This window comes from Populus euphratica, unplaced genomic scaffold (genome assembly GCF_000495115.2).
Source record: "Populus euphratica unplaced genomic scaffold, PopEup_1.0 scaffold26.1, whole genome shotgun sequence".
In the NCBI taxonomy this organism is placed as follows: Eukaryota; Viridiplantae; Streptophyta; class Magnoliopsida; order Malpighiales; family Salicaceae; genus Populus; species Populus euphratica.
This window is the reverse complement of record NW_011499896.1, coordinates 901654-962601: the sequence shown is the minus strand read 5'-3', so window position 1 is coordinate 962601 and position 60948 is coordinate 901654. Positions and strand designations below refer to the sequence as shown.

Sequence of the window (60948 nt, the reverse complement as noted above, 5' to 3'; positions counted from 1 at the left end):
ATACACAAAGACTTAAGGGGATACCAATGGATTAAAGTGTTATATATATATATATATATATATATATATATATATATAATGTCAAAGGCAAGATCATAACTCAATATCAATAGGTTAAACTACGTGCTAAATCCAAGTACATATAGGCCTAGTGAACGGTTAGTCCTATTACCCTTGGGTTCAGTGCTGGCTTAAGTATGTATGGGTCTAGCAAGCTCTGACACCTAATATTTTGGGCTCTGCTACGCGCTGAGCCCAAATATATATGGGTTTGACGAGCTATCATACCTAACATAATCAAAATAACGTTATTTTAACAAAAAAAAAAAAAGTCAATGGGTTTGCAATCGAGTCTTGACCAGGTCTTGCCAAGTTAACCTGCCGGGTTACATCGGGTTTTTCCTTCCCCTGTTTTTTCTTCAACCCGACCCGATTCTAGCCCCAGGTCAGCCAGGTCCAGGGTCGACCCGCCAGGCCTAGCCGGGTTTCAAAACTATGCTAAAAACAAATGGGTTTAGTGAGTTATCAGACCCAACACCTCTAGGCTCGACATCATTCCAATCTCAAATGGATACGGTACTAGTGATTTTTCTAGGCCCCGTATTGGGCCACAAGATTTCGTTTATTTACTCTTGTAACCTTTAACATGGAATACTCTTAGGTATATAAAAATATGTTAAGGTCAATGATATTCATCTCTAAATATCTTTAGGTATATAAAAGTACTCTAAGGACCCACCATTATTTTATCAACATTAATAATATATAAGAAATATTTATCTCTCATTAATGATATGTAAAGGATATTTTTTCTTTAATGATACTATAAGAAAGAAATCACAACTCAGTTTCTTATCTCCATAAAATTACAAGATTTATGAGCTGTAAATATCTCATGAATTCTTCGAGCTCTAGAGATACTTTTGATTCATTCTCAATATTTTTTAACATATATATATATATATATATATATATATATATATATATTAAAACTCTATCTCTTTACAATATCATTAAATCTACTCTCTTTATAATAATTTTTATTTAAGCATTTGAAAGTTTCTAAATCTAGGAAATTTTTTGAAGCTACCATTCACCATTTATCTTGATTAATAAAAATGAATCAGACTATTAAAATCAATAAAGTAATTGACATATAAATCTTATTTTTAAACTACTCAGATTTTTTTTAGAATATCATCACGTAGTTTTGTTCCTTTGGTCCCGTGAAAACGTAGCTTCCACATTTACAAGGAAGAAGTCATGGTTGCCGATCTAGATGCTGAAAAACATTGGGATCCAGTTGAAAAGCAAGGGCAAACTTAACCAATTAGCTAATTATTTTTATTAAAAGGATTTTCAACATTTGGACCTGTCAATATCAATGACCTATGCTAAATTCACGTATAGAGTATGTTGATACCCTGTACTATCTTAGAAAAAATTTTCAATGCTTATTATTTCTTTAAGTAGCAGTAGTTCTAGGCTCAAACAATAGAGTGGTTTATGCTATGGAATGGTTCAGGTGGAGTTTGGTGTTGTGATAGCCATTTCAAGTTGAGACTTCTGGTGAAATTTATTGTAGAGACTCGTGGTGGCTATGAAGGTTTTGTGATAGCGATTTCAAGTTCAGTAGTTCAATGCTTGAAATTTAATCACAAGTTTACAAGTTTCACAGATTAATTAACCATAATCTACCCAAAATCAAGCTATTATACAAGTGTCTAAATATTTTTTAAAATAAATATTATATAGCTCCTACTTGATTAATTAAATAGTTTTTATTGTAATTTTGCTAAAATTAAAATAATTTATTTTTTTATTTATAAACACATGCTTTTTATTTATTTTAAAAGCAGCAAAAGCTATCTTACATTTCTTTTAACCGAACGCATTTTTAAAATCACAATTAGAAAAGTTTTTTTTAAACCAACTTTTTTAACCATGTTCATAAAAACTACTGCAACGTCAACCATGCACTAAAGCTGAAAAATGTCTCTTGAATAACACGCACAGAGAGAAATCCCCAATAAGTCTGATCTAATTTTCCTTGTATACCAGATAAGAAGTTACGAGTTCTAACCAATGACCCTGGTAAATTTTTTTACAGAATTTCTCTTGAGGCCTTTCAATAAATAAATTATACCGACAATAAAATAAAAATTGGAAATTGATACATGACAGCCTAATGTTAAGTTACAGCTTCCACGTACCCTTCTTAATGGCTGTCATCTACTCTCTGCATTTGCTGAAAAGTTGACAGGATACATATATACAATCCCATTCAGTAGAAAACACCCCAATCATCTGTTGCAAAGCCTCTTCCAGATGAAATCCGTGGGGAGAAATCAATATAGAACCAGGTAGACTCACTCACTCTTTTGAACAAGCCGCAAAAAAGCAGATAAAAAATGGATCCTTCCTAACAAATATAAAGCAGCGAGTAAACCAATAAGATGATAGCATTTATAAATACACCAAAAAAGTTGCAAAACAAAGCAGATATGATGATTACATACCAATCCCAACACTATGATAACAATCTCATCTTGGCCGCCAAATGCTCGGTGCTGAAACATGACACAAATTCTTATAGCCTGTACTAACATGAACTTCAATGTAGTTTTTAAAAGAAAGGGATCTTCCAATTATTAATAATTCTTTTAGTGTTGGGAAAACGGTGAGAGTGCACGACTTAAATAGTGGTTTTATTTTCAAACTTGACAAGATCTCATGAAAAATTAACGCACCTCTATTTGTCACTGGAATTGCACATTCAGGAGGGGGTCTAGAAGGCATAAAGTTTCTGTGATACATCCCCTGGGCATGAAAATCCCACTCTTGATGCGGTAATCTAGGTGGTTCCTGTGGAGGACCATCATAAGGAACAGGTGCATAGGATGCTTTGGCTTTGTCAGGATATCTTGGACCTGGGTAGAGAAAAAATAGTGGATGGCAGACAACAAGATGCAACAATTATTACCACAGTAGAGAACAAAGCTTCCATTAATCCCTGCAATCTCTCATGAAATACTAAACATACCAGGAAAGGGGGCAGGAAATCTCCAGCCATCATTAAGCTCATAGGGGCCAGGTCTCATTCTTTCATGGTTATTATAGAAGTTTCCACAATCAAAATCATGTGAATGCTGGAATCTGTGGAAGTAGGAAGGGGGTGGGATTTCTCTTCGAGACTTCACATGTTGGTTTGCCTGAACATAAGAGAACTGATTCGAGGGAGGAGGGTGTTGCGGCCTTGGAGGATATGCTTTATGATGGAAGCTAGGACCATCAGTGCGATGAACATTATTTGATTGACATACAGGATAATTGCTGAAAGATCTGGTTGAGTCGCAATGCTGCACCTGCATCTGATCTCTACATTCAGGTGTACGACAAGGCACTGCATTGGACAATGAAGGGTTGATTCTTGATGGAACAGAATTCTGAGTCAAAGGTTGTCTCAAGTCATCTTGCAAATCCTGCAAATTTGATCTGAATCAGAAATGAAAGTGGAGCCTAATACATTCCACCTTTTATATATTAATACTAAAAGTTGAACAAATATGTGAAAGAAAATGCGATCAACTATGGGCACATACATGTGAATTTGTATAAATATTTGAATCAACACGACTAGTATAAGGATCAGGCATTGCAGATGAACAGGGTGGTGCAGCAGGAGGAGGTGGGGGAGGCAGTGGTGGTGGTGACGATGGCAATGGTGGTGATGACGGTGGCACATCATGTGGAAGAGGAGGGGCGAAGGGCTGTGGTAAGCACTGTTCAAGCTGATTGTGTGAGTTACATGCAGCATCACCTCCACCAATGCCACTTGTTGAACTCATTTCAGCCTCACAAGAGGGGGCCACGTCCTCCATTTCAAGCTCACCATCAACATCTTCCAAGATATGTGTGTGCTTCTCTACTGCAGGAGTAAACTCCTGATATTCAGGAGCTTCAGTATAATGTTCTGGGGTTACAGCCTCAAACCCTCCATCAGAATCACTTCCATCATCTTCATCCTTAAGCATGCGAGGCATACAAAATCCCGGAAGCTGGAAACTTGAATTGCTGAGGCAACAAGAACCATCTCATTATAAAACAGGTGTACAGATTTTGGGAACTACTCTACAAGCAAAAGATAAAATAGCAGGACTCAAACCTTCCATATTCATCCACAAGCATACCCTCCATATCTCTAACAGGATCATCTAAAGCTCTTTCTGTTCTTGCTGAGCGACGAGAATATAGGCCAGCAGAAGATGAACCACCAAGTACATCAAGTTCCCAAATGTGATGGCGAATAATAGATTCTGAAAGAATCCGTCTTTCCAGCCAAAGCCTCAAAACCTATAAAATAAATATCAAAGGGTAACACATGAATGGGGAAAAAAAAATCAAGGGCAAAATGCACTAAAAGTTTCCAAGGCTTGCCTTCAAACACTGTCTCCGATTTTCTTGTGCAAAACTTCCAGGAGGAGCAGCAGCTGAAAGTAGGCGTGGCAGTACAGTTTGAATAGCGGATGGATATATACCACCAACATCACCTGAAAATGGAACTGGAGATCAACATCACATATACCACATGGACATACAACTTAAAAATAACAAGCACTTCACCTTTTAAACCTCGAGAGCACTGGGCAATGGAATCCACAAGAAAGAATAAATCCACCCTTTTATGTAAATTTGACTCACTTTCCAAACTACGAGTAAGAATCTCCACCACCTAAGTTTTTGAGTAGTATTATATCAAAAGATCATCAGAAAACTGGATCACATGTTTACACTTCCATTTCAACTAAATTGTCATGAAAAAAGATACAAATAAACTTCATGGAGCCTCATCTCCGATGAAAATGAGAGAACATTCAGATTCTAACATGAACTTTGCTCAATGCAAGTGTAGAAACCGAGTAAAAACATTGTCAATGCTAACTAAATGCCAGTTAAAAAACACTCAAGTGTCTGTATATTTCATGATATTGACTTCAGAAATGTTTGCAAAGACATACTGCTATGGAAAATCCACGCCTGATCTACAGACTTATTCTTGGAAGAATCAATGAAAAAGGTAAATCAGGCATCAAACCTGTAAATCAGGCATCGACCCCCCCCCCCTTCACTTTTTAAGAAATCTCAAATCCACATGTATGTTATCCAAACTAAAATTTATTTTATTTAGCTGGCATATCATAATCTCTTCACAGAATGATCTAACAACAAAAAATCTAAATCACATGGCTAAGCATCATCATACCTTAGCAGATACACCAAACTTTGCACAGTCAATAGCCATGCGAGTTGCTCGACTAATGCTCTCCTTTGTCCTTGTTAAGGATCCAAGTATTGCTTCAAAGGATGACAAAGCAGCGTGTGCTTCTGCACAATTATTCCATTTCCCAACTGATTTTGGTCTTTGAGGCACTGCTGACTCAATTTTATCTTCATCAGAAACTGAAGTGCACATAATTTTCTTTGGGTGTGAAAGGGAATTAGGACTAGAAGAGCCACTGTTTTGAATAAAATTAACACTTTCTGAAGTAGACACGTGGACTGAGGCATTAGGTGTCAATATTTGTGCAGGACATTCTACTCTATCAGCTGGAGGCGGACTTGACTGAGCCAATTCATCCTTGTCATCCAAATGATATTCAGAAAACGAAACATGACTAGCTTCCTTCTCCCGCTGGTCACAGTGTACATCTTTTGCCACCTCACAACTAAGACAGAAAAATTATGAAACTTAAGCACAAAAATGATGAATAGACAACAAAATAAATGGCAAGGAACAGTGATGGAATCTCATGCCTTAACACCAGGGAATAAAGAACTTTTTTCAATAGAGGGTAAAAAATGCCTAGTTCTTACTGAAAATGTAACAGGTAAAAGCATACCAACACAGACAGCACAGAACCAAAAAGAAAATAACACTTACATGCCATTAGCTTGACTGTCAGAATCAATTCGAGGCCTAACAGTCTCAGAATCCTCATGACCAACTTCCTCTGCAGTGAATCGAAGGAGATTTGCAACACTTTGAGGGGAAACTTTAGCGGCATCATCAGCCTGAGAGATAATATTTGGACTCATCCCAGAATCTTTGGAAGTATGAAGTTCTTTACTAGCATTTCCATCCCTGAAGTCTTTTAATTCAGTGTCATCAGAATTGCCTTCATCTTTTTGTGGCAACAACTGACCTAATGAACCCTGACAGGATAGCAGACTAGCTTGTCTTCTATCAAGATTAGGCATCAAGTGCAATGGAGATCGAGCTTGAGTAGAAATACAAGTATTGCCAGTTTCAAAACATAATCCACTGAGATCTTTGTCAGCACCTTGGTCTGCAAACTCTGGAAAGACCTCTTCGCAAAGCCCTGGACCCTTGATGCTTCCAGGTTCATTGCAAATTTTGTCATCCAATGATGATTTATTAGATTCCTCTAAAATTTTCTTGGAGCCAGATGAGAATGAAGAAACCATGTTGCCAGGAGAGTCTACAATCTGCTCTTCTGAATCACTGTTTTCTTTACTTACAGCCACCATATCAGAAGCACTCCTTATCGAAGAAATGGAACTACCAATGATAAATGTTTTCACAGTTGATGTTTCAATAAAAGCTTGACCTTCAGTAGCATTTGCTGACATGGCTTCCAAAGCACGATGTAGACGTTTAGATGGAGGTAAAGCAGACTCACTGTCAGCAGAACTGCAAAAGGATTGGATTTCCTTAACTCTCAAAAGCTGGGACTTATCTGCTTGAATTGGAGTGCAATTCTTTGAGGTTGAGACATTACTAAAAATTCCCCTCACCACCAATGAATCTCTATGAGCAGGAATATCACTGTCACAATTTGAGGAAGAGCTAATCGGCTCCAATGTATTAACTCCAGCTTCAAGAGATGTTCTTTCTTCAGGTTGAAAAAAGCTATTGTCTTCCTCCATTGCATTGAAGGCAACTTCATTTGGTCTTTGTTCTTCAGCTCGAGTAAAATTATTGTGTTCCTCCTCCAATGATTGTTTGCCCATTCTAACTCTAGCTCGTTTCACTAGTGGCAAGTGCTCATCTCCATCTTCTTTACTTTGAGTTATATTCAAATTTTTACATGCAAATTCAGAATTTTGGTTATTATCATGCAATCCTACATCCACATCTGCCTCTGTTTCCAGTCTGACTGTTGGCTCAACCACTTCATCAGTTGCTCGCTTTCTGTTTTGTTTCCTTTTCTTTCTTATAACAACAGCCTTTATTTGGAAATCAAGCCCTCTGCTCAACTCAATATCTCCCTCCAAACAGTGAACAGCAGTTTCAGAGGTCTCGAGTCTAGAACCACTATCCAGAGTGCTACCTTCATTCAAACTAAGGGAATCAGAGTCAGCTGTGATAATTTCAGAACCATTATCTTCAATGCTGACATTAGAAACAAAAGCAGATGAATCTGCATTGTCGCACTCAGAATCATCTGGTGATTTCTTGATTTGCCTAGTGCTTCGCAAAGATCTGTCCTGGATACAATCAATTGACATATCTCCTGAACTCTTATTACCATCATCTGGTGGCATCATGAAGTTTTGAAATCTACTGGACTCCAACCGGGAAGAGCTTCTAGACCTTTCAATTGAAGGTGCCTTTTCCTGCATGATACGTTTCCTAGATCGTAAACCTCCAGATCTTTTCCTTGAAGTGTAGGTGGTGATTATAGGCTTTTCTCTAATCACCACATTATCAGGAGGTTGCTCCAATAATGCATCTTTGTGATGCAAAGAACCAATTTTTGCTTCAGCAGAAGCATCATCAATTTGAAGACTCAGATCATTTCTACCTGTAATAGTTGCTTCTGAAGTTTCTCTTTGATCCTTCACCTCAAAGTGATTTGAAGACTCTAATGAATTCCCACAATTTGCATGAGTAGGGCCATCGTCGGAGCTCAAATCAACTCGATCCTGCTTCTTTAACTTCTCGTAACTATCAATGATTTCTTGCACTGCACGAACAAAATCTGCACCCCTCCCCTGGCGTTTCATCAACAGTGTTTGTTTCTTCTCTTCAGTAAATGGTTCAACATCAGCGGGGTTGCAGAAGGCTCTGTATTAACAACATATTCATCCAAACAAAAAGTCTTAATTAACTGCATTCTAAAAAAGCTCTTAAGAACAGCATTTTGGGGGGAGAAATAACAAATTTAGCTAAAATCAGCCCAAACAAGAAGAATATCACAAAGGAAAGATACAACCTCAAAGATCAAAAAAATGCCATCCATAAAGGAAAGATGCAACCTCAAAGATCAAAAAAATGCCATCCATAAATTAGTATTTCAAGTACAAGAAGGAAGTTAGACAATCACAATGCAATATTGTATGGCACAAAACCTAAATGCTGATATGTTAACTAATTCATAGGCATATATACAATCTATACAATGTATTTAGATTTGGATTGAAGGTGATGCAGTCAAAGATAAGAAGTTCAGAAATTAAAGTTATTCAATCTGTGATTACATATATTTTGATATATCCTGTAAAGCTACTCTATTTGGGAATCTTAGTTTCTTTAGGGGCAAGGATGTTAATATGGATTTTTTATTCATGCTTGTTTTATTTTGCCTATTTAGTTTAAGACAGCCAAGGATTTGGTGCTTGTAAAAGGAGCACCTACCTGCATAACCATGGGAATTTTAATAAAGGAACAATTCCACCCAAAAAATATCCTTGATCAATCCCAATTCCACATAAATCAAACCCGTAATTCACCTCTAAAATCCCTAATTCTCCAACCCCCAGCACACCCAAAATCCTTCGTAGGACAGTAATCTAAATATGCCCTACATCACAAAAGCTCTTCCCCTGCAAGAACAGCAAATTCAGAAAGAAATGAAAACATTACTATTGACTTTCTGTTTATTTCTCCTGCTTACTTTTAACCACAAGATAAGAAAAGGAAATTTTAGAAAGTTACCCAACTTAAACTTAGATATTCAAGACACTATTTTGAACAGGTAAATACAAACTTTCCAATAATTTTTTTCTCCACCATCCAATGTGCTTTGAAATCCCAAGGAATACCTCTTTTCTGATTAAAAACTGAAAGTAGCATAGAACATGTAAAAAATAAAGAAACTGGATGCAGACAGACTATTGAGAGACATACCATCTGAAACCTCGCAAAGCAAAAGGAATGAAAAAACAGAGACCATTTAGACAAGAATTGTGAGATCTGCAATTATACATTATTGAACATTTAGAAACCAAATAGCCATAGAATCACTTTACTGATAACTGCTAAGCCATCATTAAAAATTCTAGCAATTGTCACTTATCAAAATCAATTAGCAATGATAGGCTTGGAAAAAGCTAAAAGAGAGAAGAAAGACCATTTAAACAAGGATTACAACATAGAGAATTATGCATTCTCAAAGTTGGAAAGCTAAACAGGGGATAACTGCAAAATCCCCATTGAAAGCCTACCTTCTAAGGATTGTCTCCAACAACATCGATTAGACTAGGAAGCTCCCAAAAAGAAACTGGAGAAATCAAAGAACAATAACCAACAGCAAATGACTGAGAGAAAATATGACCCAAAACATCCCAATAGACCGGGTATCATAAGCAGGGGCACAAATCAAGCTCAACAATCCTTAACAATGGAATCAACCGATATGCAGTTCTTATCCCTACTCATAACCCTACAGGTGAACCACATTTTCCATTTGAGGAAATGGCTCCAAAACTGCTGGACTTCAATGCAGCCACACATGAGGATGTTCACAACAGCTGTATTTTGAAGGAGCTAAGACAGTCTCATTAAGAGAAGAAAAGTAACAAGAAAGGGTGGAAGCATTTCAAGCCTGATTTAAGACTAATATGTTGAAAGTGGTATGAAATAAAAAAAAAAAAGTTAAAAACAGCTATCCCGTTCTCTTTGGCATCATCTCTGGCATCATAATTCACCACTGCAAGCAAGATTGGGAGATGGAATCTTTTGCTACTCTCTTTTGACATTGTTCATCATGCAATTGTAAAGATGATGGCGGGAATCAAGCTCTTAAAAAGCCATCTAGAAGGGGATGTTTTGTGATAGATTTTCATATAAGATGCTTATAAGAGCAGAACTGGAGGCTATTTATACCAACATGAAGGTTCAAAAGATGGCCATACTCTCTGATATTACTTTTTTTTTAGGGAAAGAATTTGACAATTAATAATCTCTAAAAATGGATATCAATAGATGTTTCTTAGTCAAAAAGTAGTTAGATCAGTTGGCCACATGCTTTTGCATTAGAATTAAACTAGAGCTGCGTGAACATATCTTCTCAATTTTGAGGATTTGTAGGGTAGTACCGAGATCAATTGAAAGAGACTTGTTTCCTCAACACCTATAACTATTTTTCAATGGATGGGAGTTGCATGTCTATTATTTTGAAGTGGCCAACAAAAATATTAGCATTTGTGCATTACCATTTATTTTGCGAGTCCTTAACTAAGTAGTTTTTTTGTCCTTCATCTTTTTCCTTGTTACATGGGAATAGCTGTGGTTTGTGGAATTAGGAAACTGAGTGACCATTAAAGAAGGATACTGAGAATTTTTGTGCTACATACAGTGATCTAGCCTTTTGATGTGCCAATATTTTTCAAATAATTTTCCAGCAATCAATTTTTTTCAGTTTTTACATTGTGACGAAATCAACCTTAGCCAAGATTCCATGGGTCACTAGATGGGATTCCATCTCTTCCTTTATTTATATCTCTAACATTACACCCTAAATTATGCTGACATAACTGTTCATAGACTCCAGAATTGTACCCAAATAACTCTAGCTTGTCTAAATCATAGTGGTGGTTATATCTTTATGATTTTGGTGGAGGAAGATATTTAAAGAAACTATGATGTACATTTATTACACATCATAGTTGGTTTAAAACTGAGACTCATCTTCACTAGCAAAAAGTTGTCCACATGCCATATTATCAGGGGAAACTCTTCAACGGCTTGAGAGTAATTTCTTTCACATCCAATTCTCTTTCGCTCCACTCCTATGAAAAAACCCCAAAGAGCAAAAGGTATACAACCCATGGATCATTTTTGCTTCTAAAAATACACCACCTATCTAATCATGAACTTTCGATCAATTGAACTGCCACATAATAGAAACCCAGAGTAGAATAAACCATCCACCTTAAGCTTCTAGTCCATTAACAATCACAAAAGAAATTCTCCCCTATGTTTTCCCAAAAACCCTTCTCCAGCATCCTTTAGTTCATAAGAAATAGCATACAAAAATGGAAATAAAACAAGGAATGAATAGGGAGATTTCAGAGTTCACCCTTTATGAGTAAACCTCCTTTAAAGTGATATAATGCCTTTTTCCACCACACAAGCTTTCTCCCGAATTTGCTAGAACAAGTTCCCACACTTTCTTGTCTTTGCAATTGGCTATCAAAAGGTAGGCTCAAAAAGATAAAATTAGAACATTCTCCATCCTACAACCCAGATACGAGTCAAGAATTTGTCAAAAACTTTTCCTCTAGTAGGAACCATTCAACCTATACAAATCAATTTTGATCCCAGATACCATCTCAAAACATAGAAGAGTGGATCTTTAAAGTAATCTTGCAGTAGGATCCATCTCAAAGAAGACTAAAGTACCATCAGCAAAGGACAAGATGCCAAGACAGACTAACCATTTCTGCCTGAGCTAAAACCATCAAAAACCTTACTTATTTCTTTAACTAGCATCCTACTAAGAGCTTCAATAATCAGAAGAAAAGTGGAGATATGGCACACGTATGTAGATATCTATAAGCATGTATGCATATTATATATATATATATATATATATGAACAAGAAGCCAAACCACCACCACCATTTACATAACAGTTGCTTCGGCACAATCATTCAAATCACCTTTGCCGAAAGGATGATCCATTCATGTAAAGCAAAAGGCTGTGTTGTGGGGTTAAAGATGCTCATTTACATATTAGAAGTTGTGGATTCACTTTCATGTAAATAAGGTTCTTGTTTTTTCAATTCTGAGGTCCTCTTTTATTAGAGTTTTGTTTATCAATAAAAAGAGAAAAAGGAAAACCCAAAACCATATTTGACAAATATAAGAAAAAAAAACTACCAGATAAAAGTAGCGACTGATACAATGGCCTTTATAATTTACTCAATGGTAACAAGAAAAAAAGAAAAGAAAAGGAATAACTATAGGCAACATTATCCCTTTTCATATAAAGAGAGTTCAACTCTCCACGCAAGCTTCCAAGGAAACACTATTTGTCACTTCTGGGTTATGACAACTCAAACAAAGAGTTTATACAGGAAATCATTGTTCTTGTTCATACCAGAACCTAAAATTAATTCAACAACTACACCCAGAAAAAAACAGCTTTATCAACAATGAAACATGCTACAAAGGCCTATTGTTCGCCACATGATTTCAAATATACTAAGTCAATTCGCTCAACTGATTGCAATCTCCCTTTGGAAAAGAAAAAAATATGTACTCAAAAGTAATAGTTCCCCAACACAGAAAAAGTTACAAGCCATCATTACATAAACATTATAATATGGACAAACAAGAAAAACCTACAAGATAAATTTCCACATATTTTCTTATCATTGCTGACAGTCAAAACAAAATAATTCACATTAGACATTCAGGCAAGATGAAGAATATCTAACTATAAAACACAATTCTTGTTGTCCCTTTCTAAGTCTCCTTTAATATCTAAGTACATTGAGTCAAGAGACCAGATAAACAACTTGCCTTGTCCTACGACTCTAGTAAATGACTATAAATTACAAAAAAAAAATTGCATTAAACAAAAGATGAGACTAGATTAGACCAATTATACAAGCAAAATCATATCAAATCATAAAATCAACTTCCACAAACTCGAGATGATAGATAACCCTACAAAAAACCTCATACCCAGGAGAAAAAAAGCCATCAAAAGATCATATTGGATAAGGAGTATCTGCAGTAGTTACACTCACATTTGCTGGGTTCCGAAGAAATAGACGAGTATTTTCTTCCAATCAACTGGATTCGGATAGCCCCACTTCTCCGGCTCGCTTACCTGGCATCAACAACAACCCCACTTCATAAGCAGCTAATACTTAGCTTAGGCACACAAAAAAAAAAAAAAAAAAAAAAAAGTGGCAAACAAAGCATCGAAAATAAAGTAACATGCAACCAAAAATAAAGAGAGAAACATACTGTGGCAGGCCAAGCAGGAAAGCCTTTGACTTTGGCAAGGACGAGATCGCCCACCTTCCATTGACGGCGAGCGGCGGCGGCGGCAGCTGCTTTTCCGGCGGCACCTTTCCTGCGACTGGGCGCCATCTCTCAAATCAAATTAGATATGCCAAAATCGGCCGCAAAAAGGACCACTCTGGCACTGTCTAGGGTTTCCAATACACGATTTCGCCAAGCAATTAACAGGCATTGAAACACACAAACAGAAAGCGAGAGGCCGAGTTGCTAGTTTAACTCAGTGTATTTAATTTATTTAATTATGTTGAAACCCTAATTTCTTCGGATTTGGGAGTTTTTTTCTCTTTCTAATTCGTGTCTGTGGGGGAGAGGGTTTGGTGAGGAAGAGGAGCGGCTAAAGTGCGCTTCAAAAGTAGATTGTTTGCAGCTGTACTGGAGGTTTTAATTTAGAACGGGGAAAGTGGGCTAACGTGCGCTTGGTGCGGAAGGATGTGGTGTCGAGCTTAGAGTTTATTGGTCATTGGAGAGCAGTGTTTGCAATCTACACGTGACCTACCAATATTATTTTTATATATATAAAAAAAATATTTTATTTTTTATTTGCGCTATAACTTTTTTATAAATTAAAAAGATAACTACAAATTATTCCCTAACTTATTTTATTTTTATCATTAAAATGGATAATTCATATAAATTAATGTTCCTCTCTATTTCTTTCTCTGTTTTATTTTCTAATCATGGCAGCTCTCTACCTTACTTGCAACAGCCCCATCATGCTTCTGTAACTCATGGAATCATCTGCATCTGTTCATTATGTCTGCAGAAGAAAAGAAAAAAAAGCCACGCCCACAGTAGGGTTTGGGATGATGGATGTGGAGGGAGGTTCAAGAGTCTTTTTTTGCTAGATCCAGAGTTTCTTCTCAGCCTGCTGATCAGATGTTGTTTACTTCAAGCAAGCAATAAATCAGTTGACCAACGGAAGAAATTATCAACTTATATAATTGGGTGCTAGTGATAATGTTAGACTGATGCTTATTTGGGGCGGCATATACACGTCTGATTCGTCGTGCTTCATGCCTTTTGATCCATCCTCTGATGCCAGGGCCATAAAGACCCCGTTCATACAGGAGACTGTTCGTAGGTTTGCTATTGAGTTCGGTTTCAGGCTAATTTCTGCTCAAACTCAAATCGAGTGGCGCGGAAATCAGGAACCGTAGCAAGGCCAATTTTAGTGTTCCGGTTGGATTTGATCCCGGATATCCTGCTCCTCTGGGTGTTTCCTTTTGTACTGATGGTTCTATGAATCTTGCTTCTTCTTCTTTTTCAGGAAATGCAGCGGGTTGCGTTCTCTGCTTGTATGATGATAGTACATCGCAAGGGCCGGCCCTAGAGCTTGATCTAGATCCATTTTGAAGGGGTGTTTGGAAACAGCTTTAAATTATGTACTTAAAAATTTTAAAATTTTTAAAAAATAATTTTTTTATTTTTTATATCATTTACTAAAATTAAAAATATTTTTTAAAAAATTAATGTATTTCTAAATTAAAAAAATACTTTACACCACGCTCATGCCTCACTGGAGAGTAGTGGTGAGCAAAAAAACCGAAAAACTGATTAAATAGAGAAAACTGAAAAAAAAATAATCGAAAAAACCGAATCGAAAAAAAAACCAATTAAACCAATTAAAATTTTGAAAAAATAGGCCGGTTCGGTTCGGTTTCATAACCGAAAACCCGAACCGAACCGAAACCGAAAAAAACAGAGTCAAAACTGAGCTAAACCGGAAAAACTGAGAAAAATCGAGCCAAACCAATTTGATCCGTTTTTCCCCCAAAAAATCGACCCGAAACCGATCAGTTTGACCCGGTTTCGGTTCGGTTTCAGTTTTTTTTTCAATTTTTTTTTTCGGTTTGGTAACTTTTTTTTTATAAAAACCAAACCGAACCGAAAATGATCACCCCTAGTGGAGAGTGCTTGGACCTTTACGAGGGTGTTTGACACTGCATTTGAAAGGCTCTTCCGAAAAAATTTGAATTTTTTTTTTTGCTTTAAACTAATATGTTTTTAATATTTTTAAATCATTTTGATATGCTGATTTTAAAAATGATTTTTAAAAAATAAAAAAAATATTATTGGTACACTTTTTTGAATGAAAAGCATTTTGAAAACCACACTCTCAAACACGCTCTACGAGCTATGGTTATCAATGCAAAGGAGCTACTCTTCAGAGCGACAGAGCTAAATTCGATGCAGAACGTGTTCTTCCGGATCCATATGCTAAAATTTTCATTGATTCCATCCTGGATATTAAAGAGTGTTTATCTTGTTAAATTTTATTTATTTTTAATAATTTTTAATTTATTTTCAATAAAATATAAAATTTATTTCAGATTTTATTTCACTTTATAGATAAATTTATAATTAATATTATTTAAAAATAAATAAATTATTTTTTAAATTTATTTAGAATGATAACTTCTTTTATAGTTATTTAAATATATTTATATAATTTTTGTTATATCTAATATTTATTTATTTTTTATTTTTTATTAGAATATATATAATAAGATCAAAATATAATATTTGATAAATAACTAAATATATGTTTTATATATAAAATAATTTAATAATTGTTTATATAATTTTCATGTAATTATTCAACATAAAATTTTTATATAGGTTAATTTAGTGTAAATATTATTTAATAAATAACTACATATTAATGATATTATTTATATCTTAATTTATAAAAATAATTATTTATTTTTATAGATAAAAAAATAACATGTACAAATCTTAAAATGTCTAATTAATATACAATATTAACATAACATTATCCATAAATATATAGAATAGAAATTTTATAATTATAATAATTTTATAATTTCAGTTGTAAATTATTTTTATTAAAAAACTTTATCTTTACTCTAAAATTATTAATTAAATATTATATTTATCAATCAAATATTTAATAATTATTAAAAATAAATAATTTTTTATTAATAAATTAAATATCAACATTACCTCCGGTCAACCAACTGACCGGAAAACAGTACACTGTAACTTGGTAATGGAGAAACTAGTTGTTTATCGGGTGTATGCGATGCGTTTTACGGAAAACAGCTCTAGTCAGATATCCAGTGATGCTGCGGGTACCTTCGCTGGTTTGACTGAGAAGTTGTCATTTTAAAGATCTTGGTGTGAACGATGTCCCATTAGAGCCGATCATTTCCATTTGATGAGTAAAAGGGGCCGTACTTTCCATGTCATTTCTTTTAACCATCAAACCTTTACGTAGTCGCTCTGTGGCTGCCGTTTTGTCAATAAAAGAGATGGTGAGGAAATTGCATGCCAATGGGATAGAAGTTTCGCTGTAAGTTGTTTTCACCCATACTGCTGGCGCTTTACAAGGAACTGATGAATCATCCGACTATTACACTATCAGTGCTACGGATTTGGATCATAACATGCTTTGGACTGTAATTTATCCTATTGTCCAAAGGATGGTTTAAGAGTCTTCAGCACTGGGTTACTGAGTTTCACATAGATGGGTTTTGTTTCATAAATGCCTCATCTTTGTTGAGGTCGTTTGGTGGTGAATAATTGTCTCTTCCTCTCGTGGTTGAAGCAATAGCCTTGGATCCATTGCTCTCAAAGACGAAGATCATTCCAGATTGTTGGGATCCCAGAGACCTGGAGCCACAGGAAACCACCTTTCCTCATTGGAAGAGATGGGCTAAAACCACCATTCCTGTTGTTGACATGGTCAGTTTCAGTGGCAGTGAGTTAGCTTCAGAATTAAGCTGGAATTGTGGAGAAGAATGACCCAAAAGAACCACTATCCTTGAAAAACGACTAGAAACAAATCCGTAAATACCTCTTTGTTTTATTTGTTTCACTAGGTGTTCCTGTTCTTAACATGGGAGTTGAATACGGCCAATCTTCTGGTGGTTCCAGTTCATGTGGTTACAGAAAACCTTTTAATTGGCATGCGTTATTAAAGGGTTTTGGTATTCAAACTACTTAGTTCATCTCATTTTTTAGTTCGTTGAGAATGAGAAGTGACCTTCAGAAGAGGAGCTTTATGAAGGAAGAAAGAACTAACTGGCATGAAATTGATCAGTGGAGCTTTATGAAGGAAGAAAGTATTAAATGGCATGGAATTGATCAGAATCCACCAAGATGGGAGGGTCTATCCTGCAAGTTCCTTGTCACGACGTTGAAGGTTGACAAACCAGAGAACGGATTGAGCTCAGAATCTTCCCTTTTAGAGGGTGACATGTTCATTGCTTTCATTGCAGCAGGACATTCAGAGTGTCCCTCTACCTGAAATCCCTGAAGGGATGGCATGGCATCGCTTGGTTCATCCAGTTCTTCCATTCTCAGGGTTCTTCTCAAATGGTGCTGAACCTGTCATTTAGCAGTCTCGTGAAATGAAATCTCACAGCTGCATACTACTTGAAGCCAACATCCATGATCGTTGAGGCCTTCCCTCTTCCTCATTTTCTTCTGCACGGAAACATTTGCAAATATAGGATCAGGGCTCGTGTGTTGTAGAGTAATTTTATATGGGATGGAAATGCAGAAAATAAGGATGTCTTTCCAACACAGCGAGTGCATACCTTTTGTTTCCTTAAATGAAAATATTATTTGTAGTTCTTTTTACCTTTCGTTAAAAAATCTAATTATGGCAACCCCCAGGCTACAACTGCATGTTCCTGTAGATCCGTTTCGCGCTCACCTTTTGCTTCATTTGAAAGCAGTGAAGCCAAGAAGCTATACAGGAGCATGCCTGGTGTTTTGCAAGCCAATTCATTTTTAATTGAGAACTATAAATTTACAAGAGATTAAGAGGAAACGTAGATAATGTAGCAAGGCTCAAAATGGATATTTAAATGGTAAGATAAAGCTTCAATTTTCAGGAAGAATCCCTACCATCATGTATATTAAACTCCAAATGAATGTCTGTGAACACAAGGTCCCTTGACAAATCTTCATTTAGTACAAATATAACTATTCTTCCATTATAGTTACATCGACCTATGGATACAAGCTGTGCTTTAAGTTCATTGATTATGGTACTCGTTATCACGTCATTGGTTTAGAGGTAGACACAATCCAAAAGACAGGAGGTCTCGTTGTTTTTCTTTTCCCTGAGCTTTTCCAGAAAACAACGAAGTATGTGGCTACCATTTCAAACTAATGGCCAGGTCTAGCAGAGCTTCTACTTTGTGTATTGTTCTTTGCTTCTCCTGTTGCTTCAGTTTGATTGCAACAGATTCAGGATCAAACCCATCTACATTCTGCTCTTCACGTTGTTCTTGCCGAACCTCTTTAAGCAAAGCATCAACCTCTCTTACAAAATCCACCCTCAAGAGAATATCATCAGCTTCTAGTGGTGGTCTTACTGGCCCTGCATGCTGATGGAAAGAGAAACTGGCCATATCAATATAATTTGTTTGAAACAGAACAATTAAGTGCACTTCTAGATCGATGAAAGGAAAAAAACATAAATGCTAGCTGTGTCTATCATAAAATATGCAAAATCTTAAGCCATGAAATTTGGATGACTTGTCTTATACCTGATCAATGTCAAACCCAGGTGGAGCAAGAATGCTAAATGGGTCCTCCCGTGGAAAGGTATCAATCATGCGTTTTCTGCATTCTTTCATCCATTCAGCATCATTAAATCCATCGTGCATATTCAAAAGATCATTCAGCAGTCTCATGGCAGGAGTAGCCTCTCGTTTCAGAATCTCTGTCTAAATATGTTGTGTGATTCTTTTAGGTAAACAAGAAAGCAAGAAACTCAAAAACAGCTGAAGGTATAAGAAAGTTACAACTCCAAATCAAAAGGGAATTGGAAGTGTAGTGCATTTATAGACAGAAGCAGCTCATTTACTTGGCCGCTTATTTTGCAAATTCCTCGCAATAAAATATTGCCCGTTAAGGAGCTGATTGTATAGGTGCTGATTAACCTTTAGCAATTATTTTCTGAAGTTTTCTACAGAAGTTCTAAACCAAAAAAATCACATGCACAATTCCACATCGAAACCAATCCCTTCAGCTATTACATGCTTTACGAAAAATTGCATACCTCAACTCTTCTGTACAAAAGATCAAGACTTCGAATAGCATCCTTTTCATCCTAGAAAAGCATATCAATAACTTTATCAATATTGATCTCGCACACATAAGCTTATACAGCAGGCATGGAGCATGTAATTGTAACGAGCACACCATTCACCAAGGTCAATCTTTACGCAAAAAGATTATAAGCCAAAGAAATATATGTAGCATATATAACCACTCACATCGCGCCGAGCAAGATCAAGGCGATTCCATATGACCATTAGAACAAGTTCAGTGAGTTCTCCTTTCTCAGCAGCTTCCTCAATTTTCTGCATAAAATCAGTTTAACTAACAGCCATCAAAAATTAATTACCAACGAGAATGCTATCACTCAAAGAAGTGCGCGCAGACGGTCTTTAATTACCTCTTCTACTTCTTCTTCAGCTCTGATAAAGCTTGAAACCAGTTTCTTTGCTTTCTTAACATCTTCTTCAGGATACCCCTTCAACCGTATACCAATTTCACGATAGTTTTCAACCATCCTTTCTTCTTCATCATCTTCTTGTTTACGTAGTCTTTCTAACTCCTTGGTCTTTTCTCGTTGTTGGGCTTGCCATTCCTACCCAGTTAACTTTTTAATCACTAAAATTCCAACCTTTTGCGCTAATCTAATTGACCCACGTCAAGAAATTATCAAACTTCAAGGATAAAAAGGTAGGTACGTACCTCATCATAATACTCCTTCGGCATTCCGTCAAGAAGTTGCTCTTCTCCTTCTTTGATCTTGGCTGTGCTCTTTCTCATAGCTTTTCATTGTTATTACAAGAAAGAAACTACATCAAAACTAAACCCAAAACTTGGAATCTTTAACCTGAGCAGATAATAGGAAGATCAAGACTAACCTGCGCAGCAGCTTAGGCTTCTGAGCTTGAAGTAGACAGTGCGCATATTAGCTTGAAACGGAATAGATGGCAAGAGAGGCGGCGTGCATGTTAGCAGTAACACCTTGGCCTCCATCCCCTTGTTAGAATCAGACAGACAACGCGGTCGGGCTCAAAAGGATAAAGCGAGATGTCTCAGAGTAAATTACAAGGGCACTCCGAAGTTTCTTTTTTTTTCTTTTTTTTCTTTATACACTGATTTTAATATTTTCAATCAATCCACTAAAATCTTAAACATACCAATCCTTGCACTTTTCTATTTTGGTCATTTAGCCCCCCGTATCGACTTGCACGTGTGCATATGGGTAAGATTTTGAGTTTACAATCAAGTGTTAAATTAAAAATTTGGATAGCACAAGTAATTTATCTAAAATCAAACAGATTTTGTTGACATATTTTCTTTTCAGATTGTCTCCCAAGTTTCCTTGTATTTTTACTAACCACCAGCTTACACTCTTGAGCACATAGATGAAAATAATCATTCCACAATTACATGAATGAGAGTGAGGAATGACATGGGACCAGGGGGGCTAAATCAAGACAAAGTTTAAAATAGAGAGACCAAATGTACCATTAACCCATTACTTGATGGCCCTGCTCTGCAGTGTCTTATAAGTTACTTTCTTTTAGTAGTTTTTGTTCATTTTGGCTTAAATGGTTAGTAATATTTTAAGTCAATTTTTATATATCGAGATTAAAAGATTAAATTCCTTCTCACAACCAATTAAACGGCACACGATTATAGATTAATTACATAAAAAAATAACTATATGATAGATGCCATGACTCAGCTAACAAATAGATTAAGCAGATCCAAAAGGATAATTAAGATTAGAAGACGTTTCTAAATCTAAGAATTACTGCTTAAATAGAAAAAATAATAATTAAGATAACAAACTCAAAACTACGAAGAGGATTGGTATATAAACATAGACTGGGGTACCGAGAGTAAAACAAAGTTGAGAAATATATATATATATATATATATATATATATATATATATATATATATATATATATATATATATATATATTTCCCTGATGACGAATATACAACAGCATCGATCCTAATTTCCTATGGAACTTGTTTGAAAAGGAGCTTTTTATACTGAGAAACAAAACCAGAGATGTTAGTAGCTTTAAAGATTCTTCTCTAAGACTGAACTCAACCGAACCGAACCCAGCAACCCACCTGGCTCTACCAGAGAAGGATCCCAAAAATAAGTTCTAATTAGCATTCAAGCTTGGATGCTTCCGACAAAATTTACAATCCGGTTTCAATAATCAGTTCAGCTGCTGCGCCCATTGTACCAACTCCACCTAGTCCCAGCAAGGCCACAGCCAGTTCTTCCTCGTTCCATTGCCTCAGCCCCTTGCTCAACCTCTTCAATACATCCACATCAACCTCAAGCACCCATTTTGGTGTGCAAGCCACCATCAAGCACACAAACCCGGATGCATACGCCCATGCAGTAGCCCAATCACAACCAAGCGATATTTTCCCCTCTAGAGCACTTGCCAGAAATTCTAAGTGAGCTTTGAGCACTGTTGGCCGTTTTTTTGATGATGCTGATTCTGAGTCCACACCCCATGCAAATGTCCCACAAAACATTGCCAAGTATGCAAGTGCAAAACCCCTTAGCATTGCAACCATACCTCCAGATTCTCCACCTTCCTGCTCCAACCCATGGACTGATATAAACCAAGAGGGTAAGGTTTCATTAATCAAAGATTGAACCAAACTTAATCCGCCAGAAACCCAAACTAAAGAAGCTCCAAGTGAAGCTGCAAGCTTGACACGTGTCATTGCTGCAGCAAGAGAAACTTCCCCATATCGCATCCCATGTTTGCTTTTCTTCAATTTCTCCATTGCCCCTTTAGGCAACACACTGCTTGCAATATCTCTAACAGAATGCATTAGAAGCGAGAGAATTTCTTCTGCCATAAACATGACATCTCTGACAGATCGGTGCACTCGTAAGTAGAGAATTCCAGGGGCAACAGGAGAGATCCCACCAGAAAAGTGGGGGCCAAACCCGTGACCTAAAAGGGCACCCACACCACCATTGCTGGAAATGTGTGAGGGGCTTAAACCAAGAGTGGATGTGAAGCAACTCTTCAGAAGCTGAACTACAGCATCACTATTATGGTGGAATACAGTACGAGAAGCAGAGAACACAAGGTGGTCACTCCAACGCTTAACCTTCTGTGCCCATAAAGCGGCTATAATGGGCATGCATGGCCAGCAACCAGCAGCAAGGGCATTCACGGCTGGGCCAATCAGGGTGAGGAACCTTTCAGACATTTTGTCCAATTTATAAGTAATTGTGAGGCTTACTAGGGCAGCTAATGGCAAAGGAAGTGTAGCCAGAGTACCCCCTGCAAGGACAAGTTTTGAGACCTTGTTAATGGATTTTGTTTTTCTAAAAATTCCCTTGAAAAAATTTAAACGCAACTTCTGTATACTCATTCTTCCTGCTTCATCATGATATGAGGATCTCTAGGTCTGACACATGAATGACCTTGACAGATGACATCTAATAAAAGGATACGAAATCCTAAAACTGTAAGAGTGTAGCTATTGATCTACAAAATACAGATCATTGTGGTTTGTTTTAACTAAGCATTCAAAGGAATGTACATGAAGAATTTTACCTCTATCAAGAACTGAAAACCCTTCATAGCCTTAAAACAAAAAAAAAAAAGGAACGGTAATCAGTATGACAAAGGATTACCTACAGAAAGGCTTGGGACATCAACACCAGTGGCAGCCAGTATTTTCTTTATCTGTTGCTCAACAGAGGATAAATTTGCAGCTGGGCTTGGCCAATCAGTTCCATTCATAGAAGCTGGCTTCCATATGCCCCGTGTAACTTCAGCTGAAAAATAGCTTACAATGGTGGCCAAAGATGCTGGCAGAAAATCAGCAAGATCTTTAAGCCCTGTCATAAGTCATAACAAGAGCAGGCATAAATAGATTTGAATGGGCATATGGTAATTAGGGATGATTTATTTTTGAAGTTTTAGTACAACTAAACTTTAGTTTTTTCACGTTCAAACCAACAATATAATCATTTGATGATTTATGATAATGTGAAACTAAATCCCTCTATACCATCCTCTGCTCCAATATGCCCCATTAGCCACAAAGGGATTACAGTGTTGAGTTTTAAAAGAATAGGGGAAAAGTTAAACCATTTTAAGATCCCAGTAACATCAACTCTCCTACTTATAAAGCTTGTTCACATTTATTTCTCACATATAGCAAAACAGTACGCTTGACATAGCTTCAATATTTTCCCCCAAGACACTGACTTCTTCCTCACATGCTTGCCAACTGATCTCAAACCATATAGACTTAAATTGACAGAATGAAACATTGAGCAAAGTGTGCAAACCTGTAGCCAGTTCACGGGGAGAGAGTCTTCCATGGGCACAGGCTGTCAGAGCAGCATCAAGTGCAAATGGAGTTGCTTCTAAGATATCCCATGCGGGTATTTTAAGTCTAGCTTGAGCATCTTCAGCACCAGGGCCAGAAGAAAGACTGCTTCCAGAAGTCGAAGGCTGAACGCCTTTATTTATCCTTCTGAACATCAAATTGAGGAGTGCATCAACAATCTGGTGAACAGGAGTCCCATGTACAAGGCCAGAAAAGGTAGAAGCAATACATTCCAGATGTTTTCTGTACCAGAGTTTCAACTTCGGGAAAGAATCCATGAATACTGGTTCTACAGACAGACTCAAGATTTTTGAGTATCTCCTAAGTCTGAGTTGACTCCTAGTTGAAGTTCCAAAGGACGCTAATAGGGAATTCCGTACAAGTAAGAGGTATTCAGGGCTTAGATGGGATCCCACTGGTGGTATGTCTCCCAACACATGATCAATAGGTGAATGATCAAATCTCCACAATCTCAGCAGAAGTGTAAATGCATTAGAAAACACTGCATGACAAGAAAGTTCTTCCCCTGTTGGAGGAAGGGTCCAAGAGACCTCAGGAACAGCGGAGCCAAAGGCCTCACAGATGGGCATCAATGCACCAGCAAGTAGTGGAACCTGCCAACAGATTTTGAACATCAATTCATAGGCAAAACAACTACAATTTTCCATTTATTTTCCCAATTTGGTTCTTCTCTTTAATTCCTATTAACCTTTTGCACTAATCTTCGATTTCAGTTAGGCTTTTTGCATTGATTTTCTCTTCCATGCATTCCGACCAGCATCATGATTTATTAGTTCACAAAATCAAATAAAGGCATAATTTCTTAGTTTCCATGCATATTGGAACCCTCTATATTCCATCCTGACAAACTCTTCATTAGATGACCTCTTCAAGAACTTCATAAATTTCTCCTCTATGTGAAAAAGGACACAAGGGCACCAGTCAGCAAATGACATGCATTACACACACAGACACTAGACAGCAAAAGACGTGTTGTTAAAATTCAACCCACCAAACCATGTAAGGACAAAATCTGCACGCAATCCACAGATGATATTCCAACGAGAAGAACATTTAAAAGTAGAGCATAATTTATCAAGTGACTCTCAGTCCCAGAGTGATCGGCAGGAACTGGAGGCGACAGCAAATTTATGATGAAAAGAATTGTATGTTCCTGTAAACAAAAGTAGAAATAATCAATAATTTCAACTGGAGAGGGGACTATGGTGGGGGGTGGGCTTCCAGATCATTACCTGTATATTCCAACCACGAACAAAAGAGGCTCCACAAAGAATAGCAGCAGCAGATATCTTCTCATCACCAGAACCATTGACTGCAATCTCGTATATTTTCTCGACCTCTGGTAAGCTTCCATCAAATCCATCTTAAACTCAGTTTCCATATCACTGGGTAAATACAAGAGAGAGAGAGAGAGAGAGAGAGAGTATGGCATGCCTGGCTTCAGGAAAAAGAATGGCATGACTGGGACCAGTTAAAGAGATTAGGGAATTGCATTTTGAACAAGACAGCTACGACCTTTATGGTATACACATACAGCAGTTTGAATCTTTCCTAGTGTGTAATAACATCATTATGGAGGACAATTCATAAATCATACAAGCTCTCAACTTAATTGTACACAGGACATGCCAAACTTCAAATACCTCCAATATGGCATCTGTCAACATAATAAAACACAAAGCACATCTTGGACCAGCCTCTTTTAAGGCATTCATAGAATAGCATCACCAGTCAATAATATAATGACATCAAGAGCTAATTTCTACATGCTAATTACTAAGTTTAGACAACAAAAAATAGTGATTGATTCTCCAAAAATCTGGCGTCTGAAGAGAAACACCACCTAAGGATTCAACATACACGTTCTCTCAACTATAATTTTTCTGACTACTAACATAGCAGCATGAAAATTATGAAGCTGGTTAGATCAAGTTTACTATAATCATACAGTATGAATAACATTAAAAAAAGTCCAAACACTTGTAGAACAAAAATGAAATAAAACAAACAATTCCATACAAAAACACTGCAGCTTTGAAGAATCACAATTTTGCTCAAAAGAAAAAAGTCTAGAATCTCGAGTTGGGTCTGGTTTAGACTACAAAGAAATCAATGTGAGAGCTTTTATGAGAAACAAAACCAATGGAAAGAGTGCTATCTTGAAATAAGTCAAAACATTATGGTGATTTATATTATTTAATTTGACCCATTGTGCAAAATGTTAAGTCTTCTTGTGAAAAGAAGGTAGGAAACTCCTGTTGTTTCATTTATAATGATAGTACTATATTATGCTCACCATGCATGCAATAAAGGAAAAAAAAACAAAGGGGAAAAAATAGGAATCAAAATATAGTGATAGTTGTTAAGAGTATACCACTGGCAGCATACCTGGAAGCTGGAGTTGAAACCAAAATGTTTATCATTGATGGGGTTAAAGGTGACCCGTTCATCAATGATGACCAGCCAGTTGTTTGACTGGGAACACCCCTAGGTACCTGGTTGGCACGAGCATTCACATAGCCTGGCCATAAATATGCTGATGTGTCCAACATATTTCTTGCAATAAAAGCCTCAACAATGAGATGCCTCAAGTTTCCAGCTGCAAAGCAATTAAAAGGAAAAGAAGACTACATTTCAAAGCCACACATAAAAACAATAAAGACTGGCATGGAAGGTCAACAGGTTGAGAAAAAAAGAAAAGAAAAGACCTAGAAGAGAAGAGGATGGATAACCATATTTTTGGGAAGGCAACAGATACAAGACCTTTTAAAAATTAAAGAACAAAAATTGCTCAATTTAAAGAAATGAACTATTTGTGTTGTTTTTGTGACCCTCGAAAATCTGAAGTGAGGAAAAAGAAAATAGCGAACAACAATTGAAAAGAGTGATAAAAAAAGAAAAAAAAAAAAGTTCAAAGGTTCAATTAGTTCATGTAATGTTTTTGAAAAGAAAAACCCATATACAAGGGAACTTTATAAGAAATACAGAAATAAAAAATCAGGCTGCCAATTCAAGTTATAACATTGTGGTAGCAAGGGAAGTTAAACATGTTCATCGACAGTATTGGAACTATCTTGTTTCTGCACCAAACACAACCTTCAGAAATATGAACTGCAATGTTAATGAACGTAATCACTTACAACAGTTGACTGGCATGTCATTGATACTCATGCTATAACCATTTCTGACAGTGAGACCCGAGATAAACATTGTAGCTTTTGCGGCAGCTTGATTAGCTATTGAGCTAACTGACTGAGGCGGAGTCAACAAACCCTCATAATCACCCAATAGCTGTAGGGAAGTAATTAGACCCTTCTGAAGCTTCCCCAGTTTTTCTTTTCTTTGATTGGCAGGGTTCTGCCGCGTTTCATCAATCAATTCACTTTCCTCTTCCTCGATAAGATTAGTCACTACAAGGGTTGTAATAGACAATAACATGGACAAGCTTGTATCAACGCGAGGCATTAGACCCTCACTAGTATTCCTTTCCTGAAAGATTGCAGATAGTTTAAGTACTAAGAAAGATGCATAAATAAATCAAAGTTAAAACAGGTTGATGCAAACCTTGCACCAAAAAAAGGTACAATTCCATTGGAAGAAAGAGAACAACGCTTCTGGAAAATTAATATCATATGATTCTCTCATTCAAACTAGTATATTAAAAAAGTTGCAATTGTCTTTGACAAGTTTATATTAAAAAAGATACAATTTTCATGCAAACCTTAGCCTTCTTTCCCTGTTTGTGATTCTCCGCATGCTATATCTCATACTTGAGGGAGTTCTTTGTCATTTATATTCTCATTTGAGTTTGTGTTTAAAGACATTACACATTTCAGAAGCACTGGTTTAAGCCCTTGTTCAGCATCAAATATACTAAATTGTTGTTTATGAAAAAAGATGTACTTATGACAATATTCGCAGGTGAATAACAATTAGTGCTCTGGGGATTCCTCAGTTCTTTCTCTACTTTCATAAAAAAGGGAGTGATATTAAAAATTTTAGCAAATTGAAAAAATTTACATGACACCCATAGTTCCTTTATCAAGTTAGCACGAGGACCCACCCTTTGAACAAGCCGTAACGCTGCAATCCACAGGCCTAGGAAAGTATCATGCCATGTGGTATGATTGACTGCTTGCAGAGCTTTGACCAAACCTGCAACATAAAACTGGAACAATAAATTCTCTTTCGTCACCTACAGTTCTACACTACAAGTTTGTAAAAGATTTCAGCACAACACAAGAAATGACTCATACTGATAAGATTTTCTACTGCACTAGTTGTTGTCACTTGTGACCCATCCATAGTGTCTTCTAAAAATAGGTCAATAGGTAGCCAAACTGCAGAGTGACTTGCCCCATGGCATTGACCAACAGAAGATTTGAGTGACCCAGAAAACATGACTGCGTGAAACTCATGGTGTGATATTGTTTTGACCTCTCGAGACAAAACCCTGTGGGTGTCAGATGTCAACTGCAGAAAGGCATCTGGAGTTGTGTGTTTTGAGTTTCTCAAAGCTGTGGAATGCACTACAAGCAGTTGCAATCGCTCAATGAAGCCTCCCCAATGTGAGGGCCTAAAAGGATAAGAGAAGATCTTCATTAATCATGTTTCATTCAAAAAGATTCTCCAATTTCTATCAGCAACTACCCCACAGTTCACAAGACTGCACCAGGCCAGGCATCATTTATACTGAGCATAGCAATTCACTTTAATGGCTTGTTTCACTTTTTCCTATTAAACACAAGTAAAAATTATCATAACACAGCATATTTCTTACATGTTTTGACGTGCCAAGTAAAGTATACTTGAGGTTACTTTGTTTTTAAAAAACTCTTCAATTAGCTCGATAGCCATTGTAGTATTCACTTTGTGCAACCCCTCATGGTGCTCATTTCTCTTCTCACTGAAGTTCTCATTGCCATCTATTTCCATATCCTGCAGTCTGGACAGCCATCTAGAATTCTTTTCCAAGCTTTGTTCCAGCAACCCTTCATCATCCAAGGAAGCATCAAGTAACTGCCACACGATTGAAAAGACAAATTCAACCAGAAGAAAGCCAGGTTCACACAATTGCACGCCAAATATTTGGGAAAGATGAACAACATCATCTATTGATTTCATGGTCCTGTTATCGCAACACAATGAAATTAATATTTATTATAGAAGTTTAGAAGTATACCAAAAAAAATAACTACAATTGCACGATTAAGATGGTCTGTCATGATTTTTGTTAATTGTTAGGTACAAAATGAAAGATTATTTATTGCAAAAGTTATTTCTAGAGATTCTGCTGAAGAGAAAAAATAAAAAAGACAAGTTTATAATTCCATGGTTGAGGCATTCACTACTGGCAGGATTGCTAGGACCTAACAGTATCCATAGCAAGTACATTCAAAGTCTGGGTCCAAGAGTGAACATTAATGAAGCATCTGCTTAACAATGCAAGCATGGACCCATTGCAAAACTATAAAAAATTTTCCTAATTATTTCTTTAAGACATCCTTTATGTTTCAAACATTGCATTACGTTACTGTTTTATAAAAGATATATAGTACATCAGGAAACCACTTGAAGAGCCATTATGTGTCCACTTCAAGTGCTAAGACTGAAATCACCACTGTCTACGGCGATCACCAAGGTCAACCAACTCATCATGTAAGAGAATGGCTGAGAAACTACTCTCATTCTTTCACGTTTCTAACCCAAATGAGAGTTAAAATCAAGCATGGTATTGATGCAGTATCCTCTTTAATCCAAAAAACGAAGCCTACTATTACTAAATCTCCTACTACTTCGTCATTATCTCTCTTTCATTAGTACATTTTGGTTTCATCAACCAAAAAACAAAAGTCACCCTGCATGACTACACAATTTAAGACTTGCTATATCTGCCTATTCCAAACAACATTATCAAGTTTTAAAGAAAAGCCAGTATTTGGAATCATATAGAGAAGTAGCAGAAAATGCACCACATAGAACCATAATTAGCAATGCATTCATAGAGACAAAGAAATCCAAAAAAAACTCACATTTGGTAGTTTTGGGCATTGATTAGTGCTGAAAAAGAAAAGGCATGTCTCTTAACAAGTTCCATATACAGCCTATAAGCTGCTGGGTGGAGCTTTCGATTCGGAACAACCCTGTTGATAACATCAAGAATTAAACAAAAACAAAACAACCCTTTTAACATAAAATTAAAATATTATTATTATTATTATTGAAGGTGATGGGTTGCCTGGTAGAAAGAAGTGCGAGGACGAGCAAGGGAGGGGCGAGGTTGAGGGAGAGGGCCTTCTCGAGGAGCTTCCACGTGATAGGCACGTGATTATCGAAGCAGATGTGAGAGACTAACAGGCGAGCCAGCTCCACTGAGGGCAAATCAACGCCTGCAGAGTTGAGACTGGAGCTGAGTTGAATCGCCCATAGATGCGGCTCACTGTTCTTGACCTGAGCTGACATGGTGTGTTCAAGAACCGAGTCCCATACACTACTACTCACCGCCATATCTCAACTCAACTCGAATCAATTGCTTTCCAGCACAAAGATCTACGCTATTCTTTCCTTTATCATAAGGAGAGGGAGAGGGAGAGAGAGAGAGACAAAATCAAGAAAGAACTTCGGGGATTTTAACTTGAAATTTAATGGATATCAAGAATATAAGATGTCTTTCTTTTTCTTTTTCTTTTGAGAAATCAGAATTTAGATACGCTTCTTTATTTCTATTAAATAAAAAAAACACCTCCTTTGACCATAAGTGAAGTGAAATACGATATAAAATAGTTTCGTCCTTAGAGACTCATCGTTGTTCTAATTTCATCCTTGTTCTTTAAAATACGCTCCTTCAACGCACTTTTTAGTTTTTTCGCGTTCCAATTCTAGTTTTTCACGGTGGAGCTTTGCGGCCGCTAGAGGGGTATCATTGAGATATTTTAAACTATAAGAGTAGAAGTGAAAGAATAGAACAATCTTCTGCTCTGTTCTGTTCCCACAAACAAACAAACCCCTTCTTCCATAGAAGGGGTTCTTTTCAATGCACCTCAAGGCTCCAGCATGAAATGGTCTTCCTACAGAAACAGAGACCGCACTGGTCAACACTGGCGGCCTGATGGCTAATCTTCCACATATCTCTCTCATTACATTATGGTTCGACAGAGAAAAAATCTCTTTCATGTGTTTCAAACATAGTATTTAAAACTGTTCAGTTGATTCGGAGTACTGACCAAGTGACCATGTCGTTGGGTTTTGATCAGTTCACTTGAATTAATTTTTTTAAATTAAAATAAAATTATTGTAATAAAAAAATAAAAATTAATAAATTATATAAATCTTATTAAGTTATCAGATCATCCCAAGTTTTGCTTTTCTCTATTTTTTAAAATCTTGTCTGATTCCAGCTTTGGGTCGGCTAGTCCCGGATCGAGTTTCAAAATATGGTTTTTACATTAATTTAGTAAAATAATTAAAAAAATATTAAAAAGATAATTTAAATTAAAAAATAATTTTTTATTGAATTTAAAAATATTAAAAAAATAATTTTTTATTGAAAATCAGGTTAAATTGCTGCCGAAAAAATCGGAACCTACCATAGAGGAGGATCGGGAGACTTTTCGGGTCATGGTTGATAAAAATCAAGAAACCATCCCGTTTGCTTTGGATTTCAAGAAATGTAGGCGAAAACGTATGGACATCTACAATGATTATTATTATAATAAAACAAAAATTACCCTGTTATCGTATAGTTTACTCTGTTTTACTTTAAAAAATTATACAAGAAATTAAAATAGCTCGGAATGATCAAAATAATCTCTTATATATTATATTTAAAAACTCTATCAAGCAACAAACAACAACCTGATCTTTTTCTCTCTCTTAAGCTCACGGTTTATTTTCTCTCTTTGCCAAAAAAAAACAAAATCTTATCTCAACAGAACCTAAATTAAGAGTAAAATGATCACAAAATCAAAGTTTTTTTTTTCTTGTGGTTGTGGTTGATTAGTTATAATTGTTTTTTTAAATATTCTTCACTCAAAAATATATTTAAGGTAATTTTTTTTTATTTTTTAAAATACATCAGTGTATTAAAATGAGTTAAAAACATTAAAACTGGTTAATTAATTTTTTTTTAATATAAAATAATCAAACCAAACTAATCATGGTTTGAACCAGTTTTAATTTAGTATTAATTTTATTTTTTATAATTTATAAAATCTTAAATTAATTATTTTTATAAATAAAAAATAAATTCAAAATCATCGCCGTTTGGAGGCCGAGACAAGATGGGGCAGCAGTTGAAGATACGGTTAAGGTGGTTCCTCGGAGTTTCAAAAGATTTGCGGTGCTTCTGGCAGACCCCACGTTCAGGCTGAGGGGGTGATCAGCGGCAATGTGCTCGACGAGATGTGATTTTTTCTCGAATTGCTTGTAGCACAAGGGGAATTTGCGCCTGCTTCCATAAAATAACACAAGGAACCAAGCATTTATTATATTACAAATTAATACAATAAATTTACCCGGACAATATTATTTTCAGGAATTCTAGAGCACCCACCGCTGTGTTCTTTGTGATCAATTTAAAATTGACCCACGTGTATTAATTGATAATCAAACGAAAAGGTAAGATTTCTTGGAGTGCCGTGACGAATAATAAGAAAACGAAAAAGACTTAGTTTAGGGACTGTATTGTAGTTGGCTAGTAGTTGAGGAGTGTTAAACCAACTATCCTTCCATTGATGGTCCGACTTGCAGCGGAGTAGAGGCGAGCTTTATTCGTCTCAACTGAAAAATCGAATCAAGTGAATATTTACGTTCGTTTTTGTTAGTTTTCTTTGAATTTTCTTTTTTGAAATCTAATCGAATTTAATTCATTTTTTCAGTTTTAGTTGTGAATTTTTATTTTTTTATTTTTTTATAACCACACACAAGATAGTAAGATAGTGTGTGTGTATAAAATACACATGGATTTATACACGTATACGTATACATAATATAATATATGCAATTATTAGTATGAAATATTCCAGCTGCGTGCACTCGGTTGCAAGTATGGATCCATATGTCTACGTCGTCATGCGGAAATGTTTTATTCAACTTATTGCAGTTTTAAGTTAAATGTGTAGGCATTGTTATGGTATAATTTAGTTAACTTATTAAATTTAAAAATAATCCAAATAATTAGTAAAAATATGAATTAATTTAAAAAAATAAAATGATGTTAAAAAAAATTACGATGATGATATATTGGATCTATTTTAATCGATCTAGATAACCCATTAAATTCACAATTTAGATTATGAACATTATTATGGTGAGTTAACATGGTTGGCCTTTGTCTCTTTATTTGCACACCTCTTTTTTTTTCTGATTAGTCCTTCATTGGACTCGAGTGAGGTCAAATTCAGGATTGGATTGAATAATTATTATATAATCAAAGATTAAATTGTACAAAAATAACAAGGTAGTATGTTTGACATTCACTGATATACGATGATGATTATCACATAGGGGAGATGCATGTGGTTTCCTTCGAGCTTCAATAGCAACTTTCATTGTTGATGTTGGAATAGTCTTAAAGGGGGGTTCCTTTTACAACGATACTTGGTGACAATGTAGTTCTAGTATATATTTAATGATCTTTTTTTTTTCCTTTTATTTCTTTCTTTTTTCCTGAAACCTCGGGTTTGATTTCTTCTTTTCTTCCTTTGAAGGACAAAAAAAGGCTAAGTTTAGTTTTTTTTTCTAACTTTTTATTACAGTCCTTTTATTTTCAATCTTTTGAAAACCATTTTTTTTTTTCTAAAATTAAGTGTTAGCCCAGCAACAAGAAGTTTATTTGACTTCACAGTAACCCTACATAAAGTCTATCAAAATATGAACTATTAAGGCCAATGTTTTTTTAAAAAATCAACGTGGAGGTGTGTGTGTGTGTGTGTACACGCGCGCACACAAGCGCACGCACGACAAAAAAAAATAAAGGCAATTTTGAATAATATTTAATATAATAAGGTTTTAAATATAAATAAATTTATTTTCAATCGTTTTTTTCCGTCTTGCTCACTTGAATTGTATATTTTAGATACCAACTAATCACATAATATCCCTAGATTTTTTTTATCTCTTTTATGAGATTCAAAAATAGTAACGAATTCCGTCAATCTATGGAATTCAAAAAAGAATTTATTTATCTTATTATTAATCAGGGATTTCATATATAGCTGGAACGCTCTTTCACAAATCACAAATGCTAATTTGTTAAGAATTAATAGGGAAGGTATGGTAATGCTATGAATGACCTGATATCAAATACTAGTAAAAATACCAACAAAAGAATGTTCTCTTATGCTTCCAGGTATGCAAGCTCTACATATTCTTGTACAGTCAAAAGGGGATCGATTCCATAAAAGACGAGATCAGTAAATGAAAATTCATTGAAATTCAATTTTTGTGAGATCGTCAATACCATATCGAGGGTTTCTTTAAGGTATACCAAATCAGTATAGTTATCCTTCTTCTGATGCAACAACGCTACTCCAATCAGCCTCGAAACAGAGTCCTATATAATTTCTTTAGTCTTTTCTTTTTCTTGTCACTAGAACCGTGTACCATAAATTGGAGGAAAAAGTGAATTTGATGGGTTGTTTTCCAATAGTTAATAATAAAAATTCATAAAAGAGATTAGCCTATTCCCTGAATTCACAGTTCAATTAGATGCGAAATCCAAACCCCTTCCCTTCATGCTTGTGGAATGAGAGTTTTTTGTTGATATCCTTTTTTTCATTTGAAGGAATTGGGGTAGGGATTCCAATAAAAATCCTTTTGTTTCATTTGTAACTGTTAATTCAATTCAATATTGAATAAAGAAATTCAATTGAGAAAAAGAATAAAGAGTTCGAATTCAAAGAATGGTTCGGAACAAAAAAAGAAATGGAAAGACAAAAAGTTGTATAAATCCCATGAATTTAGAAAAACTTTGTGGATAGGAACTATAAAATGGATATTGAAGTAGTTATGATGATTCAATAATATTACTACTTCAATTGGGAGCTCTTAGTTGGATTACCTATTTATATTGAGTTTTAGTTAAAATCTACAAAGAAAAAAAAAGCTAGAGGGCCGTTTAAAAATAAATCAGACGTTTATACCTAACTGAACCAATGTACCGGTTTTATACAAAGAATCCCGGGCTTCTTAGGCCAGGCTTGCGACCTGGTCTTTTTTCTTCTCTTTTTTCAACAAGACAAGGAATGTGTTGTTTTTTGTGGCAGAGAATGCTTTACCTGCTGGTATAGATTTTGATCACTGAGGATGTTGAAAAAATAAGGATAAGAGTTTCTAGAAAAATATACTCATTTTCACCTTTGAAAACCTAAAAATACCTCAACAAAACCATTATTAACCTCAAAACACCATAAAATCAAGTCAAAAAACCCAAATTTAAATTGAATTAAAAAAACTACTAGCCTCGTTAACTTTTTTATAACAAAAAAAGTAAATAAACATGTAGTTGATACTCCTCTTCTCAACCGAAACTTAATAATACTAATGTCAACTTTTTTATTATTAGAATGTGCCTAACGAACCACTCTCTTTTTTTCTTTTTTTTTTCAAGATGATTTTTTATTTTTTTCTCAAAACTAAGAAGCTAAAACATAAAATAATAACTTTGATGACCTGAATGTAAAATTCTTAAATTAAGGGTACAAAAAATAACTAAATGGAGAATTTATGGACCAAAATTAACCTTTTCACATGAATCTGGGCAGAGCCCATTTGATTTTATCTTGGTGGTCCTTGTTCTTTAATTATTTTTTACACTACAAATCTTTACCAAACACCTTGAAGCCCAGCAATATACAAAGAGAAGAAAATATTAACGCACAAAATACCATAAACATCAAATGAAAGGACCTGATTAAAATAAATAAATTTCCACGATCAAAATAAGAAAAAATACATTGTTCATGGAGCAATGTAGGGACTATATTATGTATTTGACTGTGTAGTAATCAATAATTAAATATTTAAAAAAACTATACTGTATAATTCGAGAATGTAGGGACTATATTATCTGACTATTTTGTATTTGATTCGAATTTTGAAATGATATTTATCACTTTCTTTAAAATAATTTGATAAGAAAGACTAAAAATTAATCGATAGTGTTCAAAGAATAAAAAAATAAAAAATTATTTTTTTATATTTTAAAAGAATCAGCTTTTTGAAGAAATCGAAATTATAATTCCATTCATGGATTTTATTGGTAAAAAATGGAATCAAATCCATCAAAATCGGAACAGAATAACCGAATATTGCCAGTGCTTATATAGTGCAAACAAACCACATTGTGGTTTTACGGAATTCCCAGGGGCTCTTTATTCGGTAGCGGAGATACATCGTGATCTATACCCTGTTTAAATATTTTTATATAATTATTTATTTTATTTGAAATTATTTTTTTAAATTTTTTAATATTATTCTGATGTACTGATTTTAATAATAAATTTTGAAAAATAAAAAATATTTATTAATTTTAATGTATTTTTAAATAAAAAAATATTTTAAAAAATAATTATTATCCCAATACAAAACAAAATTCTAAAGAATAACTAGAAGCATTATTTGAGCTTTTTTAGGCAGTATTGCATCTAATCAATTTACAAATTATTATTTAGGGTTTATAGTTTATCAAAACCACCATAAAAAAATTTACAGTAACATATCTTTCATTGCCAGTACAATATTAAAAGATTTAGTGTTTATTTCCTTATGCTTCTGTATTTATTGAAACCCCTTTATATATATATTTTTTTATTATTTATTTAATTTTTAATTTTTTATTTAATTTTACATGATGAGATAAAGTTTTGAAGTATGGTTAAAATACAAAATTAAAATATAGAAAATCACAATATAAAACACGGAAAAAACAAATTGTCAATCTCAAAGTTTTTAGAATTTTTATTTTGATTTAAAAATTTATTTTACTTACTTTTTATTTATTAATTTTAATAAAAAAGATAAAATCATTAAAAAATACAATGAATAAAAAAGAAAGTTCAAGTTAATCATATTTTAATAGTAATGATGAACATTGAAAAAGTAAATTGAGGTCAATTTAGATTTTATTGATCTGTTAATTTTTCTTTGGAGTTTTTTAAGGTATTTTTAGAATAGGTGAAAAATGGGTTAAGAATGGATTTTTAGGCCATCCATTGATTTTTTTTTATCTACGTGGCTAAATTCTAGGCAGCAATCTAGTAAGCGACAAGTTGTCTGCCACTTGTGGCCCAATAATTTTTTTCCACTCTTGATAATAAAAGGGTTTTTATTTAAATTCATATGCGTGAGATTGATCTGGTAGGCCAACACACCTGTGCTCTTTTTAGTGGGCCAAATCATGCTGGGTGACGTAAGCCCGAGCACCTGACATGTTTTTTGGCCTTTTCTTTAATTTTATTTTTCTAAAAAATTAATTAATCTAAATAAATATACTAATTTATTAAAATTTTAAATTCATTAAGAATATAATTTAAATATTGTTTTATGAAACAACATTTAATTTTTATTTTGTTTTTGAATAAAGGTATATGAATATTTTTATCATATTACACGTTTTTTCCCCTACCCATCATTATTTTTTTTAAAGATTTACCGGGTTTACTTTTTTTAATAGCATATATTTTTATTGTAATATGATGAGGTAAAAGTATATTTAAAAATTATATTAGCAATGCATGCATATCATTTACATTTATCTTTTCTTTCCAATTAGCAGCAAAACGTGGTCAATTACATAGTTTTATAACTATGATGTGTTTATTTTTAAAAATACTTAAGTTTTTTTATATTTTTATTTATTTTGAATTAATATATTTTTAATATTTTAAAATCATTTTAAAACGCTACATTAAAAATATTATTTAAAAAATAAAAAAATTATTGATATAAATTTTAGCATAAAACATTATTTAAAAAACAACTATAAATATACTCTCAAATAAATTTTCAGAAAAAAAGTAATTTTCGATTACAAACACAAGATAAATTTGATCAAATCTTTTCATAAAAGTTTGTTTACGGAGTTAATAAAAACACAGAAATAAAAACAAGATTTCATCTTTATATTCTGTATATATTAAATCAATTTAATATGTTTATCAAATTTTTAATATAACTTAATTTAACACGATTACAATTTATTTATTTCCCATGATTTAAAAAGTGAAGGAGAAAGAAAGTTCCAGAGAAGCAGAATCCGAGACACAACAAAACAAAAAAAGAAAGAAAGATTAATTGATATTATTTTGTCTGCTTGAGTGTCCTTAACCTAGCTGGATTCTCAAGGCGAAGGCAAGCCATCCTGTGTCTCTCTGTCTGCCACAGATTTTTGACCCCGAAGATTTTCTATCCAATTTCATTCCACAGAAATATATGTTCATCTTATCAATGTCTCTTCTTTATTTGTGGGCAGGGTGCTCCTAAAAAAGAAAGTCAGAGTCTTTTATGTTTTTGATTTTGAGGTCTATGGTATGGATGGATAAGTATATGGTGCTGTGACTCTCACAGGAGGAGGAGAGATTTCTTCTATGATGGTTAAGCTTTGTTTGATGGCTTCTCATGGCTATCCTTCTGCCCCTGCTATTGTTTTTCACCAAGATCAGAAAAGGGTTTTCAAGGTATGATTGTTATTCTGCCCGCTGTTGATTGTTTTTTCTGGATGATTCATGTGGAATGGTTCTTGAAATTGGTTTGATTTGCTTCAGTTTCATGCTTGCTTTGATTCTGTGGTTCTATTGTGTCCGTTGAGAGCTGTGCTTGGAAGCTGTTGTTGGCTCCAGAGATAAAAAGCCTTTACTGTCTGCCCATCTGCAAGGCAGATAACACTTAATTTTAACTGTTTAACGAGAGTGAGTTTTTGTCCTGCAATTTCAGGCTTGAGCAGCCTACAGCTACTTCCCTTGATATTCTTCTTCTTAGAAAAGAATTCCGCGGTACAGTTTGTGATGTATGCATAATAAATTAAGTAAAACCTGATCTTATTAGGTGAGCCAGACCCATCTGGAGTAAGAGATGCAACGCCTCGATTTCTTGCCTCCGCCACTAGGCTCCATTAATAATCTGCCACCTATCGAATAAAATTGAACCCTCAAATTAGCTTGTACCAAATTGCCTCTCCTATTTCATTTCCATAATTTTTTCAGTTTATCTGCGACTTGGAAATAATCTTTTCATTTTGTTGTCAATTTTAGTGCAAATTATGAAATCAATATACTGATATCTATTTATTATTTTACTCAATGTTTTGATTATTGACTTATCTGTATGTTTCTGTTAAGGTTGTACTTGTATAATAGTGAAGATATCTTAATCTCCTCCACAATCTTTCCCAGATCCAACAAAAACCAAAACTATTATATTTAGAAGATTTTATCATCCTAGGAAAACATTCTAATTGGTTGCTTAGTTGATGATAGGCCAATGTTATTATTCTCGGTTTTTGTTCCATCTCATGACAGCTTGTGTCTGTTCAACAATAAATGATAGTTAACATTTCATTGATGCAGGATTGTCAGCACTATTTACCTAGTCAGGGAACAAGACAAGAGATAACAAGATCAAATTCTCTTGTGCTGAAATTACACCAGCACGAGGAACCATGGAGACCCATGAATAGGTTCTGTGAATCTAATCTGTTTACTGAGATTGACTCAACAGTTAGAACACCTACACTCATTGATGTGCAAGGTTTGCAACCCTGTGGACTCCTTTTCTGGATGGATAATCTTAAACTTTGTTTTAAAGTCCTTTTGTTTCGTTCTTGTCTTCCTTTATTTGAAGAGTTTGGTATTGAGGTTACTTATCCTTTGTCATTTTTTCTGTGAAAAAATTCCATGTCAGAACTGATTTGAGAAGGTGGATCCATGCAGCAGACCCTACTAGTTTGGAATTGAGACTTAGTTTATTTGAATTTTAGTAAAAGTACCATTAGAACTTCTATTTCTTAATTAACTCATTCCATTATCTTTTATTGTAATGGGCATGTGATAACTTAAGCAACAAAAGCAATGAAAGGTGATATAATTTTTGAGTGTGTAGCTTCTGGTGACGTAACACCCTGATAAAGAATGCAGTAGTAGCTCCCATAGATATAGAGGATATCTGTAGTGATAATGGAAAGCATGGTCAATAGAATAAGAGTTTGTTTTTAATCGGTCAATGGAAAGGGAAATCTATGATGATCAAACAATTAGAAGGCTATGGAAGGGTCGAAGTTGGTGTGTGTTTTCTCTGACAATTAATGGGATGATGTGGCAAGTGACATCATCCTTTTTTATTTAATGTGTGAAGCTTAAATCTATATTATATTGTTGCGCAGCACTCAAGTATTCTAAGTAGCATTCTTGTTTTGCTGTCAGATGCTCGCCCAGACTCAATACTTTTCAGCTTTGGGATAGTCGAAAAATGCACAAGACAGGAAAATATCTTGCAGTTTCTTATGTCCGAGTCAAATAAATTAGAAAGAGATGGATTGGATTTATCTTTGCTATCTGAGTTGATGGGTCTTCAAACAGTGATATTTGATGCGCAACAGCTGTCACATTCTCCTCTTATTTATCCAAGTGGTCAAATTGATGCCCCAAAATCTCTAGTTGACTTTGTGGCAGATGTGGCCCGTAGTTCAAAGCTTACAGTTCTTCCAGATGGTCGAGTATTGCTAACGGGCAGCGGGACAGAGATGAAGGATGTCCTCTCTACTGTTGCTGAGTTTTACTTGTCTAAAAACTCAACCATGTGGAAAAAACAGTCGATGCTCATCCCAGAACTTACAAGGTATTGATATTTAGACCTGGTTCCATTTAACTCAGAAGCACAAGGCAGCTTTTCTAGTTATTCTATTGAAAAATTCTCAAGGTTCAACTAGAGTTAATTCCTTGATCGCCTTTTAATTTTTATATTTTAAGTGGAATAATAAATCCTAATTTATGATCTTGACTGATTGACTCGATTAGTAAACTTGCTGATTGCTTCTAGAGTTTAAGTTGCCCCAAATAGAAACCACATGTTCTGAAGTCCTTATTAAGAAAGAAAAACGCTCTTGTTCCCGCAAAGGATGCCTTGCACTCCATGGTTTTTTCTAAAATTTGTATCTGGTGTCTAAAATTCCTTCTATTGGGGTCATTTACTTCTAGACATTAGGCATTTCCTAAAACATATTGGGCAGTGACTTATTTTTGGAACCAACATTGCCTAGTATGAGAAACTAATCACTATGACCAGTGCAATTCTCCACGAGATCTTTCTATCCCAGTCTTCCCTTTTAAAACCATATTGTATACCATTGAGTGAAAATCATCCACTCTACTTGGAGTGCCTGTGACCCACTTCCATCCGCAAAAACTGATTCCACATATCTAAAACTACTAAAACAGTGCCTGAAAAGATGGTTTTGAGTCTTTCTACAGTTATGACTGGTTACACAATTATTAGGATTAGGTGATAGTGCTCTGTATGGTCTGCTAATCTCCATTTTTGCAATAAGACTTGCTGTTGCTAATTTTTCATGCTATGTTATACCTGTTTTCTATTTCCTTCTCACTATTGTCAGACTTTTTTCTGCAATCATTTGATTGACCAGGTTTGATACAAGTAAAGTAGATGCTAATATTACTGGGTCATCTTTCAAGGCCAGAGATGCCTCATCTACTTTGAAGAGGTAGGAATCTATTCATCACAAAAGCACTTCATTTTTCATTTTCTTTTTGCCAATCTCTTATGACAAGTCAGCATGAAAATGCCCAAAATGAGAGACTTTGTCCTGTTTTTTATGATCTTAAATTATATTGTGTTCATTCAAAAGTTTAGTCTAGTGTTTGAGTGTTTGAAATATTTAGGCATAGATTAGGATTGCTTTTAGGTGTGTTTCACGTGGGTGAAGGGAGGCCAAATTTTTTGGAATGTGCTATGTTTGCAATACTCTTTTGCGGTTTGATGGATTGAAATTCAATAGTTTCAAGATGAGCATTTATCATTTTATTTTTGCTATAAAATTATTTTATTGGCCTTCTTATGGGGCTCCACAACATTGTCTTTAGAGATTAAAGAACTTTGTTGGATTAAACTTTTTTCTTCCTTGTTATTGGGATCTTCTTTCGCATTTCTGAAAAGAATTTTGGGAAAATTATTTTGAGCATCCTATTTTTTTAATTTTTTTTGCACTTTACAACCAAGTTTTTGAATATTATACTTTGCCACCTGGGTCAAAGCAGATTTTGAAAATCAACGAAATGATAATAATACCCCCACATATATTAAAGCATTGAAAGTTACCATTATGAGAAAACTCATTCTCTCTCTCTTCATGCTAACCTTCTCCAAACCCACAATCGTTCTCTCACCACTAGTCCCCACCAGAAATTTCACTAAAAGTCATCCAAAAATCCCAACTTTTCTTTTCTCTCACATAAGCAAGGTCCTAATGAAAGAAACAAGGTCAATTCTATCTTTTAGGAAGGCTTCCATATGCCATTGATTTAGAGATGATACGAGGTTCTTGATGGTGGAGCTGGATTTACTGGTGTAGACCTATTGGGTTCTTGATGGTGGAGTTGGATTTGTTAGTGGGGGAGATGGGGCAACATTGTTATGTGGGGAGATTGGTGCATAACTTTGGAGAAGAATTGATGGTGGAGTTGGATTTGGTACCATCAACTAGCTTTTAAATAATTTTAAATGTCAAAGTGTAAGAATGAAATCAATTTAAATAAATTAATGGTAGTGGAAGAATAAATGACATATTTGGTGTTATGATCTGAGCAATTTCAAAGTGTGGTCATGTGGTGTGATGGAAACATCACCCTGACACCTTGAAGCTTTCTCCCATTACAAGTTTTCTCGTTTGATAAATTGTGATGGACCTAAAGAGCAAGATGTGATTGCTCCCAAAGACCCAAATTATATGGTAATGTGGGAAGATTGGTGAATAACTTTGGAGAAGGATTGATGGTGGAGCTGGATTTGGTACCAAAGATGGGAGAGAAGGGTTGCCTTTTTTTCTTTTCTTTTTTCTTGTTTCCTTTTGATTTCTCCCTGTCTATATTTTTTTCCAAGTCTTTTAGTGGTATTTTTGTTAGTTTTAGGCTTTAGGGTTTTTAGTTATTATTTGAAATGGCAGTCATGTAAATAAAGTCACATTTTTTTTTTACTTTTTTTCTGGCAACAACTTCTAAGGATGTAAAGTGTTATCTGCTTTTAAATTTTAGGTTGCAAGGTATAATATTCAAAAATTTGCTGCAAAGTGAAAAAACACACACGATAGGATGCTCAAAGTAATTTTTCATTTATTTAATTAACAAAAAAGAAAGAAAACAAAAGGAGAGAGAAAAAGAGGAACAAAAACAGCTTGCTGTAGAAAAGCTTGATTAGAAAGAGATGCATGGTAGCAAATTAGTTTAAAAAACAAGAGTAAAATTGGGCATAAATTAAAAACCCCTTTATATCTATTGCGTGATATAGCCATAGATAGAGATGCTTGCAAGAAATCTATCATTTGGACAACTAAAGTAATATGATGCAAATGGTTTGGCAGAGTTGATAATAGCAGCTGCTGCAGTATATAGTTGCTTTAGGTAGCAGGAGTTCTGTAAAATACTAAAATCTGACCATGAAAGCATGGAGAAAGGGCGAGAGCCTACAATGTGATCGACACTTTCATTTGGGATTAAGCATTATAAAAAAGAAGCTGCATTGGAATGGTTCTTCTATCAATTAGCAAACATCTTCACCATTCATCCTATGAGAATTACAATAAGTTAATGACTGACATTGTCAAACAGCTTGTGTTTCGTATTATCTGATGAAGGGAACTTTACGCCGTGAGAGCTTATTATTGTCTTAATGCTGATGGTTATGGTCCATTGGTAAACATGACTGGACTTATTGGGATTGTATAAGGGGGGAAGGAGTCTAAATAGTAAAGTGTTTGCACAGGGTAAATAAACGAGTAGCTGGCTCAAATTTATTTACACTGTCTTGATAAAATTTGATAATGGTTTAACTTGTGCTGCTGTGTACATGCAGGGCAGGCATTGCCTTATGTAAATGTGGTTTTCTAGATGCTTACATTTATTTATTTATTTATTTTTGTCCTCATTTAATGAAGTGTTATTTCTTTTGGCAGTCCTATAAAAACCAAGCCATCCCGAAAAAAGAAGAATAATAGAAAGGGAGGCAGAGAGAGGGATCTCTACAAAAGGAACTACTTCCATGCATGCGAGAGCCTTCTATCCTTGATGATGGACAAGCGACGTGGGAAATCAGCTGTCTTGTTGCTGAAGAAATCTGGCCCTGAACTTCCTGAGCTTCTGAACCAGTTCTCTGTTGGCATTGCTGGGGCTGGCCTTGCTATTCTTTTTTCCATCACCTGCAGGTTAGCTTGCGGGAGGGCATCCTTCTGTGCATCCAAACTGTTCAGCACCAGTGTTGGTCTTGGGCTGGTCTGGCTCTCTTGGGCAGTGAGTAAATTGAAGGACACGGTTGTTTACATTAGCAAGCATGCAAGCAAGTTAGGTCTGAAGGATGAGGAAATAATGGGGATTGTGAATAAAAGTTTTCGTGACATATACTTCAGAGCTGTAACAGTGATGGCAGTAGCAGTACTGAGGCTTGTATGAGCATCAAGTGATTGAAGTTGTGAAACATGACGTCATGAAAATGCCTAATATTTTGCGAAAATACGACTGGGTAGAGACCGGAACTGCAAGTGCTGTAGCAAGTGATAATTAAATGGGCTCAAGTTTACTGGCAGAGCGCAGATGTTTGAACGGGCAGACTCGAGTCAAACAGCTGCTGCATCTGAGCTTGGGTGGTTAATACATTCAGGTCGGTCTTGTAGATTCTAAGATCGGTTGTGTAAATGAATGAGAAGTGAACTTTAACAGGGAACATGTATTTTTTTCATCAGAGAAAACCTATAAAGCCTTCGTACAAATTTGTGAATGGCATTAAAGAGGTCATTTTAATCTCTCTTCTGTTAGGTATCAAGTCCAGTGCAAATATTGTTAAACAGGATAAGTCGTGTTAAAATAATATATTTTTTATTTTTTAAAATTTATTTTTAATATAGTATATTAAAACACTACAAAAAGGTACTTGAAAATTAGTCTGAAACCCAAAAAACATTTATTCAGCAGCTGGCTTTAGAATCATTCTCCGTAGGGACATTAAAAAACAAGGTTTCTAACGCTTCATCATGAATATCTGGATTTTGACAGTGGAAATCATGCAAATGTAAACTCTTGAAAAAATTGAGTGGGAATCATGCTATGATGCTGTGAGACTGTTCTTAGCCACATTCTAGTTAGGGGCACAAATCCTGCAATAGACTTTCACTGTTAAAGCATAGAAATTAGAATAGACCCGGTAATTTTACACTGATTGTAATTTCGACATTCAGACAGTTCCTGAAATGAACTTTTACAGTCTCAGCCAGCCGTTTAGACACCTTATTCCAACAATTCACTCCAGAAAAAATTGGGAAAGAAGAACTTTCAAACAAAAATGATTTACCGTGGTGTATGTGTCCACAACCATTGCTATTTTGACAGGGATATTATTAAAAAAAAAAACGAGACAACAAAATGATCAAACCACGTTGATCAATTATACGCAATGGATGGGGTTGAAGACAATAATCCTCTTAAATTTACTCCATTTCTGACCGCTAACAATCGCTCTTTAGCAGCACCTAGGAAAACATTGCATCGATGCAGTCCAAGAACTCATCACATGGCATTTCTTTTAATCAAATAATAATCAGTCCTTACCACCCCTTTTTTAGTGTCCACCATCACAAACACTCAATCAAGCACTTTCGAGACTACCCCCGCTCCAACTGTTCTGCCCCCCTCCCTCAAGGCAAACCTTTGTCCTGTCATATCAAGAACATGCAGTATATTAATCCCACAATAACAAAGCTACAGCTCCTTGTCAACATTAACAACGGAAATAAAATGTGCAGAATTTGGCACATGAGTACTTCAAGTACACTCAAGTTACCATTTGAAAATCAGAAATAAATTCAGTGCATGGGGCAAATCATTGATCACTTGTTTTCAGATTTAAGAAGCAACACCAAGTTTCTTCATTCAGTCATGCAACTGCTATTCTCACATGTGATATGCCCAAAAACTTCACGGTGATAATAACAATCGAAGGGTTTGCGTGACAGGAGCAAACAGGCTATTGTGTCCAAGGAAAAGATCAATAAACAGCTTGCACCATAAAGTCAGAATTAGGGTTCTAGCTGAACACCTGTTTCAAGAGGAACTGGTAAGATCAGCTCAAAGACTGCGGTCACATTGTCCCCAGGCATCACCATCTTAACATTCTCTGGCAACTCTACTTTTCCGGTGATATCTGCAGTTCGCAAGTAAAACTGAGGTCTGTAGTTGGAGAAAAAGGCAGTATGACGACCTCCTTCATCCTTCGTGAGGGAGTATATCTCTGCCTCAAACCTCTTGGATGTCTTCACAGTTCCAGGCTTGGCAATAACCTAAATAACAAGTGGGAACAAAGACGGTGAAGCAAACCTAAATTCAAACATCAATACAAGTCATACTTTTTTTTTAGATTCTTCATTAATGCATTGATCAACAACGATCATAATGATGCCAACTGAAGTGGATGTTAAATGAAACGCTAAATTTACAGAGTATCAATGCAAATTGAAGAGGATAATATTAAATGAAATGCCAAATTTACAGGGTATAAACCACAATGATCAAATATTTTTTTGTTTGAAATCACAGATTCAGTAATAAGAAAGAGTGCACTTCATAAATTTCATAAAATGAATCTACAATCAATAAAAACAGTGTTTCAGTTTTGTCCCTAGAGTTTAAATGAAATGCCAAATTTACAGAGTATAAACCACAACGATCAAATATTTTTTTGTTTGAAATCACAGATTCAGTAATAAGAAAAGGTGCACTTTATAAATTTCATAAAATGAATCTACAATCCATAAAAACAGTGTTTCAGTTTTGTCTCTAGAGTTTGTTTGTTTATTTTTGTGTTTTAAAAACGCTTTTGCAAAAATTTAATTTTAATTTTTACCTTTTTCTTTGCTTCAAATTAATTTTTCTTTGTGTTTTTAGATTGTTTTGATGCACTGGTATCAAAAAAAAATTTAAATATAAAAAAATATTATTTTAATGTATTTTCAAGCGGAAAACACTTTGAAAAACAAAAGAAACCACAATACTAAATGGGCCCTTAATCCTGCCTGCCGCTTACCTGTCCACGTTGCACATCTTCTCGTTTCAAGCCACGAAGAAGAAGACCTACATTGTCTCCAGCCTAGGAAAATAAACATACCCATCAATCGTTCAATAATTGCTGCAAAGAAGACTGTTGGGCCTAAATTGTAAATAGTGCTTAACCTGTAGTCTTACCTGTCCTTGATCCAACAATTTCTTGAACATCTCAACACCAGTTACAGTGGTTTTCTTGGGACCATCCTGCAAAAAAAAACCCCAAGTATTTGGAGCACAATAATATCCAGAGCACTCCTTAAATTTCATATCCAGACTAAACTGAAAGCACAATCGCCTCCAAAATTGTTGGTTAATATTCAAATGAGAAGTACAGTAAATCACAACTACACTAGTTTTCGAACAGAAGTAAATGAAATGCTTCACAAACAATAAAAAATAAATAGTCAAGTTAGATTTTACTTTTGATAATCCCAAAATTTCAACTTCTTCACCAACTTTGATGGTCCCTTGTTCAACACGGCCAGTTGCAACAGTTCCGCGTCCCTTCAATAAAAATAAAAAATGAAATTAAAGTTGGATTCCAGAGAGCACAACTTTTTTCATGAGCAAGCAAAAGATATCTTACAGCAATACCAGGTGAAGAATGAGACAGTAATTATGCACAGTTTACCGCAAATATTGCATGACAAGAAGAGAAAAAGGAAATCCAAAGTCAAAACATCTTAAACATACAACCATGAGTTTTATACAAAGAAAAGAAGGAAATTTACAGCACCGTCAATGCAGGGTTACCCAGTAGTTCACCAGCCTATTTCAGATTAGGAAAGAGCTTCAAAGACAAACTAAGGAAATGAAATCCCAAAACAACAAAGAGAACACTAAAAGCTTGCTGCAGTCATGCAGTTAGTTCTTGTGAGCAATAATCCAAACACAGCATGCTAAATGTCCCTTCTTTACCTGAATTGAGAAAACATCTTCTATTGGCATCAAGAAAGGCTTGTCAAGTTGACGTACAGGGTCAGGAATGTATTCGTCCACAGCATCCATCAATTTTAAAATGGCATTCTTGCCTATTTCCTCATTTGTACCCTGTAAAGCAGACAATGCTGATCCCTGAACAACAGGGATTTCATCTCCAGGAAACTTGTAGAAATTAAGAAGTTCTGTCACAAACAAATGTCTAGTGAAGAACTTGTGGCAAATAAAATAAAACAGAAGCAGGAAATAACTTTCCATCAACACAATCTAAAAAGGACCATACCTCGCACTTCCATTTCCACAAGCTCTATTAACTCTGGATCTGATACAACATCAACTTTATTCAGGAAGCATACAAGTGATGGTACACCAACCTAGCCAAAACATTCAGAAAAAAGGATGAAGAAAGCTCAAGGTTGGATTATCAGACAAGAGTCAAAGGGAAAACTAAATATGCTTTAGATTCTAATAGAAGATGCCAACCTGGCGGGCAAGCAAAATATGTTCCTTAGTTTGTGGCATGGGTCCATCAGCAGCAGATACAACCAGAATTCCACCATCCATTTGAGCAGCTCCAGTAATCATATTCTGCAAATAAATTAGAATCATTACTGGATGCATCAATAATAGAGTTTAAGGGAATTCAATTATTTAACCAGTAAACTCCGAAGAACTGTTAAAAAATCTCAAATAGTTCTCCAATAAATACGAGCCTGTCAAATCAGAAATAACTTCTCAATCCACTTTTCATAAATGACTAACATTTTCTTCACCGGTATTTCTAATGTATAACTGCCAGCATTTTACATAGGTTTAGCAAAACATTAGTTACAACAGTTATTCGTGGATGTAAGGTTCCTGCAAAGAATATGAAAGTATTCTTGTCATGTGCCCATCACTCTTGCTACAAGTTTCCAGAACCTCCTGCGTCTTTAATTCTTTATATGTAATCATCGCAATAATGTAAATTGAACCTAGCATGGTACGCAGCCAAAGACTGCAAAAAAATTGAAATGTATCTTCATTGTTCATCCAAGAAGAGACTAAATTCATGACATACTTTAACATAATCTGCATGTCCAGGGCAGTCCACATGAGCATAGTGACGCTTAGTAGTTTCATACTCCACATGGGCCTGCAACATCATATGAAAAAAACAAATATTTTTAAAAAGAAAAAAAAAGACCGTGAAAATAGTATTCCATTTTTGGCATATCTAAAATGACTAAACGTAGTGCTCATTAAAACGTTTGAAAAATGGAATTGGTATATGAAATGCATGCAGAAAATTTGGGGGGGGGGGGGGGGGGGGGGGGCCCTCCCTTATGGGGGGGGGGGGGGGGGGTGGAGCAATTCCAACCGTAGCAATAGTAATTCCTCTCTTTTTCTCTTCAGGGGCCTTGTCAATTTCATCAAAAGCAATGGCCTTGGCTTTCCCTTCTTCTGCTAACACCTAAACACAAAGAAACACTTAAGGTCCTACCCAGTTGAATGGTCAACGCTTTCAAGACCCAGAAAATGCATGAAAAAGGCAAACCTTTGTAATAGCTGCAGTCAAAGTAGTCTTTCCGTGATCAACATGTCCAATTGTTCCCACATTCACATGGGGTTTACTGTAATCACAAAAACAAGAGGTCAAACAATTGACAACCTATTCACGTCGCCCTTTTCTCCGTTCTTTCAACATTCACCCCTTTCCTTGATCATTTTTTCCCCTTTATTCTCTGATGGGTTAGCGTAAGATTCTGTTTTTTTCCCAGTTAGACTACGATTTAAAAAAAAATCAATATTTAAAACAAAAGAGAAAACAACAATAAGAGAAGATGTAAAGAGAACATACGTTCTCGTGAAGGTGGCCATGGATCTCCACCAAGGAGAAGACGAGGTTCTGTCATTTGAAGAAGAAAGAGATTCGGAAATTGAGGAATGAGTGGAAGCCGATCCTCGGCAGCAGCAGTGGATTTGTGAGGAGAATGACAAGAGGCGCTTCGAATTAGGGTTTCTAAGAACCACCGAAGCCATTTAGGTTTCGATTCAGAAACGCAATGTCTGTTGGACGGAGAGAGATGGGGGGCGGAGAGGAGAGCAAGAGCTGTTTTAGCCTTTGGGGTTTTAGGGGTTTTAGTTTTCACTTCAGTTGATTCATACGAGTGAGGATTCTCGACCCGACCCGACTGTAAGTTTTGAGACCCGGTTCAGGCCTCGGCCTCATGTTGTCCCCTGGGCTGGACTTATTTTTGGGCCGACTATATCGGAGCACTTGCCAATCATTCTGTTCTCGTGATTAAAAAATTGATTTAGAATTGTTGGAAACATTGTGCATTTTACTCATACGTATGAAAATAATACGTTAAGCATTTGGAACTTACAATATTTTCATGAATGAGATTAATTGGATAGAAATATTTTATTTTTATAAAAAATTTAGTAGTGAGACTCTTTAAAGAAACCATGAGAATTTATTGAATGAGTTTTTTTCTTGCAATTTTAACCAACTTTTCACAAACATTTTTGTATTATGCTTCAAGTTTAGTTAATATTTTTAACACAAAAAAAAAAATCATTAACACTTGATTTGAAATATAAAATTGAGACAACTATAAAAAATATTAAAAAATTTAAGATCCAATAATTAAATGTCAAATAATAAAATTAAAAAAATATTCAAGAAAAAAACCTAGATCAACCTAAATTAACCACATCCGAGCCCAACATACTTTAATTTAGACGATTTACTTGTGTTTATTTTTTATATTTGATAGGTTTCAATATCTTGTCCGAGCCTAACACTCCATTGAAAGTTTTTCTAGACCCCTGCATAAATCTATTAACATTTTATACTGGTTCAATGTATATTATTTTGGGTATGATATAATTAAAAATATTACAGGGTGAAATTCCACTTTAGCGCATCATCATCATAAAAAAACAAGACTATTGAGTTATAAATATATAATAAATCCTTCAAATGAAATGATTTTAAAATATTTTTATTCTTAATATTTTTAGCATACTTATTTTTAGAGTTTATCACTCTAAAATATTATTATACTTTCTATATATACACTGATTTAAATATTTGAAAGTTTCATGTTCATTAAATAAGATCTTTTGCATGTATTAACTACCAAATAGCTAATTTTTTCATATCAAGGCACCATAAATTTTAACTACAAAAAATGAATCAAATTATTTGAACTAAAATATTAACCGATTATCTAATACATAAATTTTATTTCTAAACATTTTAGATTTTAAAACTTTATTAACCCTTTTAATAGAGAAACCTACTTTCACGAGTCATCAAGGTGATTCTGTATGATCGCTTGATTATCGATTTCTTAATAAATGTATTAATCTCATCATCAACCTCTTGCTTATATTATAATCCCCCATATCTCATGATTAAATTATTATTTTTATTTTTAATTAAGATGAGTATTTGAGTTAATTTGTATCTATTTTGACTAGTTGTACATGTCCTAAAATTAATAATTATGTAAATATTTAATGATTCTAAAATTTATAAAACCTAAATTAATAATTTTTAAAACACAAACCTATACCCTAGACAATTAAACAACACCTCTTGGAATTTAATCAAATCATTTCTTGAAACTTGCGGGATGCAATGAGCCGACAGTTTCAAAATCCACATGTGGATTCTGTGGGGAGCCCCTATCTTCCATAAGAGGTGTAACTTTGCCACTGCTGGATCTACTAAACTTCCAGCAAATGCTGCTTCACCATGTCCATTTTCATTTGGAATTCAGGTGGCTCAGTTAGTCCGTTTCAAGGACCGAGCTCTTAAATTGCGAGCCAAGGTTTTTATTTATTTATTTATTCCCATATCTTTCAATGATTTTAGTGTTGGCTGAAAATGGTTTTTGCTAACAAAGAAATTAATTGCTCTAGACAATAAATTTCCTGAGTACTTTCCTCTGGAAGACGATTTCAAGAAGGCCCCCCTTGCATGTTCGATGCGGGTCAGAACGATGTCGATGGCGTATTTACTTGGTGATCGGAGGGCCATGTGATAGCTTCTTTTCCAGCCACTTTATCAGACCTTGAGGCTATAATTAAGGCTGTCCTTAGCTGTGCTGGTTATCTCAAAAGAGTACTTCAGATAAAAGCTAAATATAATAAGAAGTTATTCTATCAGAGAACAGAAGAATAAAAATAGAAGAGCGAGAAGATATAAAGTAAATAACAAGATATAGATAAAATTATATTTGATAATTGTATATAGAATAAAATAAAATATAAAAAAATTATTTTACTAGTAATATATATTATTATCAAATTTATATATTTTAAAAAATAATTATATATATATATATATATTACTTTAGTTTATATTAAATATTGAAATTAATAATATTATAATAACAATAGTTATAAAGCCATGATTAACATGGCGGGTTGACCTGAGACTTGAATTAATTCAAGTTAAAAAATTAAGAAAGGATTGACTCGACCTGACTTAGCCAAAGAATCAGGTTAACCTAGGGTAAAATACAGGTAAAAAATCTATTGGATTTTTTTGAAAGATTTCTAGGTCAGAATAAAGTTGTTTTGATTATTTTTAAAAAAGAATTTGGGTTAACTAGATTGACCTTCCTAACCCATCACTTGAACCTCATGTAGGGTTGAATCTTAAATTAGATTTTAAAATTATAATAATAAATATTTTTATTATTATGTTGATTTGGATCACCTTAGTTGACCTTTTTATATGTGGCTCGAGCCTTGTCTCAGATCAATCCTCAAGTCTGGTTTTAATACTATGATGATAATCACTTTTCAATTTTACTTGTGATCTTGGCCTTACCCCGAGTCAAATTCTGAATTAGATTTTAAAAATATAATAATAACTATTTTTATTTTTATGTTAACTCGAAATAATCTGACCTGTGATCTAGGCCTTGCCCCGAGACCCAAATTGGATTTTAAAAATATGATAACAACTACTTCTATTCTTACGTTGATTCGGCTCAACCTGACACGTGATTTAAGCCTTGATCAATGATCGGGGCCTTGCTTCAAATCAACCCCCAAGTTGAATTTTAAAACTACAATAATAACTATTTTTATCATTATATATCTTAGTTTTAAAATCTTTATCTTTAGCATGGCCAATGAGTCTAGTAACTTACCAAATCTATTATACTTGGGTTCAGCCGTGTGCTTAACCCAAGGCACTATAAGTCTAGTAAGTTGTCAAACTCAATATATTTAGATTCAACTACGTGTTAAATCTAAAACAATATGGGCTGATAAATTCTCAAACTCATCTCTCCTAGTTTAGCTATTTGCCAGACTTAAATGGTCTGAAATCTATCTTAAGACTATTAAAATGAATTATTCATATTAGAAATAATTATCTTCTTACATATGAACATGTATAAAAGATCTCTTAGAAGTCTACTATATTTTCATCTCATTAAAAATGTGTTAGACATTTTTATCCTTCACTAATATCATCAAAAGAAAATGACTCTTTAATCTCTTCACACCATCAAAATGACAAGGTTTGAGGATTATTAACACCCTTTAAATCATTAGGGTAAACAAGTTAGATCTTTCTTCTTTCTAAGCATTCATGCATTAACTCTTAAAATATTTATTATACAAAAACAAGATAAATATCCTTGTTTGTGAAATTTAAAGCTCTTATTTATATATTTGTTATATTCTTCTATTTAAAAGTCACTGATTTTATTATAAGAGGATATCTAAACCCACCATAAATGACTATATTGTAGGTATTAAGATTTTCACCAACAATCATATACTTTATGGGCTACATAGAATGAAATAATAAGAAGAACATGTGATTAACCACAATTTAAACATCAAATAACCTCATTCACGAGCTTATTGAATTTTGATACATCATTAATACTACATTTATGCAATGTTACAAGAATATTAATTTTATGCTTTTATTATGTGTTGATAAATAATTTTGAAATGTTGATATGACAACATTAAAAAACCTAAAAAAATCATTAAATTAATAATATCTTTGTCAAAACACACTTTTATGAAATCACATGTGCAATGCTATTAAACACACACTTAAACATATTCCATTTTTATCATTTTTATTAAAGAAAGACCTGTATATGCAATGCGATTAAACACACACTTAAACATATTCCATTTTTATCATTTTTATTAAAGAAAGACCTGTATATGCAATGCGATTAAACACACACTTAAACATATTCCATTTTTATCATTTTTATTAAAGAAAGACTTGTATATGCATGTGCTCATCGAGAGTCGAAACTAAAATTTTAAGTGGGGTATCAATTTAAAAAAAAAAAGATAGCTAAAATGTGTAATATTTGAGGTACAAAATACATTTCTTCTAAAAAATAAAACTTCATTTGAAGAATATAGTTAAAATATTTTTCTAATTTCTTTTATCATAAAAAAATATCTACGTCATAATGAGTTATTTAATGATGTCATTAAACCCAACATGGAGGATTGACTTTAAAACCTCCTGATCCAACTTCTTACTTAACTCGTTGGGCTTTAAAGTAAATCATATTGGACTTTTCTTGATGTGATCTAGTCAACTTGATAGGTCTAAAGATAGCTCAAACAATCAATAAATAAGTGGTATGATTGTAAAAAAAATAAAAATAAAAAATCAAGATGACATTTTTATTTCAAACTTTAAGAAAATGATGTATTAGATCAACCTGAGTAAACATTGCTTGACTTGTCAAACTCGTGACTTAAGTTATAAGTTCCATTGGATTTAATAACTTTGTTTTTTTATGAAACTACTTTCTATATAATTATATGAAAAAAAATACTTGAAAAATTAAACATCAACTTAATATCAAGATATTTGTTAGAGACCACGATAACTCTATAAAACATAAATCAAAATAAATTATACAATTCAATTTTTAATCAACCCCGTGTTGGAGGATGAATTTGTATAATTTTTTTTTTTAAATAACTTAGGTTAACTTGCTAAACTTACAACCCGAGACTCAAATGAGTTTAATAACTTTGGTTAACTTGTTAACCTCGCATCCCGAGTCATAAACTCAATTGAATTTAATAACTTTATGTTTTTTGAAGCTATCTTATTTTTAATAATACAATAAAAAAAATAGACACTTGCAATGCAAAACCAAGAACTATCTACTATCTTAAAGTTTTATAAATTAAAAGTATTATTTTTTAAACAAAAACCCATCACACTCTTAAAAAAAACCTAGAATTATACCAAAACTGCACTATTGTCTTAAAGTTTTATAAATTAAAAGTATTATTTTTTAAATAAAAACCCATCATACTCTTAAAAAAAAATATAAAATTATACCAAAAAATATATTACTCATGGCCCATTTGACAAAAGGCTAGCCTCACATGAGTTTGCCAGCCTAAACTAATTTGATTTACCTTTTATTATTATTTTTAAGATTTGGATTTTAGATTTTTTTTTTAAATTAAACAATATATTATTTGTTTGCCTAGGATCCAATCATTAATTAAAAAAATAAAATAAAAAACTCATAAATATAAACCTAATTAGTTAAGCGTGCATCGGCCTAAAAGAAGTTTAGACGCACGATCTTAGGGCATGTAAAATGTTAATCTAATAATAAATCATGTAAATTCTTCATTTAAAGCTGTATACAATTGTGTAAAGTTTAATCCAAATTAGTAAAAATTACAAGGGAATTATTGTGATTAAAAATGAAAAATCTTGGTCATTTGACGTGAAAATCCTGAATACATTTAAGAATAAATTGGAGCACAAAAAATATTGACGGTAGAGGTATTATATTTTGCGGTACGAGTTATATGTATTTTAAATTAAATGGTGAATATAAATGACATATGATGCAAACTATATATTACTGAAATAAAATGATGAGTATAAGGTTGACAAACGGTACAGATTACAAATACAGGGTGAAATTAATTAATCTTCAATTAAAATTAAATCTTCGGAAAAAATAAATAAATTCGAGGACAAAAATAAATTTTTAAGAAATATACAATGGAGCACGCTGTCATCCGCATCTATAGATTTCTACGGTAAAAAAATCCCCAGCGTTTTAAGTAAACAGTATAATGCCCTAGGACCATTAGGATATCACGAAGAAAGACACGGCCAGAAAAAAGCTGTTAAAAGTCTCTTCCTTTCCTTGTCCCTCTCCTTCACTCCTCGCATCTAATTCTCTCTTGTCTCCGCCTAATAATAATAATCTTCCACCAATTCTCGCATTTCCTTGCCTTTGATACGGAAATGATTTTAGCTAGCTAGTTTGCGTTTTTCTTTGAGGTAGGCGATTGAAGATGATGATCCCATGGGGTGGAATCAGTTGCTGCTTGAGCGGAGCTGCTCTCTATTTACTTGGCAGGAGCAGCGGCAGGTACCTCCCTTCTTTGATTCCTCTTTTTTCCTTATTATATTTTGTTAATAATTCATTATGTGCGTGCCTACAGGGATGCGGAGGTTCTTAAGTCAGTTGCAAAAGTCAATCAGCTGAAGGAATTGGGTATGTCTTATGCACCGCTAACTGATTAAATTCTCTTAATTTTTTCTTATAGAATGTTTAGGGAATTCCCATTCGCATCTGCAATGATGGCCTTTTGAAATCTTTCATCTTTCAGCAAAGTTGCTGGATATTGAAAGTAAAGTCTTACCACTGGTTGTTGCAATCTCTGGAAGAGTTGGTGCTGAGTCTCCAATAAGTTGCGAGTTTAGTGGGTTGAGAGGTGTTATAGTAGAGGAGACGGTAATGTTAAATAATCATCATTTAAAAGGGTATAACTGCTCAATTGACGTTTTTTTTTTAATATTCTTATTTGTGTTATAATTTCAGGCTGAACAACATTTCCTCAAGCACAATGATGCCGGATCTTGGATTCAGGACTCAGCCTTAATGCTATCAATGAGTAAAGAGGTCCCATGGTACCTGGTAAGAGATAGTTTCTTGTGCCTTCTGTCCTCGATCGAACGCGATTCTTAACTATATTGTTGCCTCTGGAAACAAGATGGCAGCTTAAATGTTGGAATAAGTATCTCCTGGACTATCATTGATAGAGAAAATCTGTTCATGCCGTTTTGGATTTCCATTATTAGGATGACGGCACTGATCGAGTGTATGTTGTGGGGGCCCGAGGTGCTTCTGGTTTTGTGTTGACTGTTGGAAGTGAAGTGTTTGAAGAGTCAGGACGATCACTTGTACGAGGAACATTAGACTATCTCCAAGGCCTCAAGGTCTGCCCTGTTCTATGTTTTTCTATCTATGCATCAGAATTTGTACTGTTGGGTCAAGTTTGTTTTATCATGATTGTTATTTCAGATGCTTGGAGTTAAGCGAATTGAAAGGGTACTTCCAACTGGTACTTCACTGACTGTGGTTGGGGAGGTACCATTGCTCACCAACTAAAATTATTTACACCTGTGTTGTTTTTGCAATAAGTGGTGTCAAACATTTCCAGCAGGGTGCAGTATGATAATGTGAAAATGATTATGGTAGCTAAGACAATACATCTGATATAATCATTCATGAGGTTTCCCTCAGTTGTTACTGGTGAATATTAGAATTGCTGGATATTCAACTTCTATTTTGAAAATATGCATTAATGTTGAGGCTCAATAGTTATCATGTGAATGTGGATTTTTGATGGCCTGCTGTATTGAAAATATCCTTTACTTATAGTTTTGAAGTGTCTGAGCGTTTGATTTGAAAACCAGTCATGTTATATATTTAACGTAGTTTGTTATTTTATTTACTGTCATCTAATTTTTTAGCTCTTCATTTTATGATCAGGCTGTCAAAGATGATATTGGAACAGTTCGGATTCAGCGTCCTCATAAAGGACCTTTTTATGTATCCCCAAAGTCAATTGATGAACTCATTGGGAATTTGGGGAAGTGGGCAAGGTTGCCTGCATTCTTAACTGCTCATAATGCTTTATCTTTTTATATTTATGTTAATTATGCATTAAACCATTGAAAAAAAGAACTTATATTTCTGTACCAGGTGGTATAAGTACGCCTCATTGGGTTTGACAGTTTTTGGTGCTTTCCTGATCACCAAGCATGTCATACAGTATATCATGGAGAGAAGGCGACGTTGGGAATTGCAGAGCAGGTATGTTTCTTTGGTGGAAGGTATTCATGACAAAATGTTTCAAGGGAAGGGACATGCTAGTTGTCTGAATATTTATATGCATGCAATTCCCAAATAGAAATTTTGTCCTATTCCTTGCCAGATTCTAGCCTGTATGGTGCTCAGGGCGATATACACATTGCCTTATTCAAATTAATTCTGAAACATACTTACTTAGAATGAATTATCATATGGACTTCTCCTTGTGATTGTAACAAATAGAGCTGAAAAGCATGGCTCTTGCAGGGTTCTTGCCGCTGCTAAGAGATCAGGCCAAGATAACGAGGGTAAGTTGCTCATAATGTCCATTTTTGAAGGAAAAATAGTTTGTATGTGATATCTTTTTCTTTTTTTTTTTGATTTTTTTTTCAGGTTCAAATGGTAAGGCTGAGAACAGTTCAGATGTTGCCAAGAGAGAACGTCCAATTCCAGATCTATGTGTGATATGCCTTGAGCAGGAGTACAATGCTGTTTTTCTCCCGTAAGTACATTATTGATTTGTCTGTGTGTGTCTCGACGAATAGACAGTGAGCATATATGCATAGAGGATCAATACTACATGCATAGAGCAATACTAAGTTAAAGTTCCACATATAAATGTTGTTCAAACTAACTTTTGAAAAAAAAGTAAAAACACAAACCAGTTGGTGAATGGATCTCATTTAGTACCTCAATCAACTTGTTAGCATTGGTCCAACATTATATTCAAGATCTGTAATCTGGTAATCTTGTAAAGATTATGGTACCAGTTGCAATATTTTTATCATTCTTATAAAAGTGCCAACAAGAAAATTTTTGTCAAGGCAGACCAGAGCATTTGAATCTGTGTATTAACGAAGCATCTCAATAATAAACGATTGTTGTTGATTGGTAACTGGACTAGGAATACCCCCACTCAATGAAGAGATAGTTTCACATTTTATAGGTATATTTTCTTCCTCACGAAATTCTCTCACCAAAACTTAGCACTTCAAGCCAACAGCTACACCATTCACTAAAAGCACATGCACCCCCGAACCAAGTACCGCTCCTTATATTCAACTCACCCCTCTCTCACCTGCCATGCAGCTTGAGCTGCCCAGGTGTTTCTTTTTCTTCTCTCAACCTTCTCAATTTTTATCTTATTACTTGTATAAAGTGCTGTGTTTTCCCAATTACTTATTCATAAAAAAAAATGATGCATCTGCAGATTGCAAATTATATAACTTATTGGAAATAATGGCTTTTTCATACCAAACTGTATTTTTCTCACACGTAATTGCAATCTAGTTGTGTCTGAAATTTCATGGATACTTTGGTTTTTCTCATGCTATTGGATATTGCTAGCTGCATGCACTTTAACACAGTTCTTGTGCCCGATTAAATGATCTTTATTATTTTGTTGGTAGGATAACATCTTTGAGTGAGTGTGGCATGCATTGGAGGTATTGCATCATAAATTGTACATCACCATACAAGACACTTATGATTGAGAAATTGATAGCCATAGCTTTCTTTTTTCGGGGAGGTTTTAAATTCAGATCTCCTTCCCCCAAAAAGACTATATTAAAAAAGTAAAAATAAAAGGCTTTTACTTATTTACAAGCCTATTTTTTGTTGCATGTCGGGAGTCAGGGAAAGAGGAACAAGGGGCATTCTTTTTTCGCAGTAATAGACATCAATTTTTTCAATTTCAGAGCGATTGAGTTTTCAAATTCATTATGATCTGTAGGTGTGGTCATATGTGCTGTTGTACAACATGTTGTTCGCAATTGAGCAACTGTCCTCTTTGTCGAAGACGGATAGAGCAGGTAGTGAAGACTTTCCGCCATTGAAGTATTCCTTCCAAGATCAATAGCACGAGAACTATGGGGACACTTGCATGGTCGGGACTTGGGAGATGAATTCTCTGCGCATGCGAAGATTTCGAAGGTGTAAAAAAAGTCCTCTACTTCACAGCAATGTCTTCTAGTTGTATATTCCTTGCCATCCAAATGACGTGCTTCAGGTGGCAGTGTACATGTACATGTACATGTTTAGAAAATGTACCCATTCATTCTCTGGAGAAATTTTCAAGACAGCTGGTCGATCTTAGACAAAATCTCTTCTAGAAAGAAGATTAACATCCTGATTTGCTTTGTAATCCAACGTGATTCTTAGCCAGTTCTGTATAATATGGTGTCCAAATATTGAACAAATGTTTCTGTTTGTATTATAACTGCTGCCATTTTTCTTTCTACCAGTGCTAATAACCAAATAACAATACGTTTCTGTCAGTGTAAGGATCTAATCCAAAAATGCTCATGGCAAGCATCGAGTCCAAAATATGAAAACGCAATTCTCAGATGGGATTTTGCTTAGAAGTGTGCCACTCTATAGGATTAGTTACACATCAAATAATTAAAACTTGATTGGGGATTGCTTCGGTTGATCCCAAAACTTGGTTTGGAATGTGAGTTTATGAAAGCATGTTTGGGATTGGAACGCTAGGGAGGAGCGAGGAATGATTTTTTTTGAGATATAGAAATATACTAGATGGTTCAAGCTATGGGTTCACTTGTATTAATCTATTTTAATAAAAAATCTAAACATTGCTAATATTTTTAATATAAAAAAATTAAATTATATAAAGATTGAGTTGATATGACTTGATTGATCTAACAAATCCAAAAATATCTTGGATAATTGATTTTCTATGAATGCTTGCTAACATAACATGAACGTTTCTTTTATAATCGATTCAACTTATTTTATGTCCATGCTAGTTTATTTTATATATTAGCTAATACACTTTAAGCATTTAAAGATATCTTCTCAGGCTCCTCAATTATCTTCTTACAACTAGTCACTTTTTCTTTGGACTC

At 34.6% G+C, this 60948-nt stretch overlaps 6 protein-coding genes and 1 pseudogene across 8 annotated transcripts; 3 read left to right on the top strand and 4 right to left on the bottom strand.

Moving 5' to 3' along the window:
* Positions 1-1986: 1986 nt before the first annotated feature.
* LOC105132089 (Tudor/PWWP/MBT domain-containing protein) lies at positions 1987-13749 on the bottom strand. Its single transcript, XM_011035380.1, has 12 exons — positions 13225-13749; positions 13002-13084; positions 5942-8089; positions 5264-5726; positions 4624-4732; positions 4438-4550; positions 4166-4353; positions 3603-4074; positions 3044-3482; positions 2751-2930; positions 2520-2570; positions 1987-2422 (listed from the first exon to the last, which is right to left on the bottom strand). The coding sequence occupies exons 1-11, from the start codon at positions 13348-13350 to the stop codon at positions 2545-2547; spliced, it is 4347 nt and encodes a 1448-aa protein (XP_011033682.1). The 5' UTR covers positions 13351-13749; the 3' UTR covers positions 1987-2422; positions 2520-2544.
* Positions 13750-14249: 500 nt separating this feature from the next.
* LOC105132143 (isoamylase 2, chloroplastic-like) lies at positions 14250-18037 on the top strand (annotated as a pseudogene).
* An 89-nt stretch (positions 18038-18126) lies between these two features.
* Positions 18127-20420, bottom strand: PAC (pale cress protein (PAC)). The gene is made up of 7 exons (XM_011035379.1): positions 20196-20420; positions 20020-20099; positions 19718-19912; positions 19536-19622; positions 19319-19369; positions 18804-18983; positions 18127-18641 (listed from the first exon to the last, which is right to left on the bottom strand). The coding sequence occupies exons 1-7, from the start codon at positions 20308-20310 to the stop codon at positions 18408-18410; spliced, it is 942 nt and encodes a 313-aa protein (XP_011033681.1). The 5' UTR covers positions 20311-20420; the 3' UTR covers positions 18127-18407.
* A 1072-nt stretch (positions 20421-21492) lies between these two features.
* Positions 21493-30349, bottom strand: LOC105132087 (mediator of RNA polymerase II transcription subunit 33B). 2 transcript variants are annotated; one of them, XM_011035377.1, is made up of 12 exons: positions 29933-30349; positions 29727-29837; positions 28475-28822; positions 27951-28270; positions 27758-27849; positions 26835-27183; positions 26083-26293; positions 24927-25041; positions 24686-24847; positions 23633-24287; positions 22970-23176; positions 21493-22613 (listed from the first exon to the last, which is right to left on the bottom strand). In XM_011035377.1, the coding sequence occupies exons 1-12, from the start codon at positions 30199-30201 to the stop codon at positions 21499-21501; spliced, it is 3954 nt and encodes a 1317-aa protein (XP_011033679.1). In that variant the 5' UTR covers positions 30202-30349; the 3' UTR covers positions 21493-21498. The 2 variants fall into 2 exon arrangements, with proteins under 2 accessions (XP_011033679.1, XP_011033680.1); XM_011035378.1 differs by lacking the exon at positions 29933-30349 and having other exon boundaries at positions 28475-28713; positions 29727-29815.
* Positions 30350-37995: 7646 nt separating this feature from the next.
* On the top strand, positions 37996-44698 carry LOC105132086 (uncharacterized). 2 transcript variants are annotated; one of them, XM_011035375.1, is made up of 5 exons: positions 37996-38369; positions 39258-39438; positions 40068-40524; positions 41330-41407; positions 43871-44698. In XM_011035375.1, the coding sequence occupies exons 1-5, from the start codon at positions 38280-38282 to the stop codon at positions 44361-44363; spliced, it is 1299 nt and encodes a 432-aa protein (XP_011033677.1). In that variant the 5' UTR covers positions 37996-38279; the 3' UTR covers positions 44364-44698. The 2 variants fall into 2 exon arrangements, with proteins under 2 accessions (XP_011033677.1, XP_011033678.1); XM_011035376.1 differs by having other exon boundaries at positions 37998-38369; positions 40110-40524.
* A 383-nt stretch (positions 44699-45081) lies between these two features.
* Positions 45082-50072, bottom strand: LOC105132085 (GTP binding Elongation factor Tu family protein). Its single transcript, XM_011035374.1, has 12 exons — positions 49786-50072; positions 49483-49558; positions 49306-49398; positions 49006-49080; positions 48429-48533; positions 48229-48319; positions 47925-48130; positions 47427-47510; positions 47145-47210; positions 46987-47049; positions 46003-46243; positions 45082-45619 (listed from the first exon to the last, which is right to left on the bottom strand). Exons 1-12 carry the CDS (start codon positions 49965-49967, stop codon positions 45549-45551), a joined length of 1353 nt encoding a protein of 450 aa, XP_011033676.1. The 5' UTR covers positions 49968-50072; the 3' UTR covers positions 45082-45548.
* Positions 50073-56041: 5969 nt separating this feature from the next.
* DAL1 (E3 Ubiquitin ligase family protein) lies at positions 56042-60360 on the top strand. The gene is made up of 11 exons (XM_011035372.1): positions 56042-56356; positions 56430-56482; positions 56598-56722; positions 56810-56905; positions 57070-57207; positions 57293-57358; positions 57764-57876; positions 57977-58087; positions 58352-58392; positions 58478-58586; positions 59817-60360. Exons 1-11 carry the CDS (start codon positions 56280-56282, stop codon positions 59917-59919), a joined length of 1032 nt encoding a protein of 343 aa, XP_011033674.1. The 5' UTR covers positions 56042-56279; the 3' UTR covers positions 59920-60360.
* Positions 60361-60948: the final 588 nt, after the last annotated feature.

Excerpts from the sequence above, each read along its gene's own strand:
- LOC105132089 (XM_011035380.1), bottom strand. The coding sequence starts at position 13,350 with ATGGCGCCCAGTCGCAGGAAAGGTGCCGCCGGAAAAGCAGCTGCCGCC. Across the intron at positions 13,085-13,224 it reads TTCCTGCTTGGCCTGCCACA|GTAAGCGAGCCGGAGAAGTG; the intron begins GTATGTTTCTCT and ends TGTTGATGCCAG. Across the intron at positions 2,931-3,043 it reads ATTTCCTGCCCCCTTTCCTG|GTCCAAGATATCCTGACAAA; the intron begins GTATGTTTAGTA and ends TTCTCTACCCAG.
- PAC (XM_011035379.1), bottom strand. The coding sequence starts at position 20,310 with ATGGAGGCCAAGGTGTTACTGCTAACATGCACGCCGCCTCTCTTGCCA. Across the intron at positions 19,370-19,535 it reads TTGATCTTGCTCGGCGCGAT|GATGAAAAGGATGCTATTCG; the intron begins GTGAGTGGTTAT and ends ATGCTTTTCTAG. Across the intron at positions 18,984-19,318 it reads TTTTGTACAGAAGAGTTGAG|ACAGAGATTCTGAAACGAGA; the intron begins GTATGCAATTTT and ends CAACATATTTAG.
- LOC105132087 (XM_011035377.1), bottom strand. The coding sequence starts at position 30,201 with ATGGCGGTGAGTAGTAGTGTATGGGACTCGGTTCTTGAACACACCATG. Across the intron at positions 28,271-28,474 it reads TACTTGGCACGTCAAAACAT|GCCCTCACATTGGGGAGGCT; the intron begins GTAAGAAATATG and ends TTATCCTTTTAG. Across the intron at positions 27,850-27,950 it reads TGCAGTAGAAAATCTTATCA|GTTTGGTCAAAGCTCTGCAA; the intron begins GTATGAGTCATT and ends TTTATGTTGCAG.
- LOC105132086 (XM_011035375.1), top strand. The coding sequence starts at position 38,280 with ATGATGGTTAAGCTTTGTTTGATGGCTTCTCATGGCTATCCTTCTGCC. Across the intron at positions 39,439-40,067 it reads TACACTCATTGATGTGCAAG|AGCACTCAAGTATTCTAAGT; the intron begins GTTTGCAACCCT and ends ATATTGTTGCGC. Across the intron at positions 40,525-41,329 it reads CTCATCCCAGAACTTACAAG|GTTTGATACAAGTAAAGTAG; the intron begins GTATTGATATTT and ends TTGATTGACCAG.
- LOC105132085 (XM_011035374.1), bottom strand. The coding sequence starts at position 49,967 with ATGGCTTCGGTGGTTCTTAGAAACCCTAATTCGAAGCGCCTCTTGTCA. Across the intron at positions 49,081-49,305 it reads GAGGAATTACTATTGCTACG|GCCCATGTGGAGTATGAAAC; the intron begins GTTGGAATTGCT and ends ATGATGTTGCAG. Across the intron at positions 45,620-46,002 it reads ACCAGTTCCTCTTGAAACAG|GACAAAGGTTTGCCTTGAGG; the intron begins GTGTTCAGCTAG and ends TTGATATGACAG.
- DAL1 (XM_011035372.1), top strand. The coding sequence starts at position 56,280 with ATGATGATCCCATGGGGTGGAATCAGTTGCTGCTTGAGCGGAGCTGCT. Across the intron at positions 56,357-56,429 it reads CTTGGCAGGAGCAGCGGCAG|GGATGCGGAGGTTCTTAAGT; the intron begins GTACCTCCCTTC and ends GCGTGCCTACAG. Across the intron at positions 58,393-58,477 it reads ATCAGGCCAAGATAACGAGG|GTTCAAATGGTAAGGCTGAG; the intron begins GTAAGTTGCTCA and ends TTTTTTTTTCAG.